This window comes from Panicum virgatum, chromosome 9N (assembly GCF_016808335.1).
Source record: "Panicum virgatum strain AP13 chromosome 9N, P.virgatum_v5, whole genome shotgun sequence".
Taxonomy (NCBI): Eukaryota; Viridiplantae; Streptophyta; class Magnoliopsida; order Poales; family Poaceae; genus Panicum; species Panicum virgatum.
In genome coordinates, this window is record NC_053153.1 from 61,298,993 (window position 1) to 61,369,983 (window position 70,991).

A 70,991-nucleotide genomic window follows, 5' to 3' on the forward strand; every position below is an offset into this window, starting at 1 on the left:
AATTTGGTGGAGTGGAGCTCTCCCAAACACCCCCTATATACTTTGTAATTTTGTTTTATGTTGGTACTGAAAGGATCGAGACCCAAAAAGAGAGGGTTGAATTGGGACTTTTCAATTTATAGCGAGTCCTTAACCTACCACTAGTATTGCCCAACCTATAAGAATAAAATATAACAACTAGAGCACACTAGCATCGTGATCCTATGTAGGTAATTAAGCACATTAACGTGTTTATTTTTCCTAATGAAGATCACACTAACAAGTAATCACCCTAGTCAAAAAGGACACTAGCAAGCAAAAGTTCTAATCAAGTAACAAGCAAGTAAGAGCAAGATCAAGTACAAACAATATGTAAGCTAGAAATGTAAATGCAAGAGACACAAGACAGCCGGATTTTTTTTCCCGTGGTGTCGAGGAGTTGACGCTCCCCCTAGTCCATGTTGGAGCACCCACTAAGGGTATCGCTCCCTTGCCACACGAAGAAGCAAGTCTCCACAAAGAATGCTCTTTCTCCATCTCCGGAACGGCGAGTTTCACACTGTGTACAAGTTTCACTTTTTGGGGCTCCCACAAACTCCAAGAGCTCACCAAGAACCTTCTGATCACCAAGACCTTCTAAGTGCCGTCAAGCACCAAGAGTAACAAGCTCTCAAGGCTTCGCTTTACCCTCACTAAGATGACCCTAAGCTCAAGCACACTTGCTACTCAAGAAATGGTTGGTTTCTTCAAGTTTGGATCAATTTCAAGCACTAGATCTTCATCTCATGGCTCAAAGCACTCTTTTCTCTTCTCTAGGGTGGCCTCAGGTATTCAATGCGTCAAAGGCATTATTGAAAGGACCTTGGATGTCGCCTAGAGGGGGTGAATAGGCGTTCTAAAATTTCTGCAAAATTCAACACTTAAAAGCATTGTTAGTACACAGACCGGTCAAAGACAACCGCAAAAACAACAGGCAACCGGTCAGACCGGTTGTGCAGATTGGTCAGACCGGTCCTATGCAGAATCTGCCCAAGATCAGAGTTTCTCCCCTCTTTTGCTCTAACACAAATGTAACTTGGTGTAGTGTCTTCGTAGATGATGTCAAGTATATTTCTAGTCCCTGCACACACAAAAACAACACCACCAAGTAGATCGAAGCGGAAGCACAAAGTAATAGCTAGAGAAATGAGTAGTGAGGCAAACCACAAAGGAAACAATGATTTGTTTCCTGAAGTTTAGATTCACCAACGTGAATCCTACGTCTCCGTTGAGGAACTCGTTGGGCTTGAGTCTCTTGCAACTCGATCCCTTGAGTTGGGTCTTTTTCAACCACTTCCTCCTTTTCACTATCTTGATCCTTTTCACCAAGGGGGCAACATCACACCCGTACAAACTTGCCGCTGCTCACCACACCGTCGGGAGCTAGCCGGTGACACCTAGCCGTCTAGGAGGCAAACGTCCAAGAGTAACAAATGCAAAGATGAAATCTTTGATGGAACCAAGAGTGCTCAAGCTATGGTTGCTCTCAGCTGCTCGAAATGCAGCTCTCACAATGCTCAACAATTTTACACATGCTCAATCTCTCAACCCAATCAAAGGATATGCAATCTAGTTAGCACAACTCACAAAGAGTGTTGATGAGAGCTAGCTGGTCAAGAAAATGCTTCAAGAAGCTCAGAAGAATGCCAAGAACCAGCAGCCCACGAAGAAGAGGGCTGAGAGGTATAAATACCCCACACCCAAAAACTAGCCATTGTTCTGTCAGTACAGACTGGTCCCCCAGACCAGTCAGACCGATCTATTTGAATAAACTAGCCGTTGGACCCCAACCGGTCAGACCGGTCCCCCAGACTGATCAGACCGGTTAGGACCAGAGAACCCCTAAACCCTGTATACAGGACTCCACTTGATCCATCAAGTCAACACTTGATCATTCAAGTATTTCTAAGTTAGTTCTCAGAGGTTTTCTCGCAGGATCCACTCATGGGTCATCTATGAGCACTTTTGACCGAGTCAAATAATCAATGTTGCATCCCTCTTTATAGTACGGCATACCTATACTCAAGATTAAATATGACACACAATTCATCCACTTGAGTCTTGAATCACTTCATATTTGCCATACTTTGATTTTCTCAAACTTGGGATTCCAACATTGCATGATCTTCTCTTTTGAGCAAATTCATACTTGAGCTAGTGACTTAGAGTCCCAATAACTTTGCAAATTTGTCCTTGGATCCTCAAGTCATTCCAATAAGATATTTGATGCATTGCATTGCTTCTCACAACAAGGCTTGGATATGATTCTTCGAACACCCCACGGATACTAGCACTTCACCTTAGCGATTTGCACACATGATGAGTCGTCACTCCACCAAAGTTTGCTTAGTCCCTCGCACTAGTCATCTCGGTTGGTTTCTTCATCACTTACCCTTGCCATGTTGAGTTAAGCTTTGTACACAAATAATGAATTCCATATTTCATTCTCATATCTTCATTTCTTTGTCTTGCGATGTAATCATGAATGATAACCATATTTCATGCATTGCAAGCTCCCATAAATAAGACCAAAATGTCTAGCTCACAAATGTATGTCTTCTTTTAATTTTTATCAATCCATGAAGCCTTGCAATAATGCTTTCAACAACTTGTACCTCAAATGTGCCAAGCCATAAATATAGAAACCACTTGTTGCCAATGGTTAAACACTTGTTTCTAGTTTCTCTTCACAACATGCTTGACTTTCACTAGTATTTGCTTTTTATTTGATTCTATATTACATGAGCTAATAACAATGATTGATTTGCAAATAAATTCCTGCCCATGACAACTTCAACAAAATTGTTAGTCATTTAATCACATTGTCATTTAACTCACCAAAACCCATTAGGGTCTAGATGCACTTACAATTATAAATGAGCCAGGGGTGGACTTATATAGTGTAGAGAAGCCCCCATAGTCGTTGGAAGTAGACTGCAAAAAAGTCGTAGGCACCGGTTGAACCGATGGTAGGGCGTCAGTTCAATTGGTGACACTGAGACCCAATAGTAGCCGTTGGAAGTCTGACACTATGCACATGCTTGCGTCATTGCACCGATGGGGCATCGGTTAAACCGGTGCTGAAGAGTATTTTGATTTCAGCAAAACACTGCCTCTGGTCATTAGTATGGTGCTTACACCAACGCTTGCCTTGACACCGTCGGTTAAACCGGTGCTAAAGCAAACATTTTATCCCCAAAACATGCTCTCTGGATGATAGTACGGTGAATAGACCGCTGCATATTTTAGAGGCATCGGTGCCGGTGCAATAGAGCTTTTACAACATGATTCCCACTACACGACAGCATTAGGCCGAAGCCTAGGCATCAGTGTAATGCTCTATGGTTGCACCGACGCCTAGGCGTCGATTTAACCGATGCTGCTGAGTTTTTCTATTTTCAGTTGAATTGACTTGGAATTGGTGGCTTCTTCGACTTTTTGAACTTCCAAGTGTTTTCTTGAATTCTTTGAGCTGTCTTGAGCTGAGTTGAGCAAGTGTGCGAGATTTCTAAGGCCAACTCGATTTGGATCAAGCTACTAACTTAAGAACCCCTCTTTATATTACGGTCAAGAACTAAAAACTATAACGCCTTATCTAATTCAAGTGTACTTCATCTTCTTGTGACACTCGACACTAGAAAAGTCCTTAATCTCGAAAAACGAGTTCTTGGCACGCATGATTGTTAGAATTGAGGGATCTCCTTTCATATTTCATATGCGACTTAACTTGAAAATGTTATTTTCTTCAAAACACACGTAAGTCGCATATTGTTGTCATTAATCACCGAAACTTACTATATGCATCTACGGGCCTAGATGCGCTTCAGGTACTCCTTACGCTTTGCAATATACTCATATGTCAACTTAAAATGAATTCAAAAGTATGTACACAATAAAGAGGTACCCACCTAGGGCGGTCCAGAAATAAATAGAGGGGGATGTGGTATTTTATAGCAAACGGATGATATTCAAGTAAATATGGTAAAAATTTAAACGTAGTGAGTGATTATGAATTTTTTCCATGATGCCCACACCCGGTGCTCATAACGTAGATCCGCCCCTGATACCCAACGTAAAAGTGGATTCTCATGGATTTTTTTTTCTCTTTATTATATATCCTTTATGCCAGACGCGGCAACACAGGGGGCCAAGCTACATTATAAATAATGCACCATAAAAATAAACAAAATTAGTAATTAAATTTAATTTTTTACCATACTCCCTCCATATTGTAAATGAAGTCATTTAAGACATCGACAAAGTCTCCAAAAATATTTTTGACCATTATCTTTTTACTATAAAAAATTATAAAATGTAGTCAATCTATACTTTTACGAAACTATATTTCAAGACGAATCAACTTACATCACTTTTATGTTTTCAAACTCAATCAAAATCAAAATCAATCAAGAAGAATCTATTTATAATCAAAATTTAAAATATTTGACTTAAGACAAACTCAAAATAATTTTTTTTACAATATGGAGGGACTGAGGGAGTATATATGTCTCCTGCAGCTCAATTCTATGCACGGAAAGTGCATCCTTTTTTATTTGCTTTTCTCCGGTGACAAATACGTACTGCAGTGTACTGGAAAGAAAGTTGTCGGTGTGCACTGTGCAGTGGTTCATCAGGAGTAAATTTATCCCTTGGAAGCCCCGGGAGGCCACATACAAATACAGATCACTCTTGTTTCTACTAGGTCCTACGTGCCTACACCTAGGTAGGGCACTCGTGCCGTCGTTGTCCGATTCAGATGACTCATCAGCCAAAACAAGGTAAACTGCTACAGTAATGCTACATACAAGAATCGACATGTCGAAGATTCATATATAGGCTTAGTGCTTAGTCTATCAAGCGGATCTGAGGAGCCATCTAGCATCTCATCCGGATAAGGCATGCACTCAATGCAAACCATTACGGGATTGTTCGGTTTGGAGGGGATTTAAGAGGATTGGAGGAGGTTAGGAGAAATTAAATTCCCAACAAGTTGAAATCCTCCACAATCCTCTCCAATTCCTCATAATTCTCTCGCCGAAGGGATTAACCGAACAAGCTCTAAAGAGATAACATCTGGTGATCTCATTTTTCTAAATGGCTTTTGAATGGTAAAATCTTTATAGTTCGGTCTGTTTTGCATCGAGTTTTGTGTAGTAACGAAATGGTCCAAAACCCGCCAAAATGAGTATAGAGTCCAATGGTGGATTAGGTGGGTTCACTATAAAAAAAATTTGACGAGACTTCATGACACGAATTTTTGCATTAATTGCACCCATTCGGCCTGTTTTGCAATAAGTTTCTTGTAGTAATGAAATGGTCGAAACGCACGAAAATATGAGTTTAGGGTTCGATGGGTGGATCAGGTGCGTTTGTTGCGAAAAATTCCGACGCGATTTTCTAGCACGGACATGTGGATTAATTGCACCAGTTTTCACCTGTTTTGCATCGAAATTCATGCAGTAACGAAACAGGTCAAAACACCAAAAACAAGAGTTTAGGATGCAATAGGGTGGATCATGTGCATTTGTTATGAAAAATTTAAACGCGATCTCGTGGCACAAAGTTGTGCATTAATTACACCAGTTCGGCCCGTTTGGCACTGAGTTTCGCGTAGTAAAGAAATGATCTGAAACCCATCAAAATATGAGTATAAGGATCCAATGAGTGGATCAGGTGCAACATGTGTTCGTTGTGAGAAATCTAACATGATTTCGTGGCATGAACTTGTGCAATTAATACACAAGTTTGATCTGAGTTTTTTCAGTAATGAAATGGTGCCAAACATACGAAAATATGAGTTTAGAACTTAGAAGTGAGAAAATGGAAAAAGAAGGCGACTGCGAACTACTGCGAACTGTACAAACAGCCCTAATAAAAATATAGACAAAGGTATTTAAACACTGGTCGGTGGAGTCATGCACACCTTCAAATTACGAGCTCGCTCAAGTCTTTGATACCCAGTTCATCGTTTCAAAAGTTGTTCCTACTTAATTGTGCACAGGCATATATAAGAACGCAACAAAATGACGCATGCTTAATATACTCATGCCGTCATGGTCTTGCGAGAAGGCAATGCAACGATCCAGCCGACCACAGCATGCATATCCTTTTGTAGTGCTCCATCTGGGCCCCTTTCACTGAGGAACAAAGAGCTTTGCGGGTCCGCATGTTGGGGCTCGAACTAGCTAGCTCTAGGTAGTAGCATAGCCAGTACGTGAGCCCGAGGTGGCTGACAGGCGAATATCGAACGTGGGCCGGGGCCCACCTGTCAACCACTTCCGGGCACTCTTGTCTTGACCGCACCATAGCTAGCTGCTGCAAAGTGCAAACCGTGTGGAGAGAGGGATGTCGCCATGGAATACTATATTGCCCTCCTGAGCTTTTTGCTAGTTCTACAATGCAAAGCTTCATGTCGATTCATTCTTTTCTTTTTATAACACTATTTAAGATTAAAAAAACACGTTTTGGAGATTATTGCCCAACTTCCCGATTACAAGAATGACGGAAAGCACATCGTGAGTGCACTTTCTAACACATGCCTAAGAACACATTGCTGTCTTCCTGTACAGCGACTTTTCTTATTTATATAAATATTTATAATCAGCAGGGGATCACCCCTCCTGTTTCTTAAAAAAAAACACATTGCTGTCTTACGGCACAAATAATGGCCTTGTTTGCTTAGGCTGGCATTCATAGCGCGCACGTTTTTTGAAAAAAAATCTAGCATACATGGAGTACTAAATAAAGACTATTTGCAAAATCTCTTTAGGGACGAGTACGTGTAACTTTTCGCGATGAATCTAATGATGATAATTAATTGATAATTGACTACAGTGATACTACAGTAACCATCCTCAAAACACGCGGCCAACGTCTTCATTAGAATCTTCAGGGTTCCTTGCGCGGAAGTTCTGAAGTTAGTTTTGTAAATTGACTTTGTTTGACACCGTAATTAGCGGTCAAAGTATTACTATTTTCTAGAATGGGAGAAACCAAACAAGGCCAATAATCATATGCTTGATTGGTGCTGAGCAAGTCTAAAAAGAATGGTGAAATGATGGCACAAATGTTTGTATGTGCTGCCAAGGCGCGCGTGGGGCATCATCATGGATTCATTTCCATGGATCCAAAGAGATCGATGCATGAGAGAACCAGAGGCAAAAGGTATGATGGTGCTGGCCGGCCGGCCGGCGCCGCTCGCTGGGGCTTAGCTAGTGGCCTAGTGCATGCTTGCTGGCTGTGCATATGTATGGTAGTGGGGGATTCAGGAGTAGTAGGCCATCATCACACACAGTCAGTCGGTGACACAAAGTCGATCTAGAGAGAGCTCGCTAGCTAGCTCTTTCCAATCGAGTTGTTCCTCCACCACTACCTGCTCCCTCCATCCCTAAAAGAATGCAACTGTCACTTCCTTAGGAGTCAAACGATTTGAAGTTTGACTAAAATTTATACAAAATACTAACATTTATATTTTTAAATAGTTTTAGTATAAAAGATTAATCTAATAATACTTATTTTGTAATATAAATAATTCTATTTTATATTAATTTGGTCAAACCTAAAATTATTTGACCTCTTGAAAAGTAAGAGTTGCATTCTTTTTGCGATGAGGGAGTAGCTACTACTGCGGCAGAGACATACTGAGAGAGAGAGAGTTTTTCTTTGGTTGGTGTAACCCTTATCTTTGTGCGTGGATGGAATCATGGAAAAGGCTCCGGCCTTTCTAAAGGGTTTTTAGGTGCGCTGCTTTCCGATCTTGTTGTCCTGCCTGACAACCCTCCATGGCCGCCGCGAGCTACCAGAGCTATATATGTATTGCCTAGCTAGATGCATGGTTACATATAGGCCTGTTTAGTTCCTTACATGTAAACGCAAAAAAGCCGTAAACGCATTAAAGTGAAACGGAATCTTGCTAATTTGAAGCACTAAATGAAGTCTATTTATAAAACTTTTTGCATGGATGGACTGTAAATCGCGAGACGAATCTAATGAGCCTACTTAATCCATGATTTGCAACAGTGATGCTACAGTACCATCCGCTAATTATTGATTAAACATGGATTAATTAGCATCATTAGATTCGTCTCGCGATTTACAACCCATCTATGCAAAAAGTTTTGCAAATAGACTTCATTTAATACTTCAAATGCCATCTTTACATCTTTACAAAATTTTGCAAAATGAACTAAACACACCCATAGATAAGCTGCACCTGCAGTGGCCCTACAACTTATCAATCTCTCTCTACATTAGCTAGGGTTTGTGCTGTCAATTTCCTAGCTGTTATTAAACTGCTATGTGTCCCATGATTACGTCGACCTTTCATCAGGCGACTACTATTACAATGTCAAAGAAGCTAGTGAGCCGGCATATTCATCCCCATCTATCCCTGCTATGTCGTTTACAACGGATGATCTTCGTATGCAGCTTATTTTTGTGTTGCATGCATCGATCAGGGTTCGTTGTGAAATTAGTAAGCTCGAGCGGTAGCACCTTTATTGTTATTATTAGTCCTGAGTGTACTCCTTCCGTTCAAAATTGTAAGTCATTCCAACTTTTTTGAAGAGTCAAAATATTTTAAATTTGACAAAATTTATACAATATACTAACATTTATGATACCAAATAAGTATCGTTATATTTTCCATTAAATGTACTTTCAAAGTGTATCTGCTTGGTGCTATAAATCTTTGAAATCTTTGCTATAATTTTGGTTAAACATAAAAATAGTTCGACTCTCCAAGAAAGTTGGAGTGACTTAAAATTTGAAACAGAGGAAGCATTCACTACGTTCGGCAGGCTGGAGCTGGAGTGGTGTGGGAGAAAAACACTGTTACCTAGCTGGTGGCTGGAGGCTGGAGGCTGGAGCTGGAACGATGTGAGAGGGAGAAACTATAGCGTTGGAGGGCTGGAGACCAGCCGAATGCAGTGATTGTATTTAGCAGTGATCATCAGTGTCATGGCTCAGCACTATTGGTAGTTTTTGGGGTGCTTTCTCTTTACCACCCTAGCTTTTGACGAGTAGAGATAAGTTGGTAGGGTAGGGGAGACCATGCATATCCAACAACTGTGAGGTGCGTATGTATGCAAGGCAGACCTATTATTATATATGTGTAAGAAGATGATGTAATCATCATGCATATATTTGTAAACAGGGTGGTAAATGGCCCAATATTTTGAACTAAAAAATCTAATGATCGGGTCCTTAAAAGGACCGGGCTTTAATCTTATATAATTTTGAGCTAAAAAATTTAAGGGCCTTGGGCTGTGAAGAGGTCACTAGGACCATGGCCCATTACCACCCCCTATCTGTACGTAGTCTAGCCGATGATGATGCCTTTCTAGCTAGACATAAGACGCACTATTCATTCCATGGAGAATCATGCATGTATGATGACTCTTAAAGGTAATAAAGCTAGCTAATATAAATAGGAGCTCAGCACACACTTAAGATATCTGTTAAGAGCTACTCCAGTGTGACATATTTATCCTGTCGAAATTCCTAAGTTGCATATATAGGACCAATGCCACACATGCCCTCTATTTTTACTAATAAATAATAACCTTGGTAACTTATGGATCTAGCAAGCCTCCAAAATATATGTCACAAGGAAAAACAGCATATATTCGTCAATCAGTTAATCTAGAGAAGACAGTAGAAAAAAAGGGCAGGCACGTGCTGGAAGCAAAACTAAAAAAGTAGTCTATCAAATAAAACCATCACGAAGTTGACCACACCTCTATATTTATGTTTATTAGATACATTTTTCCTAGAAATTTGAATTGGACAAGTAGAGTTAATTAGCTCTCATTTCTTTTCTTGAAAACACTATTATTTTAATTAACCAAGCAGCACACACTGCTTACAATTAATATACCGGCTCAAGTTTACAAACCACTACTACAGAATATGGATGTTGTCCCGGTTAGGAACAGACTTTTGTCCCGGTTTTTCAACCGGGATTGCCCTTCCGGGACAAAAGACTACGAGCTTTAGTCCCGGGTGGCACAACCGGGAAAAAAGAGGACTTTATATCCCGGTCGAGATTCCCAACCGGGACTAAAGAGATTGAAAAAATAAAAAAAAAAGACGTTCCTGCTCGTCTTGCTGGCAGTGCTCCGCCTTGACCACCACTCCTCTCCGACCTCAACTCCATACAAAATGCTCCAACTCCATTACAAAGATGCAACACTTAGAAGAAACTTTAGATTGAAGCTAGACAAATACTCATCTCAAGTGACCATCAAGTATGAATTTGTTTCTTACACAAATAAGAAAGCTGAAAGCACAAATCTAATTCAAAACATATGAAATTGTTTGATTCACATCATGCTAAAATTCATTAGCACAATCACAAACGAACAAAATCACAAATACAGAACGCGTCGGACTTCGCTCCATGCCCTCGCCGGCCCATGGCGGCGAGCGTCCCCGCTCCCACCGCCGGGTCGCGCGGCGGCGGTGGCTGCTGCTCGCTGGCCTACGCCCACGCCCGCCAGCGCTCTGCCGCGGCTTGCCGGCCCGCAACCCGCGCATGGCGGAGGCTTGCCGGGATGCGCAGCTACATCGGGTTGCCGGCCCCCTCCCGCGCCCATCCCCGCCAGGCTCGCCGGCCGCGCAGCAGCTGCGGCTGCTCGCTGGCCTGCGCGCGCCCGCGCCGGCCCGCGCTCGGTCGAGGCTCGCCGGCCCGCGGCCGCACTTGGTGGAGCCTCCCCGGGTTGTGCGGCGACAGTGGGTCACCGGGCTGCGCCCCCGCCCATCCCTGCCCGGCTCGCCGTCCGCGCGGCGGTGGCGGCTAACCGGCCCTTGCCTGCGCCTGGGAGGAAGGAGGGAATCTGAGGGAGGGAGGGAGATCGGAGGCTGTGTCTGGAAGAAGACGTGGGGGAAGGAAGAGGATAAGGTGAGAGGAGAGGATGCGAGAGCTGGACTTAAATAAAATTGATGGATGCGTCTGTTCCCTGTATTTGTCTCGGGCAGAGACTCCAACCGGGATAAAATGATCCCTTTAGTCCCGGTTGGAGTCACCAACCGGGACAAAATGTCCGCACAGCTTTTTGTCCCGGTTGAAGCCACCAACCGGGACAAAAGGCCCCTATTTTGTCCCGGTTAGTGGCTCCAACCGGGATAAAAGGCTCATGTTCCTTCGCTGGCCCGGCTAGCCGTTTTACCCGGGACAAAAGATAACTATTGTCCCGGGTCCAAAGGTAATCGGGACAAATAGCCTGTAACAAAGGCCTATTCTGTAGTAGTGAACCATGCATGCATCTAAATGTCAAGTAATTAATATATTCACATTGCTACACTCAAACCACTTGTCTAGTCCATTATATAATTTTTTATTAGGCATGTCAATAGTATTGGGCCTATTTAGTTGATATGGATTTTAAATTTTGTTTGGCTCTGGGAGCATGTGGTTAGTTAATATTTGGACAGCGACCTTTCCTGTTTCACACGCATGCACTATATTATCCAGAAGTTTTTTTTTGCGGGTTATATTATCCAGAAGTTACCACGCATACATGTGCATACAATTGAATTGACAATAGACCTTTGATGTATTACCTCTCTTTGTAAAAGAGAAGGCTCCAAGAGCTCAGATGATGACAACACGGCGCTCACTACGGGAGCCAGGGTGGCAAAGTGCACACGGCATCCGAACGTCGGTAAAGAGTCATTTTATCGTGTGCTCTTTCTTAAACACTCGGCAAAGACTTTGCCGTGTGTCAGAGCTGACACTCGGCAAACATTTTTCCAAGAAAAAAAAAACATCGGCAGCCGCTGCAGCGGCAGTGCCGGCCACCACAACCACGCCGCCGGCCGGGCCGCTGCCCGTGGCCGCGCCGCCACCGCCCACAGGCGCCCCCGCTGGCTACCGTTCGGGGCCGCGCCGCCGCCGCCCGCAGGCGCCCCCGCCGGCCGCCGTCCGAGGCCACGCCACCGCCCGTGGCCGTGCAGCCCGCGGACGCCCCTGCCGGCCGCTGTCCGGGGCCGGACTGCCGCCTGTGGCCACGCCTCCGCCTCCCGCGGGCACCCCCGCCGGCCGTGGCCGGGCCACCGCGTGCTCATGCCCCACCGGGATGGGAGGGAGCCGTCGCCCGTCGGTGGTGGTGGTGGCGAGCTCGTCGCAGATCTAGGGCGGGAAGGGGCCGCGCCATCATCGGTGAGGGAGAGGCGGGGCCGCGCGGCCGCCGGTCATGGATGGCGCGGCGGGGCGCTGCAGCTACGCGGGGATGGGCGGAGGCACGCCGACGCTGCTCGGGGAGGGGTAGGCCGCGCCGCCGCCTCTCGCAGCGGGATGGGGCAGCGCCGGCGCTGCTTGAGGAGGGGTGGGCCGCACCTCCACCACTCGTGGCGGGATGAGGACAGCGCCGTCGCGGGTGGGAGAGGGGCGGCACCGCGCCGCAACTAGTCGGGAGGGACGGGGCGGGTTGGGGGTGGCCGGGTGGGATTAGGGTTCGGGGGAAGTTTTATATGGGCCGGCCTGTGGGGTTGGGCTTAGGAATCGGAGCTTTGCCGGGTGTCAGACTTTGACACTCGGCAAAGATGAATTTTTGCCGAGTGTAGATAGGTACCACCCGACAATTTTTTTTATTTTATATTAATTAAAACTCTATCATTGCATTTAAAATGTAAAAATTATTAAATAGTTTCAAAAAATTATCAAAATTTCACATGAAATAATCTATGTTCTCTGTTGTCTATACAAAAAATTTTGTAGTCAAACTACAACTTGATCATCATGTTGTCTCAAAATTTGATTCAAAATCATTCTTAATGCTACAAATCTTTCTTTGAGATGCTTCGATTTGTAAGCGTACGCAAGTGACAAAATGTTCGAAACTTTCTCAATTTTTTACTATAGCTTCCACATATGATATCACGAGATATTGGTAGATTTCATAATTTTTAGACTTCATTTGCTTTTTTTAATTTTAAATCATTCGGACGCACATTTGTGGTCATGTTTTCTAGATAAAATGTTCAAAATTTCATTTCATTTCATGGATAAGACCTCAAAATAGGTTAAATAACATAAATATCATTTTCACTCATTTTTTCTATTATTTGAATCACTTGCAGTTCAAATTTGACTTGATTCAAAAAATTACTTGAAATGCAATTAATTAGTGTAATATAGCAAAAAAATTTAAAAATGTACCAAATTTTAACACGGAGTACTACATGTTGTATGCGGAGGGTTGAAAAAGTGTCAAGGTGAGAAGAGAAATTTTTTTTGAGTTTGCCGTGTGCCGAAAATAACACACGACAAACTATTAACTTTGCCGTGTGAAAAAAAAAGAAGCCCACGGCAAAGTCTTTGCCGTGTGTTAGCACACGACAAAGCATGGATTTTGCCGTATGTTTTTTTTTTGCCGTGCGTTTTCGTCGTGGCACATAGCAAAGTGGCTCTTTGCTGTGTTCCCGACAAAAAAACACATTGCAAAGACTTAAGCACACGGCATTCTAGCGATTTCCGGTAGTGGCTCATCATTCCAGAGTACAAATATCATCTCACCAGTCACCATTTGGCTCGTTGCAGGACGCTCATGGAAGTGATACAGTACTGTGTGTATGATCCCAATTAGCGACTTTAATATAGTATGGCTAGGAATGGTCAAGACTCGTTTAGGCTTTTAATTTCTTGTATAAATTTAATGTTTTGTTTTTTTGTAGCTAGCACTTTGTGATCGATCAGAAAGAAAAGACTGATCGAACAAGCAAGTACTACTACACTATAGTATTTATATGTATACTTATATATATATCTATGTGTACACAAACTCCTAAATAGTCTCACGTATGCACACGTGACGACAGAAGTACATATGGTATATTAACGTCGACCTCAATACCGCGCATACAGCACTGCATCAGTATTTCATGATCTTTCAAGTACATATATGAGATGATCAATGGCTGTCTAGTACTAATACAATAAATAAGGGATACACACAATTTACTTGGCAGTAATAACTTGTTCTGTATTACTCTTTAGCTACATTGGTAGCAATGGCATTGTTAGTAAAACAACAACAACAAAAATCGAAGAACAAAGATGTTGGTCAGCTAGAAAAGAGTAATGTGGTTCAACTAATTAGTTTGTGCAACTTTGAGGTAAAAGTGCAACCTCTGTTTGGTTAAGCTGGGTGCACAACTGTGGGAAGCTTTTCCAATCCTTTAAAAGGATACAGTAATAATTCATGCAGAATGCTACTTTGTAATATCCTGAAAGTTATATAGATCGATAAATGCTAAGCATGCAGTACATACAAGTCCAAAACAAATGCCGCATGCTATACCGCCTTAACCACTAATTAACAATGCTGTGTGACTCTGCCATCATATATATACACCAATATAATCCATACTTAGCTTGATAGCTTGATAAGTTATTAGTAATGTATAGTATAAGATCTACAAGAAAAAAAGTTTCTAAAAAAAATCAGGATCAAGCATGAATTCATATCGATCTGCAAGCAGCAAAAGATAAATAACCTACTTGCTAGCAAGCTAGCTTCTCTGTTGCACCAACAGCTTAGAGATGAATATTGATGCAAAAGCATATCCTCCAAAAATCTAACTCCAAGATTCAACCAGCAAAGAGCCACAAAAAAGGAGCCATATCTTTCACTGTACGGCATTTACACGCAGAACCGAAAGGAAAGAAAAGTTAAAAAGGAGTTTGATCAGTTCATCTCATCTCGACAAGGACGCACTTGCTAATAGCGATGGAAGCCGAACAAACTGGCTTTCACCCCCATTACAAGTTTCGTCACGGCGATTACGCGTCTTGTATAGTTGTACATTTTCCTTCCATTTTGCAGTTTGCACCAACAAAATTTCAACATCAGAAATCCAAAATTAACTTGGAACAAGTCAAAAAGGCCCAGATTTATATATGTACATACGCATCATATGCCAAAACCAACGCATCATATGCCAAAACCAAGAAATCAAGACTCACAATTATGCAGCTTGCCCAATGCAAAACATTTGTAGTGGCCAAGTAGTAGAAGCTAGCCAAGAATTAGCTTTGCTTCTCTCTCCATTCTCCACACAGATCGAACTCGCTCTCTCGATGAGCACACCGATTTAAAAGAGAAGGAGAGATCGCTTACGTACTGCTAGAGCCGGCCGTACTTGTCTCCGGTGGCGAAGGAGGAGAAGAAACCATGGCCGCCACCGGGTTCCCCTCTCTCGGCTTCCGCCGCCGCCGCCGGTGGATCGAAATCATCGAACGGGTTGAAGTTGAACCCTCCCATGCCGATTCCGTGGTAGTGATCAGCAGCGCCTGATGATCCGCCGGACGTCGTCGCCGCTGTAGCTGCGCCGGCGCCGCTCGGCATGGCGTTGCTCTTGGCGAACAGCGCGAGCGCGTCCACGAGGGAGCTGGTACCGGCAGTAATATTATTATTGCTACCGCTCGCGTTGATGGTGGTGTTAGCTAGGGTGGTGGTGCAAGCGCCGGGGGGCAGAAGCACGGGGTACTTGAGAGGCGAGGGGCGCATGAGGAACGACGGCGTGCCGCCGAGGAGGCGCGGGCGTACGGCGGGGGGCGGCGCGGGGGCGAAGGGCGGCGCCGGGAAGCCGGTGAACTCCTGCACCATGGCGCGGAAGTTGGAGGTGTCGGTGGTGAGCACCGTGGTGGGCGGGCGGCGGGAGGCCCTGGGGCGCTTCTTGGCCGGCTTGGCGGGCGCCGGGGCGGGCGGGAGCGGCGGCACCGGCGGTGGAGGGGAAGGCGACGACATGGCCGCGGAGGAAGCGGGGAGGAGGCCGTGGAAGGAGGAGTCGAGGTACAGGCTGGCGGGGGAGGAGGAGGAGGACGGGAGGAAGAGGCTTTGGTGATGGTGGTGGTGGTGCTGGGAGGAGAACTCCTGGTCGGCGGCGCCGTCGAGCGCTGCGGTGGTGGGCAGGGAGGGGGAGGAGGGGAGGCTGTCGCTGGTGGTGGACGCCATGGGCGGCGGACGGCGCTGGATCGGTGGAGGTGGTCAGGTGAGGCCGGGGAGGGAGAGTCGAAGAGAAGGCGTGGAATAGTGGGAGCTCCTGATAAAGGGACATATAGGGTTTGGTGTGGGGAAGCTTTGTACTAGTAGAGGGAGGGATATGGCCGGATCTCTTGATGATGCAGGTGGATTGGAGAGATATGGGCGCATTGAGGCCGGCCATCATTTTGCTTGCATTTGTACGTGTAACAATATTGGTTGTGTTGTGTTGATGATGGGTTTTAAATTTTAATGGATCAAACACATAGTTTGGACGACTACCGGCAGTACTTTTGCTGACCGTCACTACTAGGGGCTCAGAGTTGTCAGTGAATCATTATTTTCACCCAAATTTCTCCTAGATGAGGTTGGAGGTTTCCTTTGCTTGCGAAAATTGTAGACATTTCATAAAGAATGTCTACAAATTATGAAACAGGAGGGGTTGCCCCCCTACAGATTATGCATAAATAAATCGAAAAAGAAAGAGGCGTAAGGTACAAATCAAAAGAATAATATAGAAAGATACAAAGAAAATCAAAGATATAAAACAAGGTTCTCTAGCCATTCTTCAATTTGTGGAAAATACTTCTTGAAGATTTCTTTGCAGCTTGCAGGAGTCGGCAGCAGTATACTCGTGAAGATTAAATTGTTTCTTCAAGTCCAGATTGCATTGCCAAACTCACGAGGATGATAAACTACTCGATGAAGAACTGGCTGTGTTTGTCAGCCAACCAGCCAGCAGTACTGTTCTCTCATACTAAATCAGCACCAGCCACTACCTACCAGCCAGTTAACAATACTGTTCCTCTCATAATAAATTAGCACCAGCCATCAGCCACAAACATGCCAACACAGCAAGCTGATGTCGGAATAATATTTTCAAGGTTTGAAAAATAAACGGACAATCCTGGGCCCGTCATTCCTGTTGCAACGGAACAGTCGAGAGGAATAAGTGCTCTAGCGTTTCATCCACTGACTATGTACAGAGAACACATTCATATATAGGATGGAAGCTCCATCCGTCCATATTTCTTCTGCTCTGATACATCGTAGATCTCTCGTGCTTGATCTGTCTTTCAGCAAAATTAAACCCTATTGCCAAACACATTCCCTTCTTGAGTTCAGTCAATTTATTGGACGAATCTAAGATAAACAGTGGTCAACAATTCTTATGCATGCAGGATTTGTACCTTAATTGTGGTTCAGATGACCCTGATTTTTCTAAAAAATCACAAGTTAATTGAATTTTCTGTAGTGACCCCGGCCCTATAGCTAGCAGTACTGCTTCAGACAAGGCTTTGCAGCCGTAGGCGTCTATTACGTACCAGGCGGCCATGCCTGTAACAAAGATCGATCATAAAAGCGAGGCATCAGTCAGGGAAAAAAAATTAAGCTTGATTACTATACGCTCTGAAGTGTGAACAATCACCTATATCTGATGGGATTGGATGCCTCTATGATCTACAGCCCAGTATTGCATTGAGTACATATACTAACGCGCTAAGAATCGGCGCGCGCGAGTCGTGGCCCACGTGGGGCCGGTGCACTGTTCACACATGGGGCTGGTACACTATTCATGCAGGGCCCCCGTACTGTTTAGGTGGGACCCATGTACTTTTTACGTGGGAACCACATGGACCCCACATGAACAGTATGTGGGCCCCCGTGAGACTAACATACTATTTAATTGGGGCATGTGCTTAAAATATATTTAATTATTTTTTATATGAAAAAATAATAAAATAATTTTGTATACAATGTACACGTGATAACTGTACTATTTATTGAATTTTGTTTCACTTCATAAACTCACAAAATATAATTAAATTATTCATTCATTTCTAATCTTATTTTTTTCTACCAAAATCAATAATTAATGTAAGTTAATCCATCAACTATACCTACTAATGTAAAAAAATCTATTCAGGTGGTACCTACGTAATATTCAGTTCGAATCCACCCACAAAATATATTTAATTATTAAACTCGCAAAGTATAATTAAATCATCATTTATATTATGTAACAGTTATGTTTGTGATTTGGACTTCATATGTATCAGGCATATACAAAACAACTTAAACGGCGCATGCTCTCGATCTGCCTCATGATCAGTTAATTCACTGGCTATAGCTGCACAGCATGACCAGTGACAGTGACCGCATTATATATACGTCCGACGAGCACCTAGCAGCCAGCCACCTCTATAAAGGCCTTTATATGTAAACGCAAAAAAGTCGTAAACGCATTAAAGTGAAAAAGAATCTTGCTAATTTGAAGTACTAAATGAAGTTTATTTATAAAAATTTTTGCATGGATAGGCTGTAAATCGCGAGACGAATCTAATGAGCCTACTTAATCCATGATTTGCAACAGTGATGTTACAGTACCGTCCGCTAATTATTGATTAATCATGGATTAATTAGCATCATTAGATTCGTCTCGCGATTTACAACTCATATGTGCAAAAAGTTTTGTAAATAGATTTCATTTAGTACTTCAAATGACCAAGATTTCTTTGCAATTTTTTTTTTTGCAAAATGAACTAAACAGACCCAAAGTTTTTTTTTTCCCCACGAACCAGCCTCCTCTGCGTAAAGCTAACTGCAGGTGGCTACTTTTCTACATATGGTTTTCTTGGGAGAGTTTTCCTCTTCAAATGTTTTTTTTTCTTTTTTTCTGTACTCGACCGTGTAGTCAACAGAGATACCTTATTAATTCGTACGTGCTTTGTGTGCCTCAAATACTCTTATCAAGATGGAGGTGGTACGGTTCGAAATTGATGGCACGCTGTACTCCCAATATATTGAAATCACCATTTATAAAGTAGGTGGCGATATTTCAGATGGCGCAAAAACGCTTTAATACCGGCACAGTATTTCAAAATAATTAAAACGCCCTTGATATATATTAGTTTCTGGTAGGAGATTAGACTCTTGCATGGCTGGAAATCAACCGATCTATCAACAATTCGTTTTTTTTATTTTTTGGAATATTATATTAATTACAAATATAAACGTGTTCCTTTAATTTATATTATTGGATGTCCATCCAGAAAATTTATGATATATTAGGTAACCTTATAAATTGAAGCAAGTACAAGTTGGACTTTTTTTTCTCAAAAAAAGGTTGCGACAGAGCTAGAAAACCTTGCGTATATATAAATAAAAACTATAGCTGAAATGAAAAAAATAACAAGGCTCGTAAATGATTAATGACGTACGGTGTTAAAAAAAGGGTTATATATACACAGCTTCACACAGTACAAGCAAGTGTGAAAACGTAGTAACTAAGGAAGGGGTAAAGTAAAGCAGTTTCCCAAAGAGAGAAGCCTATCGCGATAGTTCGTTCATAGAATTGATGGGTCAGCGTGATGAGCTTCTCTTAATTTGGGGAAAGAAATTGAGTGCTGGGGATGTATATATCCCATTAGTGGCAAGCTAGCTATCGAGCTCATGTTTATCAGCTGCGTGCAAATATGTACTGCATACACTTATTTTTTTTTCCCAACATGCCTGAGCTAAACTTTAACCTGATTGAGCACGTATTTTATTAAGAGAAAAGCAATACCATCAATACAAATCATAATAGACAGAGGCTATTAATACAGTTACATAGCACCACCAAGTAAGTGTCAGGCGACGCCAACACAAAATCAAGAACAATGGGGGAAGGAACACACATCGCCCACACAACCTAGACACAACCAATCAACTGAACCTGCTAAAAGATACACCACCGTCAAGAGTGCAAATATCTCCAAACTCGAAGGTGGCAAAGCACATCCACCTGGCTAACAAACCAAGGTGGCACAACATCCAGCCGAAGCGAACAACAACCAACACGACGGCGGCGATAAAGCACTTGCCAGTGAAGAGGGGTAGCAAAGCATCCGCCAGTGAAGTGTGTGTGTGTGGGGGGGGGGGGGGGGGGGGGGTAAGGAATCTGCCAGAAGACAACATAGGCAACTTCAATGAGGTGGGTCGAAATAAGACGCAGGCGTATAGAAGCAGGAACTCCACAAGAGCTAACGACCACCACCAGACCAGGCTAAAAGGGAGCCAGTGATCAGTAACGATTCCACTTCCAAGACGACGCCTCAAAGGAGGCTCTAAGGTTTTTGCCTTCGCCCTGCTCCCTCCCTAGAGTAGAGGGGGGGGGGGGGGGGGGGGGGGGGGGGGTTGGCTTTCGAAATCAGCTTCGCGCCCCCTTTGGTTTTGCCATCTCAAATCAGAGCCACATAAAATCAGCTTTGGTTTTGCCATCTGAGATCAGAGGCACATAAGATCGATCTCAACGCCCAATTAATTAACAGCGCGCATGAACAACTTGGTCTAGCTCGAGCAGTGGAGCTACAAGCTTAGCTTGTCAATCACTCTCGGAACAAATGATTAACAATCGCTAATTTAGATGCAGCACGTACGGGTGGATGCGCCCTGATGAGAGCTCATTCTCACCTAGCTGCATTTGGGCCTTGGATCAACTGGAAGGTGTAAGTTGGTTCAACCACGTACCCGTTGGTTGCACCTACGAAACGATGCATGCATGGACGATGGATGGATAGCCTAGCATGGGCAGCATGCATCATTGGAATCAGAGTATGTACTACCATATCAGTGCCAGTAATTAACCAGGAGCCGAATGCATGCATGCATCTCCTCATCATAATTAACCAGTAGGCCTTTGGTTCCTTTGTTCAAGAAAGATTTTGCATTGGCGTTTTTACCAGATCTGCACTGCAGAAGTTGGTACTGTACTGTACGGGTAGATTTAATATATATATATATATATATATATATATATATATATATATATATATATATATATATATATATATATATATATATATATATATATATATATATACCAGCCCCAATAAAATACTCCCTCCGTCCCAAAAAGAACACAATTATGGGATTCGCGCCGGTCAAATTTGTTAAAGTTTGACCATGTCTATAATGATTAATATTAACATTTATGTATCGACCAAAATCTATTAGGAAAATATATCCCATCATTAATCTATTGATACTAATTTTGTATTATAAATGTTGATATCTTTTGCACAAATTTTGATCAAACTTGAAAATCATTGACTCCTTAAGAAGTGATAATTGTTTTTTTTTTTGGTCGGAGGGACTGAGGGAGTAGGCAATAGCAATTCAGTGGATGGGTCTGGACGTGTGCGTGTGCGCGGGGCATCCGATCCAGCGAGTCCTGGCAGGAATGATGGCTAGCAGGCAGGCAGGGGGGTGGTCCGGCGGGTCGGAGGTGGGCCGTCGCGTCGTCTCGTCTCCGATGCTCTCGATCGATTCGGCGGATGCATGGCTCTCATCATGATGGCCGATCATGCCAGCCGCCAGCTACTGCGGTCGGACCCGGACCCGGACCCGGACCGGACCGGCGGGCGGGCCGGTCGATGAGAGCGACGAGCTGCCACGCACGGGCATGTGCGTAGCTCTGCCAGGTAGACTAGTAGTGCGAGGTCGACCGGATGGACCTTCGGATGGTACGGGCCAGCGATAATGCCTTTCCTTCCATCTGTCTCCACACTCTAGTCCAGCTCCAGCCTCTCCCGACTAGCCAGCATACCATAATAGACGACCCGCCTATCAGTGGCATGGTACCGTGATCGTGAAAACATAAATGAAAGGTACATTTCTAGCATTTTTTAAAATAAGCAATGTTTTCTTGATTCGTCAATTGGAATTTTAATCGGAACTAGACATATCATCAATTGGAATCTTAATTGGAACCCGAACGATAAATGTCTCCTACGATTACGACACGATCTGTATACGAAGTGAAAGAGCCTAAAGTTGGTAGTATTATGTAAATTTATTATATTACTTGTAGTAATGCACAACCGTTATGCTAGATATTATTAACATAAAGAATTAATAAGCATCAGCTTTCAAATAATCACGAGCTTATTAATATAAGTTTGGTTTGTAGCCTCTCTTTTTCTGGAGAAGATTCAAACATCATGTGGCCGCCGTGGTCGAGCCATCTACGCATCCACTGACCAAGACAGGAGCTTCAACACTTTCACCGGACACAAGCTAAGGTAGCCCATGACGACACGGTACGGAGCACCTTGGTTGTGGAATGGATGGAACGAAGCTACCCAGGACAGCCTAACTGACCAGCTGCTGTCCGGCCGGTTACTCAATTAGCTCAAAGAAATTACAATGCCTCGTTATTCACTTTATTTGCCGCAAGAGGGATCTTTCTAAGACCATGTTGCAAAAGATTCCACTTGCACCACCGATCAGAGTATCGATTTGACCCGGCCGTAAGATCCTTTATTAACATACGGTACACCAGATGGTTAGTTGATCTGCTTCCAGACCTTTACGACATGGGGCAGCAGGCACGGCAGAGACACTACTAGTGCCTTCCTTTGTAGTGAAATATATTTTTATTTTTTTAAGCTGGCAAAAACGGAAGAATATAAGGACCGACAAAGAACACGGACATGTTACATGTGAATGATTCCTGTAAAAGAAGTCATTCAATAGAAATTGCATAGGATTTGAATCCTATGAGAGGTCTGTGTTTGCTTGGCTGTGGCTGGTGCTGATTTGTTATGAAAGAACAGTACTGCTGCCTGGCTGGCAATTGGTGGCTAGTGCTGATTTAATATGAGAGAACAGTACTACTGGATGGTTGGCTGATAAGCCAGCCAAACGAACAGGGCGGTCGTATTGCCCTTTGAAACCAGAATTTAAACCTCTCGCAGCCCTGTGACAGTACTGCAGAACTTCTGAAGAGATCTGCCACTAGGTCCATGTTCAAGGCGAACATTCTTTCGTGTCTTCAAAATCTCTCCTCAGATTTCCATGCCCTCTTTCCTGTGTCCCATTCATACGGTCAATTATGCAGTCGTCATGTGTTTTGCACTTACATTGCTGTCAAAATCTCTAATTTGCCATTTCTAATTCCGGCGCCTCACCCTGTTCTTTTGGTCTTGAGAGATCCTGCAAGTCCTCTACTTTTCCTGTCACGTTCCAAAGAGCCCGCCTAAGAGGAAGAACTGGATCCTCCATGACGCTGACGGGAGGAGCTACAGTTGTGGCTTGGCCGGCGCGTGCGCGAAAACAGAGACAAGATCACAGCGTCACACGAGGGGCAAAGTAGTAGCAGGGTCCAAACGGTGCCAGTATCCAATAATGCCCACCGGTTGCACAAGTCCTGAGCTTCCTTGATGCTAAAACCACCGGCAAAATACAAGGGCTGCCACCAGTGTCAGCCATGCAATTTTTTTCCCTGGTCAAGATGGTGATTCGCGTTACGAAGTGTGTTGAGTGAACCCAACCCGCGGAGTACTAACACCAGGCCATTAGGCATCCTTGTACGTGCATCTCAGGTGGCTTAGAGAGAGCTGGTCAATTGGGCACTTAATCGTGCCCGTACGAGCGACAGTCTGGCCGAGGCTGACAGGGTGACAACGCGCGCCCACCCGTCTCCTGGCCACACATCTCAGGCCAACCGACTAAAGGTTGACACAACTGGGGAGAGAGTTCAACTCGCCTGACCTCAGACCTAACGACCGGAAGCAGATTTTTCATCCTGATTAGGACGGCCCGGTCTGACTTTGATCCCTATTTTATCTTGCGCAACAAAAATCAACTCCCGACCACATAGATGCTGGCTGACCTCTGATCGGGACGGTGAAATGGACGTTGTACATGGGCCCCCGGGGGACACACGAGGACGGGCACCACCGCACATTGTAAGCTCGCCAGGCAAGTGGCGGGCAGTGCGACAAGCAGGGAACAGCATGCACGACGCACCAACATCTACCTGGAGGCCTAGCTGCTCCTACCGAGTCTACGACATGCCGCTGATAATCAGCTCAAAAGATTTGGAAAAAGAATCCTGAAGATGTGATGAACTTAGGCGGTGGGAGCTGCTTGGGCTTTTGCATTTCTCATCATCTTTGGAACCCGCGAATTGTCGAGGGCCAGCTTTACTCCACCTCTTCCAGGAAATCGTTGATCTCCGCAGGGCTCAGAACCCTGTTATTTGCACGGTGAAAAATTTTGTCAGGGAACCATTTGATTGCATCAACCAAGCGTATATTCTTGGTAAACAGCTTTATTGAGCAATGACATGGCCACTACAGCCTACAAGTGCAGCAGCACAGAACTGGGAGTAGGCCTAATGAATTCAATTAAGATGCAAAGGAAACGATACATAAAGGAATATTTTGCCACCAAATAAATATTTTGTCTATTACTCAGAGAACAAGAACTAAGCAAGCACAAGGGTATATGATCAAAACACAAAGCAGATACAAAAATGTAAAAACAACCACAAAGAGCTAAGGGTATGGAAGTTGGATCTTCAACATAAGCAAAGGGAGTCAGTGAGTGTTTTCAGATGTCATACCTGAACTCACGGTCAGGTCGAATTATCCCGATCTCAATATCGTTGGACGAGATCTGCCCTTCGTAGCTGCAAGCCCATAGTTCTGTCAGTGAAGATGTTCACAAAGTAACTAGTCATAAAGGCAATAACAATATAGAAATCAGATACCCTTCTTTCAGAGTTAAAATTGCAGTATGGATGGCATCATCAAGCTCCATATCTTCTGTGTACCTTCAATGAAATGGTAAAATAAAGGTCAGATGAGAGTACTCGCACAACCAAGAAAAGAGATCAACCTGTATAATATAGTTTTCAATTAAGCACATATAATAATAACACTATGGGGCAATTCAGAATCTGCTCCTGCATTCGTGGATCTGTCAGTGAGATAGTGGTGGTGAATCTTCAAGCGACAACGTATTGATGTGAAGTAATAAATTATCCGTAAAGTTCATAGAAACTTATTTATGATCAAATTGAAATAATTTTAAAACTAATAACAGTATCTACTACAGTATTATAGTTCAGCTTCAGCATATTATTTCAATTAAATGTAGAGGAAGCCATCAGCCAGCTTTTCATGTTTTAAAGTTCCCAAAGAAAGACTTCGTACAATAACATTCAGCTAACAAGCATAATCAATCTTCTAGATACCTCTTCTCAAGAAATGTCTTTGCATTGGACACATTTTCCCCCATTGCTGATGCTTTCCAGGAGAAGTATGATCCTGATGGATCTACCTACAAATAAATTATCGATTATGTCAACACTCCAGAATACAAGAATTTTATTTGTAGCAGTGGATGAAATGTTAAGTAAATGGTCGTTGCAAACGGTTCGACTCAGAAAGTTTCTTACAACTCTTTTAAGTCAACAGTCAGCACAAATAATCATTATAAAATCTCGTTGTCATTGAAAAATGAGATAAAATATAATATCATCCGTTGAGCAATGTACAATGACCAAAGGCAAAATGAGTCTATTTTGTATCTCTGTCCATACCTGATACAACTGGGGTCCATTGTCATCATACCCAGCTATCAACAAAGATACACCAAATGGTCTTACGCCGCTGCAACAAGCAGGGTCATAATCAAAATAAGTCCAAGAATAGAAAAGAGTGATATGCACTTCTTCAGCCTTCACCAATCAGAATAAGAACTACAGTCAACATAGAAACCAACTTTTGGTAAGACAAGGGATCCAAAAAAACCAGATCACTAAAATTTATACTGGTGCAACCTGCAACTGGCCTGTCAGCGGTATTTTTCAGTCTATTCTAGTTAACAATTTCCATTTTTTTTTGTACACGGATTTTCCTCACAATATTGTGTTTGTTTGGTCTTTCATAATTACGAGCACTAAGTGTCTAAGTCAGTGCTGGTATGTTTTAACCTGTCCAGCTTTTTCTTTTTGATAAGAACCGGTCCAGTTTGGTATGCTGGTAAATGGCAATCAGCCAGTTACCACCGGTGTTTTGTTCCCTGGGTAAGAGTATTGTATAAACTTTCATGAAAAGAACGTATTGTAAAACTGTTGCATTTGGTTCAGATCTTAATTTCTGTGAACTAAACTTTCTTTAAGATTGTATGGGTTTTTAAAAAGAAATTATGCCACCCATCAGAGTGCTTTTATAGTTTACATCGAACTCATTTAGTCGTTAGCGTACCATTTTAATCCTCCATGTTGAACAGTGATGCAGAGATAGTTTATGTTATGTATCCACAATATCCATAAATCTCAACAAAGGAATGAAAATGAACACATGTATCAACTTAACATACCCAGACTGTGAACTCCTGCATAACAGCAGCGGTTTCTCTGTCAAGCTGTGTAACAGGTATAGATTCCTGCAATGGTTGTTAAAAATAACAATCAGAACGCACAAATTGAGAACTTTGTTTACACATCAATGGAGCAGCAATAGCATAACACAGTTACTTGCGGTCTTCTGTATCATAGTTCTTAAGGCGGTAAGGCGAGTTGCGGCGTTCACCCACCTTCCGGACGCCTAGGCGACGCCTAGGCGAGGCAAGGCGACGCCTTATGACTGTCCAGAAACAGCAGGAAGGATAGAAGAAAGAGGAAAAAGAAAAAGGAAAGAAGGGAAAGGAGAAGGAGACTGGCCTAGCCCACGAAGAGGCCCATATCTTACCCCTCCTTAGGCAGCCCAGGCCCAGATAGCAACCACCCTCAACCCCTCTGCGCCCTCTTCTTCGCAGCAGCAGCGCCGCCGCTCTCTCTCGCATCTCTCTCTCGCAGCTCTTCCCGTCGCTCTTTCTCGCATCTCTCTCGCAGCAGCTGCGCCGCCGCTCCAATCTCTCGCCTTCCTCCAAGCATCTGCCTCTTCCCCCTCTTACCCGGCCCTTGGATGGGTCCCTGCTGCCACTCCCCTTCTGAATCGACCGCCGCCGCCGGTCCCCTTCCAAACCAGCCGCCCCTGCCGCTCACCAGAAGGAGGTCCGCACCTCTCTGCACTAGTCACCGCCGACCGAGCTGCCAAGAGATGGTGAGGCAGCCGCTTCTTGACCTGCTGCTCCCCTCCCGTTCTTCTCCTCTTCCTCCATTCATCCCTGGCTATTTCTCCTTGATTTTGGCAAGGCGGCGGCGGACGCCCAGACTTTTTTCCCGCCCGGACGACTAGGCGACGCCTTTAAAACCATGTTATGTATGACATTGATCTATGCATATGAATTGTGTCAACCTTAGTGTTGTTTGTGGGTAATTTGCATATATTAGTGGGCCTCACCAACTAGAAAAAACAACAACAATGATTGTTTAACTTTTAGAAACTTGATACGCCATATGAGCCTTCTGTTTTTACATTAACCTAAGTTGTCTTGACCTCCTACAGATTCAAAGATATTTACTTGCCATACCATATTTTGGACAGAAAAAACAGAAATGAGGTACAAAAGTTAAGTATAGGGATAGGTAGTTTTAACAGAATCACCAAGTATATACTGCATATCACATTCATAAGGACATTTTTGCGAAAAGGTAGTTAAATAGAAAGATAATGTACACCAAATGAACTGCCACACTACCTTGTACAATCGGTAATACTGCTGTGCTTGCTTCCGGCTTTTCCTCACGAGAACGCGAAAATCTGGACCCATCCCACTGAAAATAATAATACAAGGTAAGCGCATGGAAAAGCAGCAAAAAACGGTGAAGAGCTTGTGAACATGGGTTGTTAAGTAGTCAGTAATGTACATAACATTTGGTTGAACTATTACACCTTATATTGATGGTGGCAAGCTGAAAGAACAGGCAACTTGAGAAACAAAATATGGCTTTGCTTGGTTTAACTTGAAGAGAAATAAAGTATGGCAACTTGAAGAGAAATAATGTCCATATGCACACAGGACAAGTCCTTTCAACATGTAATTCTCTTCTTGTATTATAGTCCTTTTCCGTTCCAGTTGTTCTTACACCACCTCATTAGTAAGAAAAGTGCAAAGCAGATGTGACATCTAAGTAGCCAATACTACAACCCTAGATGGCTAGATCAGCCATGTCAACATATTATGGTATCTGACCTCGTACATTATTAAGTTTAGAATGTGAGGTAAACATATAGAGCAAGACTTTCAGCATCCATAAATGATGTAAACAGTAAAGCAACGAAAAGCTACAAATAGCATAGGAAAGTACCTGTAAACAACTCCAATATTTGGAGTCAACGCTTGAATCTTTTGCACCTACAAGTTTGCATGTAGTATTTTATTAGTGCTCATGCTAGAAGAACAAATGATGCTATTTGACTGAGAGGATGTCATAGATAACAATGATGTTACACATACAGATGTTTCATCAACTAAAATAGACGGCAGTTTCTTCTCAGTGGCAATAACAACTCCATTAGCAGCTGTAACATGGTATGCATCAGAATAAATAATCAAAAGAAAAGGTAGTAAAATGGTAACAGCCTGCCAGAATAATATCTGAAAGCGCACATACTATACAATTAATTCATAATCATGTAACAGCTAAATATGTTGGTAACAATTATGTTGGTAATATATGAAAAATAGTTGTTTCATTAGCAGTTGAGTTTGGACACATCGATAATGAGTGAAAGATCCATATATTAAACTTACACCCAGAACAGAGCTGCAGAGTAGCAGCAATTAAACGAGACCATCATATTAAGTAGAAGTAAAGCAAAAGTATAAATGAAGAAAGGAACAAAAAAATCCAAAATGTGGAATTCGAACAAACCCCCACCAAGAGACCATGCCACCAGTATCACTAGGGCAGGTATTCTGTTGTGCACAGATTATGATTATCACAGAAAAAAAGTTTAGTCCGAGCTTAGTTAAGGATCCAGCACTTGTCCCACGAAATTCCCTGATATTGTGCAGCCTAGCAATGTCCATGGTGCATCTGGGGTAAGAGAGAACAAAAATCCAGACTACTACATGCAGCCTCCGAGCTCAATAACATCTGTAGGCATCTATGGAATCGCAAACTCACCACCACAAATTGGTACCAGAGTACCAGACTACCAGTGCCCATAGCCGTCTCAAACATCCGAGAGCCCACACACACTGAGATTCCACGATTTCAAGTTCCTTAACGAATAAAGCAACTTAATCAGGTTAGAGCGGGGCGTGGACACGCGCAATCTACTTAGCATAACCCTAATCCCCCAAATGCCAGGCGCACTCAAAAACCCCGCTGCGACAAACCCTCGCCCGCATTGGCCCTTGCATCGACGGAAGCGCGGTAGAGAAGGATTAGTGCAAGTGGGCAAGGGTCGCACCTTTGATCCCGAGGGAGGTCTGGCCGGAGCCCACCGCCGTCAGGGCGGGCTCGATCTGCACCAGCTTACCAGACGGGCTGCAAGGCACAAAAGCTCGTCAAGTCAGCAGCTCACGCAAAGTATCCACGGAGAGAGAGAGAGAGAGAGAGAGAGAGAGAGGCAGTCGGGACCTTTTTTTTTGACGCCTCTCATCTGGGTACAGCTGTAGCATCTGTTCATACACGCACGCACGCACCACCCTACACACGCACACACCACACACACCACACGTGTACAACCAGACCTACAACTACACACAGATACGAAGACCGCGTCCTTCTAGAGATCACCGAAACCTCCAAGGCTCCGTAGGTGACGGGCGCGTCACAGTCCCTTTGTGGTTCCACGCGTGGGAGGCTGTAGAAATTATTGGGAAACACTGTTCCCGGTGAGAGCACCAACGTCGAACCTGGGGTTCGAACGCTGGTGGGCAGCGTGCCCACTGGCAAGCGCTACCAACCGAGCTGGAGCTCGTTCTCGTCGGGACCTGAAGGTGGTGAGGGAGAAGGAGTACTGGCTGTCCCCCATGGCCGATTACCTCGCCGGCCGCCTCCTTCCTTTCCTTTCTTCGGGGAAAATAAATTTGTTTCGAATCGCCGTGGGAGAAGAGATTCGAGACTCGAGAGTCGAGACCAAATAAACGCAGCAGCCTGTCCTTTTTTTATAAAGACGAGTATATATTAAGATTTATGGAAAACATACATATACTCGTACACGTACAGGATCATACGCAAAGGATACGGAGAGGACAACCGTTCCAACCAAACTAATTACAAAGAAGTCCTCCGGGACCTCCGTGATCACCGATGTCGTCGCCGGTCGCCGAGCACCACCACCGAACAGGTCGCTGGAAGAGCTCAACGAGAGCAGCCGCCCGGATCAAGGGAGCGCCATCGCACAAAGGCTTTGAACAGAGCCGCAGACGAAACCCGCCACCAAGCACGAGACGAAAACGAAGGAGGACCATTGGCCGAGGACACGCCCCACGCTCACCCAAGCCTGGATTTGCCGAACCCGCCGGACGGCGGAGAGCACAAGGAATAGATCCACTAACCTTGCTGCCACAGACACCGTAGCCGCCTCTCCGACACCGAAGCACAACATCCTGCAAAGCCAAAAGCTGGCGACCGCACACCACCGTGATGACGAGCCGCCGCCGCCGAACTCCTATACAGGGGCTCCACAGGTGAAGCCCCTCCTCCATGGACTCGCCGCCGGTGCCGGAGCGGAGCGCCGACGAGGTGAGGAAGAGTCCAGAAGGACTTATTCAGCCGCGACACCGGAAGAGGAAGAAAGAAAAAAGAGAACCCTAGAAAGAAAGGGAGGAGGAGACGGATTATGGCAAGTGGGGCCCACACAGGCTCCAGGACACGAGGGCCGTCGGATGCTCCATCGCGCACCGTCCAGTAGCAGGCTTCTCTAGCGACCCTCCCCCCCTCCGTAACATCGCCTCCCTTGATTGCTGCTCTTCTTTTGCAAATGGGAAGATATCGGAATGCTCAATATGCAAGTGAATGGATACTGCTAGTTTGTCTAGGTGAGTTTTCAAACAAAAGAGAGTTTGCCTGGGTGAATCCAGTAAATAAAATCTCAAGTGTTGCGAGAACTGTCGCGCATAGATTCAAGGAAAAAAATTGTCAGACACTGTAATTTAAAAAATAATTTAAAAAAAACTTCTTTAACAACCTTTCTCGGTCACATTTGGCTTAATTTATATGCCTAAACATGACAGCAGTGTCTGCAAAAATTCTTACCCTAGTCGTGCCAAAATTACAACAATCAAGTACACAAATCAACTGTGTGCTCGAACAGTTTGTTAAGAACAGAGCTCTTAAGAGGAAACTTCTTTGTGCACGCTAAGGCTAGCTCTGATATTCCAGTCTAACTGCCGAAAACCTCCTACACCATTAAACACATGTGGGATACATGAAGACACAATTGCTTGAACATTTCCCTTGATGAACATGCTGAGCATTAGTAAACAACCTTCATCATCATTAACCACAGGAATATAGGTGTCACGTTGTCAATGTTGGTGCTGCACATATCTCCGTCGGGGGTCGGGGTGGGGGGCATGTTATCAGCCTTCTTCAATTTCCAAACTGACCGCCACCATACCTCACTCTTCCTCGATCTTGTCCTTCGACATGGCATCTCCTTCCTCCATCTTGTCATTTGCATCAGCATGTTCATAGTCCTTGTCCTTCGCAGCCACATCACCATTCCCTTCACCCGTCTTGTTTCCTTCCTGCATTGTTTCATCTTTCGCTTCAACAGCATCTTCCTCAATCTTGTCCTTCGCAGCCACATCACCATCACCATTCCCTTCACCCGTCTTGTTTCCTTCCTGCATTGTTTCATCTTTCGCTTCAACAGCATCTTCCTCCATCATGTTACCAACCATGGTGTCACTTGCACCACCACCATTTTCTTCCACTGCCATGTGCTCATTTGGCTGATTCGGAACACTGCCATTTTCTGAAGGGATTACAGCAGCAATATTTTCTGGCACTGCTGGAGGTAGCTCATTTGGCGGAGGAGCATAATACTGCATGTATTGCATCTGTGGCACCAAGAAATGGTAGTTATGGCTCAGATTATTTTTATATAAAAAAACCAACAAATAGATTTAGACTTCATTTCACAGTGATGTGCTGGACAGTGTACCTGACGAAGATGTTCCAGTCTGAACTTCACCAGATGACCAATGTCTTCAATACCAGTAACATAATGGATGTTTCCAGTTTCCCCCAAAGGTCGCTCTGTAAAAGGTGTGCACTCCTCAAGATTCAAGGCAAGTTTATCAGGTCTCTGGAGGAGAAGCTGGAATGTTGGCTGCAATTCGTAACACTGTTCAAACAGCGAACGGCGGCAGAACACATACAAGCCCAGACGAGCACGGGACATAGCCACGATAAGTCTTCTAACATCACGGAGATGGCCAACAAAACGGGTCCGGACAAGAGAGAGTAAAATGAAATCATTTTGCTGGCCCTGGAACTTGTCCACAGTGGTAACCTACATATCAAATACCAAAAGAAGTACAACAAACTCAATAGCTGATACAATTAAAGCATGTGAACGTAACTCAAGTACCATATTTATTACAAATTACCTTGTTAGGTGGCTCAATATTATATGGCTTGCATCTTTTGTTTATAACATCACGAATAAGAAGCTTCTGACCATTGTAGGTCGTTAATATTGAAATCTTATTGGCAGGGTAGCCAATCAGGCGCATGTAGATATATACACTGACAATATACTCAGCCTCCCCTTCATTCTGGTAGAACCAAGGAGAGGGGGCAGACTCGCCTTTGCCTTTATAGTCAGGAACATCGACCAACTGATACTCAAAGGAGAACCCAGCATTAGCTTTATGGAAGATCGCTTGCTCATGCACATAAGGCAGATCTCCCAGCTCTCTGTATCTCCAGTTATAAAGTTTAGCAATACTAGGTCTTGCACGACCCTGAGCATTGAGCTCAATGTAAGGAACACCAAGACGAACGAACCTAGTAAACAGACTCTGGTCCATGTGGCTGTACTTCTGAAAAGCCATATTCTTCACCACAGGGGGTAACTGATGATGATCACCAATTAAAATGCAACGTTTAAGGCGAGCATAGCCATCTTCCTGTCGTTGCAGCAGCATAGGGATAAAAGTTTCTATCTCCAATATCTGCGCACTTTCTTCCATCAATAAATTGTCAAATTTGAAACCTAATTGAAGAAAGTCTCGCCTCTTTAATGCTGCATGAGTACAAGTCATGGCGACAATCTTTGCCTGTTTCGTCATTAGATAATTTGCTCTCTCCACTGTTGACTTAAGTAGTTCGAACGCCCTGCACTCTTCCAGCTCTTGGAATATCGTAGAGAGATGTTTGAAACAACCCTTGGCTGCATGCATATCTTTATCAAAAGACTCACCGGTAAAAATAGGCTGTGGAGTATCTGAAAAAAACTCCGAAAATGGGAAGCGGTCTTTGACAAAAGAGGGATTATCTTGATTCTGTGCACAGGCAGCTAAGAATTGTTCCCAACGGGCATAAACATGTAATAGCCAAAAATAAGCAGCAGTTTCACATGTGTAACCCACATCTTCTGGAAGACGAAGAGATCTCGCCAATTTAGAAACTTCACCTAGCAGCTCTAGCCGTCGGACAAGCATAGCATTGACACGACCTTGACGGCTAAAATCAAGATCAGTGGCAAGCTCTTGCTCACCCTGACCAAGGCGAAGAAGGTACCTAGCAGGCACATCCCTCTGGGAAAAAAAATACATCAGACATCCAGCAGCATAACAAAATGAAATAGATAGTGATATATTGAACGTCTAAAAAATTATACAAAAACCATCTAACAAACCTATACCATCTATCATGGAGTGAATCGGGTGATTCATGACGCCAGTTAATATACAAGGAAAACAAACATATCAATTGTGTTGACATGTTGAACAATAATGCATGGAATACATTAGGTTCATTTTATACAGAATCCCTCAGGACAAACAGGTACCATTTTTTTCATTTAGATTCCAATGACAGAACAAATCATAACAACACAGAGTAAAACACATTGCAATAACATGGAATTGCTGGGAGAATGTTCAACTAATTTCCAGTCAGGTGCAGCAGCAATAACAAGTCACACATTAAAGTACAGTATATAGCATTGATCCACGGCCTCTTGAAAAAGTACTAATTTAGGTAAGCAGTTCGAGCACAGATAATATATTTCTCAGTAACAGTACCTGCATTATCTTCTCAAACAAGTCATTCAGAGCTTGATTGGAATGGGTTATGATCAGTGTTCTTTGTGAAGGACAGTTATGATATAGAACATTTAATATCTGCACAGCTGTATCTGTTTTCCCCGTACCAGGAGGACCAACAACCATTGTCAACCCGGGTTGAACGCCGGATATTATAGCACCGATCTACAAACAAAGATATTGTCAGCATCAGAATTTTTAAGTTGCATAAGATCCACATTCACCTTGAAACCAAATACACTCATGCAGCACGCATACTGGGCCTAAACATATATCAAATGTAAGCTTATGATTATGTCATGTACTCAAGTTCAGTCAGACAACCACTGTCTTGATTTATGTACACTTAGATAAAATATTGGTTTTGAACCACAGACAGTAACAGTATCATATCTTCAAAGTTGGAACATGGAAGAAACATCTTTTTGAAGTGCTTGTTAGCATAAAATAGGACAGAGGCACTGTAACACGCACAAGAAATACTCTAAATATGCCTTTGTACTCCCCACGTTTGTTGCCAGACATGAATTGAAATTATGGGGTTATCCCAGAGTCCGAAGAGTACCTGGGTGGGTGTGAACCTAACTGAGTTCTGTTTAGGTTTATCTTGAGGATATGGCCCAGGATCTGCTGGAACGTAAGTCTCAACAATTAGTTTCTCTTTCTGAGACTCACCATCAGCCATATTATTGTTGCTCTTAACAGCCAAACTGGAGTTCACATTGCCGGGTAGGGCATGACTGCTTTCCCTCATTTTCTTGGACAACCTAATCTTAAAAGGAGGGCTTGGATGCAGGTTTTCTGTACCATCAGAGTTGATAAATGTAATCTGAAAAAATCGAGCATTAGAATATTGGAGATAAAAAATGAAAGTGAAAATAGATCCACTTCAAAGAAGATTTTGAGTCAAATAATTACCTGGTAATCTGGAAAACTTTGCTGTACATGGTTAGCATCAAGATAAGTGTCCTTGAAATCTATAACTTCCAGAAGATCAGGCATATTTATCCACTGTGCGGCAGAAGGATTTCCATAACCCAAGAATATGTTATGCAGCCATTCTGGAACTACACATGTTTCATTCATTAGATCACGTATAGATTCCAAGATCGCTTTGAAATTATTCTCCTTGGGTTTCCTTCTCATTAGAATATTAAATGTACCAGACACGTTTTCTGCACCCTTCTCTGCTGTTTCAGTAACATCAATGTGGTACTGTGCAGTATCTAGGGCAATACGGACAGTACGAATGTCACCCTTGGGTGGTTTCCATTCTTCTCGCTTTATCCTTCCTGTGAAGTCATTCATGAGTGTTCCTTCCTCATCACGAATTTCAATGACCTCACATCCACGTACATATTGCAATCCTAGCCTTTCTGGCACAGTTGATTTTGCAGCTTCTTCAGGGCTAAGAGGCTCAAAAGAAGGGCGGATGGACAGCAAAAATAGAACATCATGCTCCTTTAGAGCATCCCATTCAGATTTTATCTGATGCCTGTAGCTTGATATGCTGAAAGTAACATCAGCAGTTACAGTAGAGGGCTTAACTTCCCCAATGTTTGGCTGCTTCACTTCTGTAATCTTAAATTCCTTGATCGGAACAGCCATTCTGGACCATCCACGGAAGGCTGTCTCTCCCTCATTGTTGATATAAGAATGTAAATGAGGAACAGCTTCCTGAATGTCTTCACGAATTTCATAGGTTGATTCAAGACGAAACAGGTTGAAATTTCTTAACAAATAATCATGAAGTGTCAGGAATTGGAGATTGAGTTTTGGGAGGGCAAGACAGCCTTCCCCCGAGTAATTAATGCTAGGAACAAGGCTTTCATCCCACATGATATGCTCATTTGGATAAAGAGGAAGTGCATTTACTGCATCTTTTTGGGATTGCCGCTTCTCAAAAAAAGCAACTAGGACTTCGATAAGAAAATCACGCCTTCCACTGCATGGGTCTTTCTCTGAGATTAACTTGAGCTGCTTATAAAGGACTTGTTAGCACTCAAAATGTATGCGACACATGTAAAATAAAATGTTTGTGCATAGCACTAATAAGCAATGAGGTACTAAACTATGAAACATGTGGACAACCTTTAAGCTAACTTCAGTAAGGAACCTATTTGTTGTTTGGGTTAAACAAATGGGGGGGTATCTGTAGCCATCGAAATAAATGCTCTGACCTCTATGACTGGGTGGCTGTCAGTTCAATAAGGTCACTTGACTACTGATATCATTTAACAGCACAACACATGCTAGGAAATAACAAAATCAAAAGTATTTATTGAGCAAATTAACATGTGGGAAATGTATTTGCTGCTTATTTTGAGATGGTGCATACTGCTTTTGAAAACCCATTTCACAAAAAATTGTCCCTTCACATATTCATAAGCCTAACGAAGTCAGTGCACACCAGATCTTAGTGTTGTTTGTAGAGGATATATCATGTGCAGACCCTATATTCAATTATTACCAAATGCAACCAAATGGGAGGGAATTTAATTTGAACCCATATCCTAAATCACGAGGCAAAAGGGACTAAAGTTCACCTCATCAGATTGCAACTTCATCAACAAGGGGTGGAGAGGTAGAGCTAAACAACTCACTTTAAGAGACTAAGACACGGCGTTTCCAGCCTATTAAGTGTCCTGTGCACCAAACCTTAAAAATCATCCAAATGTTTGTGGAAAATGCAGAGCCTATATTCAATTTTTACCAAATGCAACCAAATGGGAGGGAATTTAATTTGAACCCATATCCTAAATCACGAGGCAAAAGGGACTAAAGTTCACCTCATCAGATTGCAACTTCATCAACAAGGGGTGGAGAGGTAGAGCTAAACAACTCACTTTAAGAGACTAAGACACGGCATTTCCAGCCTATTAAGTGTCCTGTGCACCAAACCTTAAAAATCATCCAAATGTTTGTGGAAAATCCCAACGAAATACTATCAGGCCAGTTATTAAATGATCGATCCAATCGAACACATTGTATTTTGCACGCTGCTTAACTTTGGTCTGGAGACAGGAGCACCATCACATTTTGATAAAATAGACCACCAATGACAAGCAAAAAGCATATCCACTGACAAGGAAAGATTATTTACAAACAACAAAACAGCCTTATAAAATATGTATAGATAAAGATAACAAGCACAAATGGGTGAAGTAATATGCGAAAATCCTTACCTTGTTACAAACCAGATCTTGCAATTCCATGTCTGACAAGACAAGCAGCTTTTTTGTTAAGTCAGCTCGCTTATGTAGTGAACCAATACTAGACAAGGCAAAATCTCGCAACTGCAATGATTAAAATGGAAAGTTACAATTTGCCTTCCATGTTACTACTAGTGTACAAGAAACCAAACCCAAAAAAATGGAAGTAAGAATAAATTGCACACCTTAGGCACTTGCTTAAATGCTAGCAGCTGAAAAGCTTGGAAACGAGAATAATGAGCTTGCAGGACATCATCATCACCAAGCTGTGTTCCAGAATGATCATTAATCTCAAAGCCTTCATAAAACTGCAGTAAGTCAACCAACTGTGCAAAAAGGCGTCCCTTTTCATGAGTATAGAGTGCACTTAAGTGGCACTTAGCAACGACAGCAACATCAGCAACTAGGGGCCTCAAAAATCTGCAGATGATAAGCAATACAAATGGGAAAAGATATAAAATATATACAAATGCAAGCTAAGGTGTGCCATTATCGCCATTTGCCAGCAATATTTAACTGAACCAAGATATTTCTTTGATTAAGAAATATATTTGTGTTTTCTTCAATATTAAAGAAATACATGTAAAAATGCAATGGACGAATTACTATATGTATATGTAGGCATATACAAAGACAAAACAGATCAAAGAATTGATGTTCAGTTATGATTATGACAATATGAGAGATTCGTAGGGAAATACAGAGGTACGTGTGACGTGTCGGTGGAAAGAGCCAGGGAACTACAAATCTATTTCTATGACCATTTGATGTGCAAGGACATTGAAAACTGCATTGTCACAAAACGAAGTTACTAATATAATTTGCACCCCATGACTCATACTTCAAGAGGTTTTCACTTGGAACTATGAAGAGAATTGAACATCCAAGTACCTAAAGTGTCTATAATTGGATAGGTGCTTATATCACGGGGGACTCCTACTTGCACAAACCAGACACATTTGACCCCCCCCCCCCCAAAAAAAAGGACAACAGGATGTTAAGTTCTCAGGTTCTTACATCTGTGTTAATGGAACATGCATATAAATTATAATGGCCCAGGTACAACCTACGTTTATAAGTATGCTGGCAATGCAAGATTAGTATCTACATACCGTCTAGTAGGAAGCTGGCTCAACATGTCAATCAGAAATTCCATAAATCTCTCACAATATAGGACGCAAGAATCATCGACCTGCCCACTGAGTGACTCATTCAATACAGATTCTTCACCACCATCTTGACTTGATAATATGACCTTTGAATCGAGAATCTACAAGAAAGTTTCATGGTAGCTAAGTGAAAAAAAATCTAGCAATAACAGAGTAAAAATAATAATTTCAAAGGTGCACCTCCAAGAATTCTTCAATTAGATTCCTAAGGAATTTATTCTCAAGCATTTCAGAAGGATTGGCAGGTTGGTCAGCCTTTTTTGCTTCTTTTGCCTCCCTTCTTTTGATTTTGGTCCACTTCTTAATCAATTCAGGGTTAAGGCAGAGTTCCATCTGTACATGTTTTAAACGTAGATAAGAAACCAAAAGTAAGCACAGAAAAAAACAAACTATTCATAGGGAGAAACTTACCTGAAGTCGTCCAAAAGAAAGAGTATTCCATAGCTTTAGGCTTACTAACTGAAGTATAGTTTCCCGGAGAAGCTCATCCTCCAAACTCTGCAGCAGAACATAACCATTGTAAGAATTAAGTTCTCAAAAAGCTGACGCTGGATGACAATCTGATTAAATAGTACACACAAAAGTAAGCCTTCCACGCTTAATCTTAAAATTATACATAAATATCAGCGGCACATAGATCAATACAATAAAGAAGTTATAAGTTATAGAGCAACGATGTTCGGCCCAATATCATTAAGTATGCAGTGGTTGCTGGTTGAACAGGAATTACTAAGCAACGTATATTGGGAAAATGAAGCATCATCATGTGATGCAAATAGTAAGTACCTGAAATGCATTTATCATGAAAAGGAGGTAATTTGTTTTCTCTGCCATATTAAGGGTCCTTTCCTGTAAGTTAGCACAAGAAAATTTCAGTATGAACATTGCAATATATTTTCATAAAGAAATGGTCCACAAGACACGGATTGGTACTGACATAAGCACTTAAGTTTTGGGTTTGAAACAGAAACATAACGAAATATTCGTCTCAAAAACAGCTCAAGTGAGCAAGAAAAGAAAAAAAAAAGTGAAACCAAACACAATCATCGAAACCTATATCCCCTGATGCCCCTCAAGGCCTCAACTCTATAACACAGCCCTGTACGATTATATCATCCTAATTGACTACATTACCTGACATTCAAAGAACCTACTGTAGCAACTGAGATAGAACTACTCGGTGCAAGCTATTCAACTGGAGCTCAAAAGTCAAAACAACTGAACAGCGAACTGAGGAAAACATCACTGCCACAATATAATCTATATAAACAACCAAACTTCGCAAACTTTTGTAATACGATCTGAGTTCTCAAGTATACCACCAACAATAGTGGCTGCTGGCCAGTAACTAAATCTCAGTAGTCATTACCTGTTACATTTTGGCTAAAGTGAGATGTGTACATTTGTAGATCCTAATCGATGCAGTGCACTAATAGTGGTCTCAATGTAACATGAGCCTATGAATGCTTTTAGAAACAATTGGACATGAAACCAATCGTGGTGACCCCACATTTTAGGAGTGTTAAAACAACGACACCAGATTTCTCCAAGCTCCACTGAATATCATAAACTTCAAAGTGGACATATAAATAGCCAGCTCCGAAATCAATTGTATCCTAAATAAGATCTCACATGACGATTCGTTTTACTGGGAAAAATCACATAGATAAGTCTAGAAAAATCGACACAAACCTCTTCCTTGAGCTTGAGAACCCGCCACAGGAACCCCTTGAAAGCATCCTTACGGTCATGGAAGCATGTCCACGCCGCCACATTCTCCCGAAACTGCACAGAAGGTCCAAATCATGTCAGAAACCCTAGAAATCGCCCGAGCTAGCAGCAAGAGCTCCAATCCAATTCGGAGCAGAGGTACCTTCTCGTTAACCATGAGGATGATGGACATGACGTGCTCGAAGGAGGCGTCCGCCGGGTCGAAGTGCGGCCACAGGTAGTTCTCGAGGTACTGGCTGACCTCGAGGATCATGACGCGGTGCAGCGGCACGGTCTTCCGCCCGCGGCCCTCGACCCGGAGCTCCGTGGCGTAGATCTCCCGGACGAGGTCCGCATCGAAGGCCGAGGCGGCGGCGGGCGTGCTCCAGTGCTCGGCGGCGACGCGGGTGAGTCGGTCCCGCTGGATGTCGAGGAGGGTGATGGAGGCGCCGCCGGTGGACGCGGGGACCTTGTCGGGCGCCGCGGTCGTGGCGGGGGCGGCGTCCGCGGGGAGAGGGTACTCCGCCGCGCGGGGGTGCCGGAACTCGAAGACGCCGACGCCAAAGACCTTCGGCATGGCTGAGGCAGCTCCCGGGGCTCACAAGGTTTAGGGTTTGGGCGGGATTCGCGGGGTTTGTAGGGTTTAGGGTGCGGGTGCGGGGGTTGAGCAGTGGGAGCGGCAGTGGGACGGGGCGAGAGAGGGGAGGCGGCGGGGCCGCGGCGGCGAGAGGAGAGGGATTTGAAAGCGGAAGGGGGTTTAGCCGGAAGCCACCATTTTTTCCGGCTCGAGCTGCACAGGCCTCCCCTACAGCAGAGTTCCGCTTCGTTTAGGTTGATTGATGGTCCTGTTTCCTCCCGTCGGCTGAAGAGTTTTGAAGGTTTTCTTACCTTTTCCGTAAGGATTCCATTTCGTGTTCCAGAGAGGAAGGGCGCGTTTAGTTCCAAAGAAAATTTAGATAGATTAATTATAAAATTAATTACACTGATAGACGGAAAATCGCGAGATGAATCTATTAAGTCTAATTAATCCATCATTAGAGGTTGTTTACCGTAGCCCAACATTGTCTAATCATTATATAATTAGGTTCATTAGATTCGTCTCGTGATTTTGCCCGAGGGTTATGGAATGGGTTATGTCAGTTATCCATATTTAATACTTCTAATAAGTATTCAAACGTTCTATAGCGCGTGAAAATTTTTGGGAACTGAACAGAGCCGAACTTAGCACAAATTTTCTTTTGAAATTTGATTATCTATGGCAGATAAAAATATAGCTGCAATTTTATTTGTGCCCATATTGTTGTTTCGTAGAGGTACCCATTCAACTTTTTACATGATTTGTTCAGGAAATATCGATATATATTAGCATATTTATCACTCGTTGCACTGCTCATTAATTATTTTTTAGCTCGACAGAGGTGCTGCTTATTAAACAGCTAATGATATTACGGTAGTCACTCGTCATGCTCCGTTTATACTCCACCTCATCCTCAAAGTCTCATTTGTAGTTTATTTTTCATCTTTTCCTTCTTATGGTATTATTTTCCCGTTAACAATTAGAGAAGAAGATTGCAAAATATCCAATGATCACCCATACAGTTACAAGTTGGGAATCAATTTGAGCAAAGATGACAGGTTCGGCTTTGGTTGTTTAAAGTTTTAGTAAATATGAACATTTTCTTTTTGTGGGAATTGTGGGCTTTGGTTGTTCAAAATACGCATGTTGGGTTGAATTTGTGAGCATACAAGGATGGATCGAGTTCGAAATGATGATATACGGGATAAGCTAAGAATAGCACCAATTGAAGAATTATTGGCTATGTCCCTAGATCTCCTTCAATATCGAGCCACCATCCGCAGGACGACCTCACCTACTCGCTCCACTCGTGCTAGTAAGACAAAGAAGTCACTTGCATCGGATTAGCCAAGCTAATTAGTCCGCGTGCGGTCCGCTGCAACGTCCCATGATACCGATGCTGCAATCGCCGTTCTTCTACGCTTATCTAGGTTAGTATTCAGACGCTGACGACGTGTTTTATCACATTAGTTTCAGGCTACGGATCTTGATTTTGTCACATATAAGCCATATATAGCCGGTCACTTTTCATCTTGTCGTTCTCGTAGTGCTGCTGCCGGCCGCATTCGCTGTGTGAGCTTGGGCATGTGGGCTTTGATGGGCTGTTTTTTCCTTTAGAAAAGGCTATATGCGCGCATTCTGGAGCCGTTTTTTCTTTTTTATATTTAAAAAAATTAAAATTTCAAAAATATATGTTTGTTTTGGAAAATTTCAAAAATATACCCCGGTCGCCCTATTGGGGGGCGACAGAGCTCAAATGTAATTTTTTTTCCTTCAAATTTGCAAAGAAGTCCCTGGAGAAAAAAAAGAGGGGGGCTTGTCGCCCCCCCAACGGGCGACAGGCCCCTGTCGCCCACCCCAGGGGCGACCAGCCAGTGGGCCTAGCCTATAGGCGCCAGAGGGGCCGGTCGCCCCCCCCCCCCCCCCCCACGGGCGACCGGGTCAGGCCGCCTATATAAGGCCTCCCCCTCATTCTCTCCTCTCATTTGACCTCAAAAAATCCAGAAAAAAGAGAGGGGTGAGAAGAAGGGAAGCGGCGAAGCTCTGCCGAATTCCGCACTTGTGATCTACCGGTAACTTCCGTATAAATTCCTTGATATTGTATAACAATTTAATTTAATTAGCAGATTAGCTGAATTAGATTGGGTGCTTTAGAACACTGGTTTAGTATTACAATTTGAGTACTATTACAGACTTTTTCAAATAAAATAATTATACATTAGAATAGTAGTACCTTATTAATATTGCAGTATAAGACAATAGAATTATAACAGTACCTATATTTTCACGCATTGATTTGGTATACGATATGTGCATTGCTTAAATTATTGTTTGTTATTTGGCGCACCACACTATAGCGCCAATGTCTTTGTCAGGATCAACCTACATTCCGTGGAGCAAGTGTAAAGCCACCGTACCCAAAGAAATTGATGTGCCAATGTGCTTCTGCGGTTCGTTATGCAAGTTCATGCAATATGAGGTTTTAGGAGATGACTACGGCATGAGGTTCTTTATGTGTGAGAACTACGAATATGATCCACCTAAGCGATATAGCAAAGACCGGGCCAAGGTAGCAGGACAACATACGCTATTTTTCTATATGACCTAACATTGAGTTATGATTCTAACTTGTGTTGGACAAAGTCTCCTCCGCCTCTTTGTGATTTTATGCAGTGGTTCGACACTGTGCAGTCGCAGCAGGCAAAGGACATTGTGGAACAAAAAGCAAGATGGGCTGCAGAACGTTGGCGCCGAATGAAGCACGAGGAACAGCAAGAGGAGAAGCGCAACAAAGAGCAAGAAGAGATCCGCAAGAGGATGGAGGAGGTGGATCGTAAGGCGGCGGCCGAACGTGAAGCTGACAGGGAGAGAAAGCGAGAGAGGGCACGCCGTGCGAAGGAAGCCGGGCCCGAAGCAATTAGGAAGGGCAAATATCCTAGGTGCACTCAGTAGAGTAGTACCATGTAATCCCGGCATTTTACATTCCATAAGGCATGGTAGGTTTAGATGCAACAAGAAATTATCTTGTCGCGTGCACATGCCACTGCAATTAGTTGTTTATGTTTTAAGTTGAGAGCTTAACTCTGTGTGTTGTAGCATTTACCATTAATTTGCAGTTGTAGCCGGGAGTCTATGAAATCTTTGAACTTTTTCTTAATATTTTCGGAGCTTTTCATATCACTATAATACTAAAAAACACACATTAATATAACGATAAGAATTAAGAACTAAGAAATACATCAGGGACTGCTGCTAAAAAACTCGAATAGCTCAAAATAAGAACCATAGTGTATCTAGCTGCGAGTACGAGATCACAGGTTGCCACTGCTCAGCACGGCGATCACGGGTTTCCCAAATGTCGCATTCTTTGCCCAGACATACGTGACAAAAAACGACAACCCAATAACAGTGCTCTTCCAACATTTCAAAAAGATGTGACAAGACGGCAACCACACCAGCCCACCTTCAAAGCAGTCTCTCTGGCGAGGACGACGGACCTGTCATTCTACAGCGAAGGTCTGTGGCGTGTAGTGGGGAAGGCGGCATCTTGGCGCGATTGACCGAGCGGCAGTAATGCAGTGCTGTGAGTCTGCATGCACATAGATGCATCGAGTAGTCATTTCGAGAATCGAATCTAGCCTTTTCAGTTTTAGGTCAACTAGCCTCTTCACTGTGTTGTCATGTAGGTTTTTTATGTGCATTTACACTCCACACTCCGGGTATCAGACCTTTGTGCGCCTATAAATTCTCCCAAGTTTGTGAACTCCCAGCACAACTCAAACATCAAACCTCATTGTATACCCAATGTCTGGAGGTGGGTCTAGCGGGAAGATTTACTATGGTTTTGGGAAAGGAAAAGGGGGAAGAAAAGGAGACCCCATAATATGGGAGGGGCCTCTTGGACCTGATTCCTTTCCGGAACCAGTGTTTGAGTTTCCGCCACAGCACAAGAGTGAATTTACCAATAAAACCCCTCTTCGACAATACGATAACCGTAAAGAACCGTGGCCAAAATGCAGACATGGTGAGGACTGCTTAGTGCAGATGTGCACCGACGGGATGGATGGCGGTCGGCGTTTCTTTAAATGTCCACACGCATGGGTAATACTCGGTTGTTTCATTTCTTTATCTTCAATGAGACACCTTACATGGAATTTGTTTTGCAGTCTTCCGATGCTCCAGAAAACTGTGGTTTTACTAGGTGGGTAGATCCTGCACCAATTGATTCTGTTCAGGAGTTCATCGAGTACCTCCAGATAAAGATCTTTGATCTGGAATGTAAGGTGAACCATTATGAGGAAGTGAGCGAGGGTAACAAAGACGACAAAGTTGATGATACCAGCAATGCAGCCGGTTCACAGGATGAACCATGCACTATTCCTTACTGCAACTGTCCTTGTCACAAGAAGAAGGGCCATGCGCCTCCGGCACCACCGCCTGCACCACCTGCAATGGGTGGATACTGCGGAGAAGGCTCAACGCAGTTTGCTACGTGGGGGTACGGCTACTAGGACTACCCTAGTGCTAGTGACATGCTGCATCATTGTGTTTGTTCTGTTTTTTTTAAATTACCTAAGGCATGTATGGTTAGTCCGGAATCTGTTTACCGTACTTTGCAACGGGTTCTGACATGCCACTGCATGTGTGATGTGTGTTTCATTATCGTTGTATTATGATGTAAAATTTGGTGGTTCACATTACGTAATGCATTTCTTAGTTCTTATTTCTTATCGTTATATTAATTACATGTGTGCTTTTTAATATTCTAGTGACATTAAAAGCTCCGAGGGCCATGTCCGTGCCCAGTAGAGGCCTAAGAGAGTCCGACGCCATAGGGGTGGTTAGACATATCTGATGTTTGTATCTCTGATGTTTATTTGTAATGAGATATCTGTGGACCGCTTATTTATACACTTCAACGTTCGCATCTGATCACTCTCGTATTTTCCATTACAATCAATAGATGGTATGTTTATACTTCGATGCTCCATTACGACTAAGTACGATTCAAACTCGACAATTTGTACATGTCCAGTGAATGCAAGTTTGGTACGAGACATACATACAAGTATAATACAACATTAACAATACTAAATGCGAATACATCTTAAACCGATGAACATCATATGTTGGAGGCCATGGTTTGAGGGCATGAAGTCATCCATGTCATCATCCCAGTTAACACAAGTTTGTGCTGCAAGTGGTGCAACATGACTTGACGAACCTCTTGCCTTTCCCTTTGTCTCCTTTCTGATTCTAGGTTCATGTACAGGGAAGGAACATCATGTGTTGGATGCCATGGTTTGGGGGGCATGAAGTCATCCATGTCATCATCCCAGTTAACACAAGTTTGTGCTGCAGGTGGTGCAACATGACTTGACGAACTTCCGGGCATCTGTTCTTGCGCAGGCCAAGTACTATCACCCGAAGATCTTATCCGCCTCCTTCGTCTAGTTTGCGGCATAAGTCCACCACCGAAGATACATGCCAATTTACGGAAATTTGGTATCGTTTTGTTAATCAACTCCGTGTCCTCGGGGTAATCCTAGCATATAATTAAAAAACAATGTTACTATTTCATAAATATGGATTCGAAATGACGGACGGGATTACAACTGAATGAGAGTTACCTTAATGTGCATCTCATACACCTCTGGCCGCATCCATATCTTACAAGAACTTTGTAAGAATCCAATGATATTAGGATGATTCGCTAGTTCACATACTCTCATGTATATCTTCCGACGTTCTATCAGGTGTCCCTTTACATCTTGCGTCGTAATACCTCGAAATAATGTGAAATCTTTAAACTCTACTACTTTGGACAACACTATCTCTATCGTACCATCCGCTAACAGATCCAACTTCTTACTGATAACAAGATGGGTCATGATATCAAGTATTATACTAGATTTTTCTTCGATCCATGAAAATCCTCCACAATTTGAGGCAGCCATTGCCTTATGCCGCAATATCAATAAGGCACTTTCATAATTCTATTCTAATTCATAATTAATTTTTAAAAAAGTCTGTAATAGTACTGAAATTGTAATACTAAACGAGTGTTCTAAAGCACCAAATCTAATACAGCTAATCCACTAATTAAATTAAATTGTTATACAATATCAATGGATTCATACGGAAGTTACCTGCAGATCAGGAGTACGCAATTCGGCAGAGTTTCGCCGCTTTTCTTCTCCTCACCCCTCTCTTTTTTTCTGAATTTTTAGGCTCAAATGACAAAGGGAATGGCGGCGAATGGTGGCCAGGGGTTAAAATAGGGGAGAGGGAGCCTGTCGCCCCCCCAACGGGCGACAGGCCCCTATCGCCCCTGGGGTGGGCGACAGGGGCCTCTCGCCCGTTGGGGGGGGGCGACAGGCCCCCCTCTTTTTTTTTCTCTCCAGGGACTTCTTTGCAAATTTGAAGAAAAAAAAATTACATTTGAGCCCTGTCGCCCCCCATAGGGCGACCGGGTATATTTTTGAAATTTTTCAAAACGGACATATATTTTTGAAATTTTAATTTTTTTTAAATATAAAAAAGAAAAAACCGCCATTTTGGACGGGGTGTCTTTTGTGCTGGACTTGACTTGTTAAATGGGCCTGGCCTAGTCCTGGCCTTGCAACAACATTTGGATCAGGCCACCGTGAGTTTACATACATGGACAAAAAAGAAAGCAGGTCTAAAAAACTCTACTTACGTGATGACATGGTCAATTACAACCCCGTGCTACTTTTCAAGTGGTAAATTCAAATCACCATGCATGATTGCTATTGCCCACGTTAAAAAGTAGAGTAGAGTGGTAAATTCAAATCACCATGCATGATTCCAGCTTTACTTTTTACATTCCTTACTGGAAGATACAATTCAACAAACTTCCGTCAGGAGAGGTTCGTCTGGAAATTAAAGGAGCATAAAAACAAAGGAAAAGGAGTCTCGACTCTCGAGTTATTGGTCAGATTCAGTACAATCATTTTCACCCTTAGCTTTGCACTTTGAATAAAGGCAAAGGAGATTTTAAGAGTACGAGAGCCCATCATCAGATTAATCATAAAGAAGAAAACATACGTGTTACAAACTTGTCGCAAGGTCTTTGGAGTTTCATGCATCCATGCTCCCTTGATATTTGCTGCCTCTGGCTCCTCAGTCCTCATCTTTTGAGGTAAAAAAAAACTCAACTGATAAGTGGAGAAAGTTAAGCACAACAAATCCTCTTGTCTAAAATAAAGCTGGGGATACAATGATTTCTGTAGTTTCTTAGAGAAAAAATATGCTCTTGTTTAGTGGAGAAAGTGGCGACATCATTGTTAGCAGACCCTCTTGTGCATTTTAAAAAACTACACTCCAGATGTACAGATACTTTATAATTCGAAGGGCAGGGCCTGTTTGGTAGACCGCTTATCTAGGTATATGTACACATGATTCTAACATTTTGAAACAGAATCTTACAGTTTCAGAATACTATATAAAATCTAGAGTAAAGTGCGTCACCGATTCCTAAACTTATTCGACTGTGTCATTCCGGTCCCTAAACTCGTAAATCGATCATTTAGGTCCTCAAACTTATTTGGTTGTTGCGTTCTGATCCCTAAACTTATAAATCATCTGTTTAGATCCTCAAATTTGTCCAGTCGTGTCATCCCAATCCATAAATTTGGTTTTGAGTCTTATCTAAGTCCGAACCGGACGATCTAAAACCTCTATATCAAAAATAATTTATAATTTTTTTCATATGAACTCGAATGAAGAAAAACTTTATATCAAAATTGTGTCTCTCGACGCGATCTACAACTTTGTAGTTGAAAAGTTTTCGAATTAAAATTGTTTAGAGTCCCAGAATTTAATTTTAACTTTTAAATTTCAAAATCTATAAACTTACAACAATATTTTGAGACCCTAAACAATTTTAATTCAAAAATATTTCAACTACAAAAATGTAGATTACATCGAGGGCTACCATTTTGATATAAAATTTATCTTCACTTAAGTTCATATGAAAAAGTTATGAATTAGTTTTTGATATATAGATTTGAGTTAATTCCCTGAATGCCATTGAAATTTTCGCCAATCCCTTGAATGCCACTAAATGGCATTGAAGGGATTTTTTTGTGTCTATGACATGTGGGGTCAATGGCAATCAAGAGATTGGCTAAAATTTTAATGGCATTGAGGGAATTGGCCCTAAAATTTTGGGATCTAAACACAGTCTTAATGTAGCTTGGCTGGTAAAATTCCTTGTGGTGGAACCTGTCCATCTGGTTCGAGTTCTTTGACTCAACACATGTACTAGGATTTAATTAGCATTTTTGTTTCAGTGGTAGGAGACATGCTCGTCAACAACGAAGAGTATGGTTGTGTGTGTATACTCATGGATTAAGTGTGTGAGTGTCTGCGTCTGCATTGCGCGCGAAAAAAAAAGAGGACACACACCATCGAAAGCTGTAAGAGTTTGGCGATCGACAAGTGTACTCAACTTTAATCCGCATGACACGAAGCCACACGCGGCATGTATCCATCATCGTTCGTTTCTTCCGGACGGCAGTGTGACAGCCAGTGGAACGGTGGCGTGTCACTGATGTGCCGCAACACTAGTAGCACTGCAAGAGCTAACACTCTTTTCATCCACTCTGATCGACTGGACGCGCGCCATCAGTCCCGATCGCAAAGCCGGAAAGAAGCTAAAGGAGCTCAAAAACTAGGCTAAAAGGGGGGAAGGGGGGTTCCCTCGCCCAACCCTCTTCCGCGCGTCCCGATGCTTTAGAGCATCTCGAGCGGGAGATCTCAAATGAAGTCCCTAGTTTTGTATTTAGGAGCTCATTTGTATTTTTTAAGGACTCAAATTTTGCAACAACTCCAGCCGACTGAATAAGGGCCTGTTTGGCATGGCTCTGGAGCTGAACTCCAACAGCTCCAAATAATTTTCTTGCCAAACAGGCCAACTCCAAAACTCTATGGAGCTCCAAAACTCTGGAGTTGTAGTTCATTTTTTGTTGGAGTTTTGGAGCACCTCTTTTGCAGCTCCAGAAACTTCTATTATGGACATAGACATGGAGTTGGATTGAAATTACCCACCATTGCCACCCATTACACAAAAAAACGGTTCGTTCTTTTCTTTCTCCCTCGCACGGTCGCACTTCCGCTCTCGCGGACCTCCTCTTGGCCACCGCCGCCGCCCTCCCGTGCAGGGAACCATCCCCGTAGGTGCCACCCGCGGCCGCCGGTGGCCCGTTCCGCCGTCGCCCACGGTGGCCTCCCCTCGGTCCCGGGTCCCCATCGGTGGCGCCCTCCCTGCCAGTCTCACCGACCCCCGCCCCGCCCTCCCCTCCCTCCCTGCCGGCCCCGACATCCCTGCCGACACCACCATCTGCCGCCGATGATGCGCTCCGCCTTCACCGACGGCGCGCTCCCCGCCGGTGGTGCCCTCCCTGCCAGTCTCGCCGGCCCCCGCCCTCCCCTCCCTCCCTGCCGGCCCCGACATCCCCGCCGACACCACCATCTGCCGCCGGTGGCGCCCTCCTTTCCCTCCCCGTCGATCCCGCCAGCCCCTTCACGCCGCTGCCCTCCCTCCTCGCCGTGGTGCTCACCGCGCGAGATGATGCGCGTGCGGAGGCTGTCTCGGTGCCGCTCCCCTCGCGGGCTCATCGGAGCAGCTACAGTCGCCTCCTTGCCTGTGGATTTGGGAGAAAGAAGAGAGAGGGGAGGGGTAGAGTATGACATGTGGGTCCCGCAAACTAAGGGCAAAAAGGACAATCCACGCTCAAAATCCTCTTTTGTGGAGCTAGAGGCACCCTTCATGCCAAACACACCATACAGCCTGCTCCAACTCCACCTAGAGCTAGCTCCAGCTGGAGTTTTGGAGTAGAGCTGCTCCAAGTAGAGTTGGAGCCATGCCAAACAGGCCCTAAATCAGAGTCCCTATTCTGCTCGCGAGCACCGATGCTCCACCGTTCCTCCGTGTTCGGCGCCGGTAGGGACAAGCACAAGAAGGCAGCGCTACGGTGCGTCGGGCAGTGGCCGACGGGGCGGTGGGGCCGGCGACGGCGAGCGTGCACGGCAGGCCAGCACAGCGAAGCTCGGCGGCGGGCTGCTTCTCCGCCGCGACGGGGGAGCCCTTCGTGGTCAAGTCCACGGCCAAGGCGCCGCTGCGTGAGTCGAACCCGCTGGACCTCGCGCTCCACGTCGCGTTCGAGGACGCCAACGCCGTCCACCTCGTCGTGGACCTCTTCTCTCTTGTCTCGTCCTGCGCATCGCTCCCGGAGCCCGAGGCGGCTGGCCTCCTCGCGCAGCTCGCCGACGGAGAAAAGGAGGCGGCCGTTGGCGGGTCTTGTCCCAGGAGACGGAGAAGAGGAGGCGGCCGTCGGCGGACACCGCGACGCCGGACACGGTGTTGGCGTGCTCTATCCAAGCCGGCGGTGGTGCCGGCGGACGGTCACGTGGTTGGACGGGACGGGGAACCGGTGGAGGCGATCGGCGACCGTGGGGAGCGCGGCGGCGAGGCGGAGCCTGGCTGGCGAGCGCGAGGAGACCCGCCACAGCCGCAGCCGCCCGTCCTGGTGGCCCATCACCTCGGCCGCGGAGGGTGTCCCCTGCCGCCGCGGCGGACGGCGTGGAGGCGGTTGCGGCGGATAGGGGACGGAGAGTGGCGACGTGGGCGAAGGACGCGGCGAGGCTGGCAGTCGCCGCGGCCGAGAGCGACGGGAGCGAAGGGAGGGACGCCGACGAGGACACCTCCGCCGCGGCGGAGGACGACGTGGAGATGGTCGACGAGGAGGACGACACCGCCGTGGCCAGCTTGCCGTCGCCGCCCTTGCCGCTTGCCTCCCCGTCGCCGTCGCCGGTGCCGGTGGGGCCGAGAGGAAGACACAGTGGTGGATGGCGGCGCGCATGCTCCCGAGCTCAGCCTGGAGGAAGATGACGTCGCCGCGGACGCCGGAGAGCAGCGCGTACTCCTGCTCCAGTAGCTCGCTGAGCTTCCTCGACAGCGCGCCCACCACGATGTCCATCTCGCCGGCGCAGATCGGTCCGCTCTAGATCTCGATTCGCGCGTCTCGCCGTCGCGGCCCGCTCACCTGTCACCGCTGAGGATGTGCGTGGACTTGCGGAGCATGCCACAGCGACCGCCCGACTCCGTCGCAACCGTCGTGTGGGGCGGGGCCGGCCGGCGCACCGGCGGGGCGGCGCGTGCACATGAGATGGGAGGAGATTGGAGGCTCCTATTGCTAAGAACTTGGGGGTGCTAATTTGAGAGCTCATCTAAAATGGAAGCCCATTTAGGGAGTCTGCTGGAGTTTATTTTCTCCCTAAACTCTCAAAATTTAGAGTAGGTGCTCAAGTAGGAGTTTGGGCTGGAGTTGCTCTTAGTCGACGGCCATCTTTTGCAGGGTGTGTGCGTGGCCACCCGCCGGCCGGGCCGCCGTGCCGCGCCACCGCGCCGAGGACCACCACTGCCGGTGAACCACGTGCGCGGCGGCGGCGGCTCTAAAGAAGCCCTGCACGGCTGGCTTTACCGGTGGCTAGGGAAAGGATCGGCGGAGGATGGCCGGTCCGCCGGCATGTGACGGCTAGTAAGCTCCGGCGGCTGTAGCCCCGGCGAGCGACACGGATCCTCCCAAGTTGTTTATTGGCGCCGCCGGTGGGAGGCGATCGATCTCCCGCGCTAAGCAACCGTGGAAGAAAAGCGAGAGGGATCCATGATGGGCGCCACATCTTTAAGATGGCATGGGCGCCACATCTCCGGCGCATGCTAGGGATGCAACCGCGCCTGCTCTGTAAAGGCGCCTATGCTTCCTGGTCTCTCGAGTCTGAACCATCGGCACGGCGCGGCCAGCTGGCCCCGCGCCCCATTGCCTTCCCTTGATGCATGTACGTTGCCATTGTCCGACGCGCGCGCAGCAGGCGCGCGGGGCAATAATTGCATGTGCGGATCGGACATCGGAGGCCTGGCGCCGGCGACGGCGAGGGAGCCGGAGCCGGATTTGGCATCCTTGCCAGGCCCCGCGCGGCGGCCGCAGCAGGGATCAGTGGTGGCGTGCAGCTAATACTTACTAGGCAGCAGGCGGCGAGCCCTAGCCGAGCAGGCCGGCCGGCGGCTGGTCCCCCGCTCGTTCGCTGCGCGCTCTGTGCGCCTGCCGGCGCCGCGCTGGAGTACCAACGGGAGGAGCTTACGCATACGGGCGTGACGTCATGCCTGCGCCTCAGCAGCACCCGGCCGTCCGGCAGCCATGGATGGCCGGCAACCAAGTCGGGGAGGAACGGGAACGGGCCAATAATCAGCGCGCCCGCCATGGGATGGGGGATCGGGCACGAGACGTCCCCGCCGCGCGTGGTGGACTAGTGGTCGTCGTGACGACTGCCTGAACAAGGGTGAAGATGCATCCGGTCCTGCGATTCTTTGACCGGATTATATTCCGATACTCCCTCTATTAGGCGCAGCGCAACCGTATCGCTGCCGGCCGGCGTGGAGGATCTTACTGTTGCCCGGCGCATGCTTTGTGGCGATGCTTTCCTTTCCGGTCAACGGCGGGGGAGCAGCAGCCTGATCACTGCTGCCCGTGCGGGACGTCGTGCTTTTCGAATCAGGCCTCTGGGCCAGGTCTTGTTTGACACGCTAGGCCACACTAGGAACAGTAATATTTGACCGCTAATTACGGTATCAAACAAAGCCAGTTTATAAAATCAATTTCAGAACTCCCATGCTAGTGACCCTGAAGAATCTAATGATGTCTTTAACCGCGTGATTAGAGGATGGTTACTGTATCATCATTGTAGCAAATCATCGATTAATTACCGTTATTAGATTCATCGCGAAAAGTTATACCCATCCTTGAAAAATGTTTGCAAATAGACTTCATTTAGTACATTATGCATGTCAGATTTTTTTTTCGAAAAACGTGCGTGTTAGAATTTGTAGAATGACAAACAACACCCTGATGGTGCCAACCAATGGCCGGGGGTGTGTGTGCGGGGTGGGGGGGGGGGGGTTGTTCCCTGCTGCTCTCTGACTCTGAATTCTGATGCCCTGCCGTGCCCGTGACACGCTCCGCGGCGCCCGACCGCTCCTTTCCGCCCGGCAGGGCATCGATCGCCGCCGGCCGACGATTGCGACGCCGCATGGGGGAGTCCCTCCCCCCAGCAGCCCAGCCGAGCCGAGCCATGCGCCCCCTCGCACAACGTGCCGTATTCATCGGGGGGTTCCTTGTCCACGGATGGATCGATCCATCCGCTCGCCTGCCGCCATCGGCCAGTACGTGCTGCGCTGATGCCGTCTGCCTGCCTGCTGCTGCTGCTGGAAGCAGGGTTAACGTTACGGACCGGTTCGGCCAAACCAGCACGGTCCGGTACCGGTATATCGGTCCGGTTTGGCCAGAAACTGGTCCAAATCGGTTAAATTCAAAAGCCGCAGTGCAACCAGTTTGGAACGGCTTACCGGTAGGTTTGACCTATTTACCGGTCGGTTTGACTGGTAACCGACCAAATTCAATTTTTTTTTCTTTTTTGGTTTAAATTCAAATGCCCGCAAAGTATATTAAACTAGGCGTATAGCCCGCGCATTTGCGCGGCTAATATTGAAAATTTAAAAATTTGCATGACTTTGTATACTTACTTAAAAATTATACTATTTTTTTACCATACATCACCATGTTCATTATCGTAAATTATGTCTTATTATTGGTTAAAACAATTTAAATATGATCTACCTATAATAACAATTTGATTTGTTGAGCTTTAAAAATATTATGCATATAATTATTCTTATTTTTATTTTATTTTTTATGGATTATTGTTAGCTTAGTTTTTATTAATAGTATATATTTGTAACTGATACATAGCTAAATGATATTTCATATTTAATTTTTCATAATGGCATTGGTGGGTGATTTTTTATTAGGCATAGGGGTATTTAGGCTAATTTTTATCACAATGACAGTGGTGGGTAATTTTTATTTTTCTATTTTTCTCCAATTAATGTGGGAATTTCTAGGCCTTGAGAGCGCACGTAGAGGCTCCATTTGTTGGAATGATATTTTATATTTAATTTTTATAATGGCATTGGTGGGTGATTTTTAATTAGGCATAGAGGTATTTTAGTCTAATTTTTATCATAATGGCAGTGGTGGATAATTTTTATTTTCTTATTTTTCTCTGATTAATGTGAGAATTTTTAGGCCTTGAGAGCGAACGTGGAGGCTCTGTTTGTTGACCAAATAATAAAATAATAGATAAATATTTGTATAACATATTTTAGTCTAAATGAACCCTCCAATACTCTTTTTTACTTCTTTTACATTGTATTTGTATACTTTTGTATGTATATTTTTTTGTTTAACTTCAAATCCCCGCAAACTATATTAAATTAACGAATTTTTGAGAAAATTTGACACTATTAGATTCGTCGTACCTTGAAATATTTTTAGGAATTTTTTAATTCAAATTTAAATTTTGAATTTGGACCGGTAGTTTGACCGGTAGCCACCGGTTTGGCGAACCCTGTCTCGAAGCCGGAGGGAGGCAGCGTCGTTCTCAGCGCAATAAATAATGCAGGCGGCGTTGCCGGGGGCCGGGGTGGCGATGCGACGTGTGTTCTCGCTAGTGGAGGGCGATGGCGACGGGGGGCATGGCCTACGGCCTGCCCGCCCTGTTGGGATTCGTCTCTGATGCTTGGCAGACACCGGTACGATCACGGCGGGGCGATGATGGAGAGTTGCCGCGCATGGATCATGTGCGCTGCTGTATCTCTCACAGCGTCTCAGCATCCGCAAGAGCGCTTGAGCCATTAAGCAACAGGACGAAGAAACGCGAGGCGCGCACGCCGCTTGCGTGCTCTCTCCGGGGGAAGGCAACGCCGTCGTGCTCGCGCGTCATCTCGGTGCCACCCGACCGATTCATCTTCTGAGTTCTGACTCAAAAAAAAAAGGTCCGGCGTTTAAGTCAAGTTGCGATCGATCTACTGACCGAGAACAGAGTCACACAACTCGCTGTTTTCCCGACTGAAATAGTACTCTACTCTAGCTGCGAACGCGACATGGGAACGCTGAAAGGAAGCACTAGCCGATGGATCAGGGATGACGGTACAGTTCTAGAGAATTGGTGCATGTTCTTACTCTTCAAAACCCCAAGAATTGGTAGTACAGTTCTAGAGAATTGGTACAGTTCAAAACCCCAAGAAGCTTCTTCACCTTCTTTTTTCCCCGTCACTTTACCAACAACTTCCCTTTACGCATGTCGAATCCAAAGAAAACAAAGATGCCGCGATTATTACTCCGCTGACCGGTTCTTGTTGCATCTTTCGTCCATGGTCCCATGGAGTACTGTCGACAATGACAAACCGAAAAGAATGAAAAGGAAACGGAGATCGCACATGCCGTATCCTTCCTTTCTAGATGAGGAGGAACTGAACAGAGACCCCAAAAGCCGGTTTCGCCGTACAGTTCAGTTAGCCTCCTAGGCTCTTTAGCAACAGCAAGCAGCTACTCTGAGAATTACAGTGCGACGCGTGCAGTTTTAAGTTTTGTCTTGTGGGAGTGAAGCATCGTCAGGTCAAGCAAAAAAGAAGCGCCACAGCCCTTCCACAAACGATGGGAGGATTCTGATTCTCTCCGATGAACCTGGCCATTTCCTGGCCTGAAGATTGGCCCCCTGCTGAATCTTTCAGAAAGCTACGGGTCCCCCTGTGCGCGATCATACGATGTTTGGGACCTGCACGAAGCCCTTTTGACGAACGCTCGTCGTCGCATTTATAGGCGACTGTTGGGCGTCGCACACGCAACCGCTGTGGCCGTCCGTGCATCTTGACCTTGCTTGGTTTCGGTTGCTCGCCGCTGTCCACCGACAAATGCCAAAAGTAACGGGCGAGTGGCGACCAATCGAAGCTTGGTCGTCGTCGAGATCGCAAATCTGAAGGACGTGAGCAGGGAAGCCAGACTGAATTCTGAAAGTGGATTCCATTGATTCCTCCTCCCAGTTGTTCCATGGTAGTACAAACAAAGCAAGGTGCTAGGGACTAGTAGTAGTTTACAGTGCCTCGCGAGAAGCGCGCGAAAATAGAAGCCTTCCCAGCCGAGGCCTAATGGTGATGGTACTGAAACAGCAGCAGCAGGACCAGGCTGGTACAGGAATAGTCCTCGGCGTCTAGGGTTTTCCTAGGCGACTCGGGGTGGGTCTCGGCGACTAGGGTTTCTTTCGCGTTTCCTTGTCCTACGTCCTCCTGTTCCCGATCTGCTCCTTCACAGGATAAGATCTTCGAGTCCACAACCCATCCCATGTTCGTGTCCACGTTGAGATCTCCGTCTGGAGCCTAGACCAATTCTGCTAGCCTCCCTGGTCGTTGTTTGTCTTCGTGTTTCTCATCATTGTGATCTGGCGGCGGCGGGATGGAGGAAGTGGAAGGGATGTTGGGTCGCATGAACTTGTCGGCGGCGGAAAGGAAAGGCATTCGCGTGGAGGTGGAGGCTGGAGGACAAAGCGGATCTGCGGTACCGTTGGCCGTCGGAAAGGTGCTCGCAGAGAAGCTGGTCCATGCAGATGGTTTGGCGAGTGCACTCGGAAGGATCTGGTGTCCAATCAAGGGAGTTGGGTGCAAGGATCTCGGTGAGAATCATTTTCTTTTCACCTTTCGTCAAGCATCAGGGAAGCGGCGTGCGCTAGAGGAAGGGCCGTGGATGTTTGGGAGAGATCTGGTGGTGATGACTGATTTTGATCCAAACAAAACGGTAGAGGAGTTGGAGTTTTTCTTCATTCCAATATGGGTTCGTGTTCTAAAACTCCCTTTCGGAATGATGAAGAAGGCGACGGGGGAGGTAATTGGCAAGGAGATCGGGGTTCTGTTGGAGGTGGAGGCGGATGATGATAGTCTGGCGGTGGGCCGTTTTCTACGCATCAAGATCAGGCTGGATATTAGACAGCCACTTATGAGGGGAGTCACTGTTTTTGCTGGGGAAAATAAGAAGCCATTGTGGTGTCCTTTGGAGTACGAGTTTCTCCCGGATTTCTGTTACATTTGTGGGATCATTGGCCATACTGATAAGTTTTGTGAAAAACAACTGACGAAGGGGGAGGTGCAGCAATATAACAAGAGTTTGCGGTGTATCCCTGATAGGAGGAGTAGAGAGGATGTCTCTGGGGATAGGTAATTTGGTGGTCGTTCTGTTGGTCCTTGGAGGTCGGGTGGGAGTGGTAGTAGGGGAAGTTTTGGAGGGTCGAGTAACAAGAGTCACTCTGGTCGTGCGGGGAGTGATGGCCCAACTTGGAGGAAGGAAGTAGCGCTGGTGGGGGAGAAGAAGGAAGAGAAAAAGAAAAACTCTGAAGAGGAGGTGACGAGTCCCCTGAAGCAAACGGAAGGTCAGCAGGACCCCGGGCTAGGAGTGTCGCCCAGCAGGAGCCGGAAGGTGCTGAGTTTTGGAACTGATAATGTCCAGCAATCGGATGAAAGAACTGAAGTAACAGACAACCAGATTACAGCACCATTGGGTGATGCGAGGGAAGTGCCTGGGATATATGACCAGCACGTGAACAGCGCATTACAGGCCATGCATGTGGATCATGGTCAGGCCGTGGAGGGGGATGGTGGTTTGGAGGCGACGGAGGATGCAGAAGGGGTGGGGAAGGAGAGGGCTCCCAAGCCGGGCCGATACAAAAAAATAGCTCGAAATACCAGCAGCACGGAGGTAGCAGCCAACTCTGCAATTGAGGGAAGAAAGCGCTCGCTGAGCAATGAGGAGGTTGGGAGTAAGAAGATGAGGATGTCGGTTGCTGATAATGTGGCGGGGTTGTCGGAACAGCCCTGCGAGAATCAATGAAGGTGATAGCTTGGAACTGCCGGGGGTTGGGGAACGGCCCGGCAGTTCGTGGCCTTTTGGATATCCAAAAGGTGGAAGACCCTGACATTTTGTTTCTCTCTGAAACAAAGATGGATCGGCGTAGGATTGAGGGCCTGCGGTGGAGCCTGGGTATGACGAATTTGGTGGTGAAAGATTGCGAGGGGAAGAGTGGTGGGCTTGCAATTTTTTGGAAAAAGGAGATTAATTTCCAACTTCGTGCAGTGTCTCGACTGTACTTGGATGGGGATGTGGTAGAAGAAGATGGTTTTGTTTGGAGGTTTACTGGGTTCTATGGAGAACCAAGAATGGAGAGAAAAGAAGTGTCATGGAGGGCACTGCGGGCGCTGAATGCAGCTAGGAGATACCCGTGGTTGTGTATGGGTGATTTCAATGAGATTCTGGTAGGGCATGAGAAGGAAGGTGGTGTGGCGCGTCCACAGATTTGCATGGACCGCTTTAGGGAAGTTTTGGAGGAATGCTCTCTGGATGATTTGGGGTTCGCTGGTGATCCTTTCACCTGGCGAATCACAGCCATACGGATGCTCATTATATCCGTGAGCGTCTTGATCGGGCGGTGGCTGATGCTGCTTGGCGAACACGCTTCCCAAACTTCTTGGTGAGAAATGGGGACCCTCGGCACTCTGATCACCGACCGATGATTGTGACCATGGAGGAGGAAGTGGTGCGTAGTGGCAGGGGGAGTGGCCCAGGTTTTCGGTTCGAAGCTGGGTGGGTGCAGGAGGAGAACTGTGCAGCGATAGTTGAGAATGCTTGGGAACTCTCGATGAACACACGAACGGGTGTGGTGGTGGATGCAGTGAAAGATGTAGCGGGTGATTTATGGGATTGGAGTAGGAATATTCTGGGCGATATGGAGAAAAGGATCAAGCATGTCAAGCGACAGCTGGAGGTGTGTAGGTGTCATGTTATATCCTCAGAGATGATCGCGCGGGAGCAGATACTGAAGTACAAACTGGAGAAACTAGAGGAGCAACGTGATATGTATTGGAGACAAAGAGCGAAAGTGCATTGGTTGCAGAATGGTGATCGCAACACCAGTTTTTTCCACCGGCATGCTTCTGAAAGGCGGCGGCGGAGCCGAATAAATAAGTTGGTCAATGATGATGGTGATGTGGTGACGGATGTGGCAGGTATTCATGAATTGGTGACTAATTATTATAAGTCTTTGTTCACTTCCCATGCAGGGGATAGATATGATGAATTAATACAGCAGGTCCCAGCAAAAGTTACGAGAGAAATGAATAGCTCTCTGTTGGGGGAGTATTCTGATGAGGAAATCAAACATGCTTTGGATAGTATGGGGGATCTAAAAGCTCCTGGCACTGATGGTATGCCTGCTTTGTTTTATAAGAAGTATTGGGAGACGGTGGGTGCCGATATCATCAGAGAAGTGAGGGCTTTTCTTGGGGGTGGAGAAATGCCGAGGGGTTGGAATGACACCGTTGTAGTTCTAATACCAAAGGTTCCTAACCCAGAACATTTGAAAGATCTACGGCCAATAAGCTTGTGTAATGTGGTGTACAAGATTGCATCCAAAGTCTTGGCAAATCGGCTGAAGGTGATTCTTCCTGATATTATTTCTCTGAACCAGAGTGCTTTCGTCCCCGGCCGAATGATAACAGACAATGTTTTGCTTGCTTATGAGCTTACTCACCATTTGCAGAATAAGAAAAAGGGTGTACAGGGGCTTGCTGCTCTGAAACTAGATATGAGTAAGGCCTATGACCGGGTCGAGTGGGAGTTTTTGAGGAGAATGATGTGCAAATTGGGCTTCCATCAGCGGTGGGTGGATGTGGTGATGCAATGTGTGAAAACTGTGACCTATCGGATCAAAGTGAACGGTGAGCATACGGAACAAATAGTACCTGAGAGAGGATTGCGGCAAGGCGACCCTCTCTCACCGTATCTCTTCTTAATCTGTGCTGAAGCTTTTTCATGTCTCCTGAACGCAGCTGAGGCGAGAGGCGAGCTGACTGGAGTCAAAATATGTCGGGGTGCGCCGAGTATAAACCATCTATTGTTTGCAGATGATTCACTGTTACTCTTCCAAATTAATGATCAGAGTGCAGGACATTTGCAAAATGTGCTTTCACTGTATGAGAACTGCTCGGGGCAGTTGGTAAATAAGGATAAGTCTTCAGTCATGTTCAGTAAAAACACTAGTGAGGAGATTAAATCTGCGTTCATGCTCTCGTTGGATCTTGCTGCTGAAACGCTGAATGAAAAGTACCTGGGTCTCCCGGTTTTCATTGGGAATTCCAAGGTTAAAACCTTCTCATATTTGAAGGATAGAGTGCGGAAGAGAATCCGGGGATGGAAGGAGAAGCTGCTATCTAAAGCTGGGAATGAGGTTCTTATAAAAGCAGTGGCTCAAGCAATACCATCATATGCCATGTCCTGTTTTGATATCAAAAAGACTCTGTGTGATCAGATTGGGGCCATGACATGTCGCTACTGGTGGTCAGTCCAGGATAAAGAGAACAAAATGCACTGGTTATCATGGGAGCAGCTGTGTAAGCGTAAGCAAAAGGGAGGGCTTGGATACAGAGATTTACACCTCTTCAATTTGGCTATGCTAGCTAGACAGGGGTGGCGTCTTATAATGGAGCCAAACTTGTTATGTGCTCAGGTTCTGAGGGCTAAATATTTTCAGAATGGAGATCCGTTGACAGCTAGTGAGAAGCCTGGTATTTTCTATACATGGAGGAGTATTCTGCGCGGTCTGCAAGCGTTGAAAAAAGGGCTGATTTGGAGGGTTGGTGATGGCTCAAGCATCAATATTTGGAGTGATGCATGGATTCCGAATGGAGTTTTACGACGACCAGTTACGCCTAGGGGAAGAATAGTTTACAATAAAGTGTCTGATCTCATTGATCCACACTCTGGAACCTGGGATGAGGAACTTATTAAGGAGATCTTTTGGGAGGAGGACGTTAAACACATACTATCCATTCCCATCAAGCATGGAAGGGAAGACACTCTAGCTTGGCATTTTGACAACAAAGGTATTTTTTCTGTGAAGTCGGCCTATCAGTTCTGGAGGACGCCAAGGAAAGGGATCAAATAAGACAAACAGGTAGCTCAAGCTCTAGTGTTGAAAGGGAGCAGGATGTTCGCTGGCATCAGTTGTGGAAGATTGCCTGTCCACCGAAGGTGAAGCTTTTTCTGTGGAGATTGGGGCACAACAGCTTACCTTTGCGCATGAACATTTTGAGAAGAGGTATGGAGATAGATACCAGGTGTCCAGTGTGCTGGCGTTTAGATGAGGATGGCGGCCACTGTTTCTTGAAGTGTAAGATGGTCAAAAAGTTATGGAGGCATATGAATTTGGAGCATATACGTATCCAGCTATTGTCACTAAACAGTGTAGTGGAGGTTTTAATGTGCGTCCTTGCTCTGAACGATAGCCAGAAATTCCCTGTCATTGGTCTATTATGGGCATGGTGGAATGCCAGGAATAAATGCAATGTGGGAGAACAGATGAAAAAGACCGATTCAGTCAGCTTCAGTGCACATGAGATTATTGCTAGCTGTGGTAAAAAACAAACTAGGCCAAGTCGAGAGGCTATACCTGGACGAAAGTGTTGGCAACCACCACCAGTTGACTTTCTAAAGGTGAACTTTGATGGCGCTTTCAGGGCAGTGGAAAAGGATGGAGCATGGGGTTTCATTATTAGGGACAGTGATGGTCAGGCAGTCGTGGCAGGATCAGGCCGGCTATCTGCAGTTCCTGATGCTATCTCGGCAGAAGGGGAAGCATGTTTGGCAGCACTGGAGGCGGCCATGAACCGTGGAATATCTCGAGTGATTATTGAAACAGACTCGACGAATCTGGTTTCGGCTCTTCGCGGCAATGCTTATGATCAAGCACCTGGTGGAGTCATCTTTAGTGAAGCGCGGGGTGTTTTAGAGATGCATTTTGATCATGTTATCTTTTCTGCTATTCCTAGAACTTGTAATCAAGCGGCACATGAGCTCGCTCGTTTTGGTCTTAGTCGGGACCCGGACCTCCCAAGTGTGTGGGAGGATCCCCTCCCTGGTTTTGTAACAACTTTGGTGGATCGCGATCGCGCTGATCCTGGGTTTGCTTAATTAAAGAGCGAGTTGACTATCAAAAAAAAAAAGAAACAGCAGCAGCAGCAGGAACGAAAAAATGAAGATAAAAAAGAAGAGAAAGGATTGGACATGGGAAGGGAAATGCTAGCAGGTTCGGTTCTATGAACGGTGCTCTTGTCGATCCTAAGCTGAGATACAGTGCAACAAGAACGGAACTCCTCTGCCTCTGCTTTTTTTTTTTCCGTTCTGGAGGGAGGGAGGTGGTAGCCGAGTTAGATGGAGAGGTGCTTGCTGGATCGATCAGGTGGTGCTGGCGTCGACGAGCCTGCGCAGGAAGTCCCTGACCTCGGCCGGCTCGCGGAGGGAGAAGGACGCGCTGGTCTCCTTGGGGAACTTGGACACGAGGATCCCCGCGCCCTGCCCCCGGCTGCGCAGCACCTGCCCGACACAACCGTGGAAACCGTCAGAGACAGAGTATTTTTCAGCTCCGGAATTTCAGGCGGCAGGCTGACCACGATCTCCTCGCAGGAGAGGAGGAGCCGCGGCGGCGGCCGTACGTGCCTACCTTGAACGCGTCCTCGTCGGTGCGGTCGTCGCCGATGTAGATCGGGAACACGTCGCTGCGCTCCGCGTAACCTGGAAGACGAAGCGAGAGACAGAGGAACGCTTGGTCAGTCAGACAGCCATGATGGCGTGCTCTTGTTCAGAACTTGAGAGCCAGCAGCAGCAACGATTTCATTTGTTCCTCCAAATCCAATAGGAGCGAGGCGGCAGCAACTCACCGAGCGAGTCGAGGAGGAACTCGAGGGCCTTGCCCTTGTCCCACTTGATCATGGGGCGGACCTCGAGCACCTTGCGGCCCTGGGTGAGGCGGAGGCCCGGGTAGTCCTTGAGCACGGCGCGGACCTGCTCGAACAGCGCGCCCCAGGCGGCCTCCTCCACGCAGCGGAAGTGCACGGACAGGCAGAACTTGTTGTTCTCCACCTTGGCGCCCGGGATCGACGCCTCCATCCGCTCCACCAGCGCGCCGTACGCCTCCTCGATCACCGGCAGGAACTCGCTCGCCGGCTGGCACAGCACCGACTTGCCCTCCTGACCGAATCATCATCATCATCCATGGGCGTCAGAGGTGGAAGAAGGAGAAGGATTACGTGGCACGCGCGTCGCTTTCAGTTTTCACGACGGTAAAACCTTCTTGTTGCTTGCAAGGATGGAGAGATGATGTGGTAAATTGCAAGTACCTTGCCGTGGTGGTTGGGGTCGGCGGTGGGCCCTCGGATGTCCATCCCGTGGCTCCCGGCGTAGTAGAGCTCCGCCAGCCGCACGAAGCCGAACACCTGCGAGGCGAGAAAGACAGCGCACGCAGCAGCACGTCAGCGTCGTCGTCTTCGTCTCGCACGTCGCCGTCGCCACCGAGCATGGCATGGCAGGCAGCAGGGTCGGGCTACCAAACACCAATGGCCGCGGGGGCAGGGGGTGGTAAAATAAAAAGGGGGAAGAAAAGGAGAGCTCCCGCCAAGTGGAGGAGCTTCTAGCTAGCTCGCGCCGCGCCGTCTGCCTGCCCCGTGAGCAGCTAGCTGCCGGTGGCTGGCTGCTGGATTTCGTGTGCGTGTCTGGTGGTGAGAGGGCGGAGGAAAGGGACGGACTTTTCGGCTGGAAGGCGAAGGCGAATGTGCGTACCTTGTCACGGCAACGCCCGCTGACGATCGCCGTCGGGAAGCGCGCCGCCACGCCGCGCACGGCCTCCCTCATCTGCGTCGGGAGATTACAGCGTCAGCCGTCAGAGGATGCTCAAGAAGTACACGGAAGCTTTGCTTTGGGAACCGGGACGCAGAGCATATGCTCTGCTTTCCAATTCATGACCACAGAGGCGGGCGAGGAGCCGAGGAGGAGGAGGAAGAGGATGTGATGGGGCAGGCACGCACCTCGTCGGTCATGACGGCGCGGTCGGGGTCCTCGACGATCGGGGACAGCGTGCCGTCGTAGTCCAGGAACACGGCGACCTGCTTCCCCTTGGCCGCCGCCGCCAGCGCGTCGAACCGGTCCAATGCCGACGGGTGCCGCTCCTGCACACGAAACGGTTGGTTGCTCCTTTTTCAGCGCCATGGATTTGGCCGCAATCGAAACCAAGAATATATATTTTTTTGGGGGGAAAGGTTCTCCGTCTGGCCTCCAGCGGCCGACGTGTATTTACCATCCAGTCGTCGTGCTCCGCGTCGGCGGCGCCGGCCAGGGGCGCCATGAGCCTGTGCCTGGGCGAGGAGGCCTTCATGGAGTCGAGCCAGGATACCATGACGGCGGCGCCGAGGTCGACCTGCGCCGCCAGCTTCCTGCACGAGTCGCCCCCCGTCCTCGGCGGCGGGAACGAGAAATGCCGCGCGGCCGCCGCCGCCGCGACGACGGCGTCCTCGGGGCCGAGCACCACGCCGTGCTTCGTCATGGTCAGCTAGACAGCAGCGGTTGCTAGAAAGAGAAGCGTGGATCGGAAGAGAGAGGCGCTGGAAGCCGCCGATTCAAGCTGCTGAAGGAGGATGCTTCTAGCCTTTGGCTGTGTGGGGGAGTTTGGGGATGGTGGGGAGGGGTATTTATAGGTAGGGGGAGGGGGGCAGGGAAGGCCTGGCCAACCCCTTTCCGGTGCCTGTTTTTCCCTCTCTATTTATTTTTTTATTACAAACACACGGGAGTTTTTTTGGCCCCCCTGGGTTGTTGAGAAACATGCGCCTCAGGAAATCACAAGTGGGTATTGAATGTGGGACCTTTCTTTCTCTTTTTCTCTTGGTGTAGTACATGGGCGGCTTCATTTTTAATCGCTGAATTTTTGCTAAACGATGTGAACACATTTAAATTGTTATCAAATGACTAAGCAATGAGTGGAAACAGATTGAGAAGAAAAAAACAGATTGGATTTCCATACTAAACTCAGACTTTGGCAAGTCAGAAGTATGAAAATGTGTAAAAGAAGAGATACTCCATCCTCCCAAGTTTATAGTCGTTTTGATTTTTTCAAATACATAGATTTTATTATATGTCTAAATATAATATATATGTAGATGTATATTAATATTTATAAATCTAGAAAAGTCAAAACAACTACTCCCTCCTTCCCCGTTTATAAGGCATGGTGGAACATGACACGGTCTTCTAAACAACACTTTGACCATTTATTTATCATATATTATATCACTTTTGATTATAAACTTATAATCATTGTAAACTATGTTTGATTATGAATTCAATCATATGAAATTTGCATTATAAAATTAAAAATTTAATAGTCAAATTATTGGTCAAAGATGAGAAGGTTTGAATCTTGATATACGTGTATGCCTTATAAACGGGGAAGGAGGGAGTAATAATTCGGGATAGAGAGAATAGTAGCGTGAGAACTACTGGCACCCGTTTTGCACTTACGGTAATTTAGGACTTCAGTTTGTGAGGTGCTTAACTCAATTAGTCAGCTGTTGATCTGGTCAAGGTTTGCAGCCGAGGGAGGAGGCGCAGCAGCAGGCGGATCCAAAGTCACTCTTCAGGCAGCTACACAATTTACAAGGGAAAAAAAACTGCCTTCGCGTTACCCGACGCATCAACCAACCACTTTAACTAACGCGACGTCGCGATTTGGCAACAGGAAGAGAGGAGGACGGAGGACGCGGAGAGCCGAGCCGAGAGGGACAGACACGTCGGATCCGGCCGCGGGTGCGCTGTCGCCGTCCACGCGTCCGCGCAGCGGCGCCAGCTCGGACGCGCCGCCCTGGGGCCCGGCCCGCGTCCACGTGTCCCTCCGCGGGTGCTAGTGGGGGGGGGGGGGGGCGGGACCGCGTCGACATGGAGGCGGGCCCCGCAGCACCCGCACCCGCATGCACCGAGCTGCTGCGCTCCTGTTCCTGTCCGGCTCCCTCTCCCTGTCATGCAAGGGCGGTGTGTATGCATATGTATTCTCCGTGACCCCACTGAAAAAGAAATGTTCTATTCATGCGAGAAATACGGGCACTGTTGTAATGGTGATAGTGCACTGCACCCGGGTGGGAAAAAGGGTGATGGCACAGGTGATCCAAATATTGCCCTGTTTATTTATTGAGATGAAGCTGAAATAATTCTGAAAGGATTGCTTGTAGACGTGGTTTCCTGTTTAGCTACTTTTTTTATTAAAAGAATTGCAATTTAGATACAAGAAAAATATGGTAATAATATAAGTATACATAAGTGAGAGAAACAAAGATATCAGCAATATTTTAAAAATAAAACCACAAGAAAGTTTCTTTTTTTTCTTTTCCAAATGCTACTATCTTCAGTTCAATATATTTAACAATTAGAAACATCGACACCACCGTTGTATTTGTTATAGAAACTAACGTTTTAGATAAAGATGATCAGGTATTATGGGAAAGCTTCGTTTGGATAAATATAATAATATCTATTGTAGTTGTCAATGAGCATAATTTTTTTGACACCGATGTTCAAAATTAGAAATTATTTGATCGGCAATAATCATAATTGACGCGCATATTTTGAATCGCAAGAGTGCATGGCAACACACTTATGCGCCAGATGTAGCATGCTACCAAGTTTTGAAAGGATAAACAATGTTGTTTAATTAACTTGATAGAAATCAAATCTATCTCCTTCCCTCTCTTACTTTTGAGCAAATTTGGCACCTTTAGGTCGCTAACTTTTGAACAGGATTTGATTATAAGCAAAAAGCAACTCAGTTTTTTGTTTCTCAAGGCATGAACTAACCTAACCTTTTTGAGGGGAAGCCGTGACCCGTGAGTGGCCTTTCCAGGAGGCGCCCTACCCTAACTAACGCCCATTGGAAAAACCTTCTTGTGCTGCATCTGTGGGTCGTTTCAGGCCTTGTTTAGTTCAAGCGCAAAAATTTTTTGCGTTGGAATCTTACTAATTTGAAGTACTAAATGAAGTCTATTTACAAAATTTTTTGCACAGATGGGTTGTAAATCGCGATACGAATCTAATGATGCTACTTAATCCATGATTAATCAATAATTAACGGACAATTACTGTAGCATCAATGTTGCAAATCATGGATTAAGTAGGCTCATTAGATTCGTCTCGCGATTTACAGCCCATCTATGCAAAAAGGTTTATAAATATACTTCATTTAGTACTCCATGCATGTGTTGAAACATTCGATGTGACGGTTTTTTTGTGTTTACGGGGTTTATGGGGTGGGAACTAAACAGGGCCTCACATTCGTGGACACCACACCAACTACTGTTCCTTTCTTTCTTTCTTTCTTTCTTTTTTTTAAAAAAGCTACTGTTAGTTGCTTTCTTCAAAAAAAATAGTCAAGGGAAACACACTCTTCTAGAATTGGATGCCCAACTATGAACAAAAAAAGTTACGATCAACTATACTCTAATTAAGAACGGTACCGTAATAAGTCAGTAATTCATGTAACGGCGCTCACTGACTCGACCCGACCGTGTGCCCTGACGTCATGCATGCTTTGTCCGTAAGATGGATCTGTTTCTGATTGCTTGTCGAGACAGGGAAGATCATCCATGATTCCAGAGTCTCGAACACTGCAAACTTCACGCACGTAGAAGTTTCAGACTTCAGAGGCATCGTGCACCCATCTAGGATTCTACCGGCGGCTGCTGGCCCGCTAGCTTCTCTCTCTCTCTGGGTCCGGGGCCAAAGGAAGCAATGCAGTATTCAAATGCATGATGCTTGGAAGATTCTTCAGTCGAGAAGCAAGACCGTCAAAGTCACAGTTTCTAGGTCACCACCCCTCCTCTCACGCACATATAATTGTAAGGTATGCAGTTTTCTTTATTAGACCATGTTTAGTTCTAAAAAATTTCCTACAGTACCCGTCAGATCGAATCTTTGGACATATACATAGAGCACTAAATTCAGTTGAAAAAATAACTAATTTCACAGTTTAACTGTTTCATACAAGATGAATCTTTTAAGCCTAATTAGTTCATGATTGAATATTAATTGTCAAATAACAACAAAATGTGTTATAGTATCAAAACCTAAACTTTTTCACGAACTAAACACACCTTTAATAAACACACCTTTAATGTAATTGTAGGCGAGCATAATTGTACGCATATGCATACAGGTCCGGTGCGTGTCAGAGCTTTAGACTTGTGTTTGCGAGTTGCTAGTATTCAATTGCATGTGAAACTACTGTATTGATTCGGTCCCAGTAGTGACAGTGTATTCTATTGTAGGACAGATACTTGTGAGGAGAAGTCCAAGTCTCTGCTGTCTACCTGACTTTGACTCTGAAGAAAAAGGTTGCAGCTGCAGCTGCAGCTGCATGCATGACTGATGACCGACTCAGTACAGTGCCTTGGACAGCCGCCGAAGCTGCCTCACTCCTTCCTGCTCTGTCATTTGCAAGTAACTTGGAGAATAATTTTACATGCAGCTCCCGGACGGGGCTGAGAAATTTCTGGTTTTCTCTGCTTGCAAGGGGAAATCTTCCAATCCAGGAATAACAATAACTAGATGTGAAACATTTGCTGCCTAGCTAGTAGTGCTAGAAATAAAATACAGAGCTCAGCAGGCGACACAGAGACCAGATGGGTGTGGACTGGACACTCCTACTCCTTGCCTGTAAGATTCCGGACACCATGTGTATGCAACGATGCCCCCGGAACACAGAAGGATTGCTGAATACAAAAGGCTACACTGTACAAGAAAAGATTCATCAGAGTAGTAATCTCTCCGGTCAAAGTCTCCCAATGCCGCCATTAACTACAGCTACCGCAACTATCAAAGTAGGAGTACTTGCTAAAAAAATGTGTTAACGTGCAATCTCCGCAGTCCACGCCAGAATTGTGTGGCTTCTGAAAGCTAGGCATTTTCTTAACTTCCACAAGGTGCCATATACTGAAAAGGCAAATGCGCATGTGGCAGAAAGCTTGATAGCGAGGCTTCTACCAAGAATACCATGGTCGGTTTGTCGTGAAGTGCCGTATCTAGATCCATAAAACTTTGAAAGTTTCAGGCCCTTATTACCCTTGCAAATGTGGTATTTGTACGCCAGTTTGAAAAGTCAAAATCGTAGGCTATTTCTTGGGGCATCACTTTGAACCTAGATGGAGTAGCAGTTTAACAAGTTTGGACTCTCATCTACACTTTCAAATAGTTCATGGATTTGAGTGACACTTCATGACGAATTTAAGGACTGCCCCGCATATTTTGTTCAAATTATAATGACGACGACAGCGCATTCTGTCACTTTTCCTTGCTGAAAAAAGGTGATAATTAATATTACAATATTGCTGGTGTTGAAAAAACACCGTGCAACATTATTGCTTGAGAGAGCCATGCGCCGGCCAGAGACGACGGTCGGTCCTTGTCGTCATGAAGTACGGGACTGAAAGTTACCATGCTTTTGGTTTGGGTTGTGTGTGATTTTCACCATTTACCTGCTGCCCTCGTCCTTTCCTCGATCGCCCGTCTCCTAGCAAATGCAAGAGTCCATTCTTTTGATTGCTCTAACATAACATTCTCTCCTGTCATCAGGATGCATGACGCACACATCAACTCCTAAGTAGTCCTACTAGCTAGCTAAGCGACACATCGTTCACGCATGATCTCAGCTTCATTGTTGCATTACATGTGTGGTTATCCTAGCTACCGTGGCTGTGCGTAGGATACATGATACCTATACGTTAACCCAACTGTTTTCTTTAATCTATCTCTGTAATGTGTTAGAACACGCACACTTACTTCTGCTCCTACTACTGGAGTAGTATTAGTAGCTAGCAAGCAAGTCTGGCTGGCTCTGTGAAACCAACACGTACGGCATTCACACACACACACAAGTAGCTAGCAGCCGCAGACTATGATGCCTCGCACTACAGTTCACTGGTTCTTCAAGCCTGGTAGTTGCGAGGAACCTGCCATTTCTGATGACAGAGACCGCGCTGCACCACATATACTGAGTAGACAGATAAAACACCCATGGATTAAACTATTTAATAAATAAATTGTGCTCGTAATAAGCGACAAATTTAAGAGATAGTAACTTATTGAGGTTAAATGGACGCTTGCTTGTAGGTTGCGGTTCATAGCAGCGGGGGGCAAGAACCACTCCTCCGCCCCCGCGTCGTCTCCTCCGGAGGGGCCGACTCAGGCGGCACCCCAGCCCCCACCTCCGTCACCCCCCCCCCTCCCGGCTCCTCTCCACCTCGCCGCCGCTGGAGCGCGGCACCGGAAGTCCGGGCGCCGCTAGGATGGCGGCGGCGGGGCCTCTTCCGCGCTGCGCCGACTTGGGGAGACGACGGCGGCCCGGAGCGGACCTGCTGCATCGCGCCGGCGTCGGGCTGGGGGCAGCGGATCCGGCGTCCTGGGGACCGGATCCGGTGCCCCAGGGACCGGATCTACAGACCCGCAGCCTCCCTCGTCCCTTCGTACTCGTGGTCGACGGCGGCTGCTGCGGGGTGGTTCGCGAGGTGCAGCCGCGGTGGCGCGCTGCGACGGCATGCTGA

General features: G+C 45.6%; 4 protein-coding genes and 1 pseudogene across 6 annotated transcripts; all 5 read right to left on the bottom strand.

The window, feature by feature from the left end:
- Positions 1-14,392: 14,392 nt before the first annotated feature.
- Positions 14,393-16,150, bottom strand: LOC120693393 (ras-associated and pleckstrin homology domains-containing protein 1-like). The gene has a single exon (XM_039976818.1). It carries the CDS (start codon positions 15,972-15,974, stop codon positions 15,144-15,146), a length of 831 nt encoding a protein of 276 aa, XP_039832752.1. The 5' UTR covers positions 15,975-16,150; the 3' UTR covers positions 14,393-15,143.
- A 7,422-nt stretch (positions 16,151-23,572) lies between these two features.
- On the bottom strand, positions 23,573-30,464 carry LOC120690458 (annotated as a pseudogene). Its single transcript, XR_005681750.1, has 11 exons — positions 29,667-30,464; positions 29,141-29,217; positions 28,179-28,243; positions 28,030-28,076; positions 27,420-27,495; positions 26,157-26,222; positions 25,375-25,444; positions 25,027-25,112; positions 24,541-24,603; positions 24,394-24,459; positions 23,573-24,020 (listed from the first exon to the last, which is right to left on the bottom strand). The product of XR_005681750.1 is annotated as a proteasome subunit alpha type-2-like (transcript).
- A 365-nt stretch (positions 30,465-30,829) lies between these two features.
- LOC120690457 (RNA helicase aquarius-like) lies at positions 30,830-40,883 on the bottom strand. 2 transcript variants are annotated; one of them, XM_039973108.1, is made up of 15 exons: positions 40,211-40,883; positions 40,030-40,122; positions 39,124-39,186; positions 38,749-38,835; positions 38,518-38,670; positions 38,281-38,438; positions 37,354-37,588; positions 37,142-37,252; positions 34,875-35,933; positions 34,522-34,785; positions 33,936-34,121; positions 32,295-33,446; positions 31,847-32,197; positions 31,488-31,742; positions 30,830-31,400 (listed from the first exon to the last, which is right to left on the bottom strand). In XM_039973108.1, the coding sequence occupies exons 1-15, from the start codon at positions 40,622-40,624 to the stop codon at positions 31,299-31,301; spliced, it is 4,683 nt and encodes a 1,560-aa protein (XP_039829042.1). In that variant the 5' UTR covers positions 40,625-40,883; the 3' UTR covers positions 30,830-31,298. The 2 variants fall into 2 exon arrangements, with proteins under 2 accessions (XP_039829042.1, XP_039829041.1); XM_039973107.1 differs by having other exon boundaries at positions 30,830-31,742.
- Positions 40,884-51,021: 10,138 nt separating this feature from the next.
- On the bottom strand, positions 51,022-51,627 carry LOC120689214 (merozoite surface protein 1-like). The gene is made up of 3 exons (XM_039971528.1): positions 51,553-51,627; positions 51,190-51,511; positions 51,022-51,131 (listed from the first exon to the last, which is right to left on the bottom strand). The coding sequence occupies exons 1-3, from the start codon at positions 51,625-51,627 to the stop codon at positions 51,022-51,024; spliced, it is 507 nt and encodes a 168-aa protein (XP_039827462.1).
- A 10,787-nt stretch (positions 51,628-62,414) lies between these two features.
- Positions 62,415-65,060, bottom strand: LOC120692620 (probable trehalose-phosphate phosphatase 9). Its single transcript, XM_039976002.1, has 7 exons — positions 64,712-65,060; positions 64,443-64,583; positions 64,198-64,269; positions 63,759-63,854; positions 63,300-63,609; positions 63,083-63,153; positions 62,415-62,955 (listed from the first exon to the last, which is right to left on the bottom strand). The coding sequence occupies exons 1-7, from the start codon at positions 64,955-64,957 to the stop codon at positions 62,818-62,820; spliced, it is 1,074 nt and encodes a 357-aa protein (XP_039831936.1). The 5' UTR covers positions 64,958-65,060; the 3' UTR covers positions 62,415-62,817.
- Positions 65,061-70,991: the final 5,931 nt, after the last annotated feature.

Bases quoted from the DNA above. Each gene is read 5' to 3' on its own strand.
- LOC120693393 (XM_039976818.1), bottom strand. From the start codon at position 15,974: ATGGCGTCCACCACCAGCGACAGCCTCCCCTCCTCCCCCTCCCTGCCC.
- LOC120690457 (XM_039973107.1), bottom strand. From the start codon at position 40,624: ATGCCGAAGGTCTTTGGCGTCGGCGTCTTCGAGTTCCGGCACCCCCGC. The intron at 38,671-38,748 runs GTAAGTTTCTCC...AAACATGTACAG, and splicing joins TTTCTTTTGGACGACTTCAG to ATGGAACTCTGCCTTAACCC. The intron at 34,122-34,521 runs GTACTCTTCGGA...CTTTGTTTGTAG, and splicing joins TTAGGTTCACACCCACCCAG to ATCGGTGCTATAATATCCGG.
- LOC120689214 (XM_039971528.1), bottom strand. From the start codon at position 51,627: ATGGACATCGTGGTGGGCGCGCTGTCGAGGAAGCTCAGCGAGCTACTG. The intron at 51,512-51,552 runs GTCCGCGGCGAC...TGAGCTCGGGAG, and splicing joins AGTACGCGCTGCTCTCCGGC to CATGCGCGCCGCCATCCACC. The intron at 51,132-51,189 runs GTGATGGGCCAC...CGCGCTCGCCAG, and splicing joins GGACACCCTCCGCGGCCGAG to CCAGGCTCCGCCTCGCCGCC.
- LOC120692620 (XM_039976002.1), bottom strand. From the start codon at position 64,957: ATGACGAAGCACGGCGTGGTGCTCGGCCCCGAGGACGCCGTCGTCGCG. The intron at 64,584-64,711 runs GTAAATACACGT...TTTCGTGTGCAG, and splicing joins CGGAGCACGACGACTGGATG to GAGCGGCACCCGTCGGCATT. The intron at 64,270-64,442 runs GTGCGTGCCTGC...CTCCCGACGCAG, and splicing joins GCGCCGTCATGACCGACGAG to ATGAGGGAGGCCGTGCGCGG.